Source organism: Ornithorhynchus anatinus, chromosome 1, assembly GCF_004115215.2.
Source record: "Ornithorhynchus anatinus isolate Pmale09 chromosome 1, mOrnAna1.pri.v4, whole genome shotgun sequence".
Lineage (NCBI taxonomy): Eukaryota > Metazoa > Chordata > Mammalia > Monotremata > Ornithorhynchidae > Ornithorhynchus > Ornithorhynchus anatinus.
The window spans coordinates 27,282,857-27,341,393 of NC_041728.1; the positions used below are offsets into that span (position 1 = coordinate 27,282,857).

Genomic DNA, 58,537 nt, shown 5'->3' on the forward strand with positions numbered 1-58,537 from the left:
CCACCCCTGAGCCCTTGCTGCATGGAAAATACGAGCAGTATCTGTGGTATTTATTAAATATGTATCCCAGCGCTTAGTATAGTGCCTGGCAATACAAATACCATTTTAAAAAAGCCTGTTTTCCTGCTACTTAGGAATGTGAGCTTGCTGTGGGACCTGATTATCTTGTATCTACCCCAGCATTTAGTACGGTGCTTGTTGTGCATAGTAAACTCTTAACTATTATTATTATCTGAACAAACATTATTATTATGTGCCAGGCACGTACTAAGCGCCGGGGCAGATGCAAGTTAGGTCAGACACGGTCCCTGTCCCACATGGGGCTCGCAGTCTGAGGGAGAGGGAGAACAGGGATTTCATCCGTATTTTACGGATGAGGAAACTCAGGCACAGAGAAGTTAAGTGATTTGAGAAGCAGCGTGGCTTAGTGGAAAGAGCCCGGGCTTGGAAGTCAGAGGCTGTGGGTTCTAATTCCGGCTCCGCCACTTATCGGCTTTGTGACTTTGGGCGAGTCACTTCACTTCTCTGTGCCTCAGTTACCTCATCGGTAAAATGGTAAAATGGTAAAATACCTCGTCGGTAAAATGAGCCCCACGTGGGACAACCTGCTCACTTAGGATCTACCCCAGCATTTAGAACAGTGCTTGGCACATAGTAAGCATTTAACAAATACCATCATCATCATCATCATTTAGCACCACGTGGGACAACCTGATCACCTTGTATCCCCCCAGCGCTTAGAACAGTGCTCTGCACATAGTAAGCCTTAACGAATACCACCTTTATTGTCATTTGGTCACACAGGAGGTCTCCTTGTGGACAGGGATTATATATAGCAATTGTACTGTACTGGACTCTCCTAAGCACTCAGTACCGTGCTCAAAACAGAGTAAGCACTCGAGAAATACCATCGATTGATTGATAAAGGGGCAGAGCCAACTCCCTCAAGGTCCCCTTCTCCTCTCCATCTCCACCCACTGCCTCGGAGAACTCTTTGCTCCCCAAGTAACACATCTCCCATCTCTACATGGATGATTCCCAAATCGACCTCTCCCGCCCTGACCTGTCTCCTTCTCTGCAGTCTCGCATTTTCTCCTGCTTATAGGACTTCCCTACCTGGATGTGCCACCGATACCTCAAACTCCACATGTCCAAAATGGAACTTTTCATCTCCTCCCCCAAACCCTGTCCTCCCCGTGACTTTCCCATCACTATAAACAGCACCACCATCCTCCCTAACTCACAAGTCCATAACCTCGGCCTCCTCCTCGACTCAACTCTCTCGTTCGACCCACATATTCGATCTGTCACGGAGTCCTGTTGATTTTACCTTGGCCACATCGCTAAAATCTGTCCTTTTCTATCTACCTGAATTGCTATCACGTCAAGCACATGTCTTATTTTGCTTGATATTTTGCATGTCTCCTCGCTGACCTCCCTGCCTCCTGTCTCTCCCCACTCCAGTCCATACTTTGCTGCCCGGATCCATATTTCGACAGAAGCATTCAGTCCATGTTTCCTCTCTTCTCAAGAACCTCCAGTGGTTGCCCATCCACCTCCACATCCAACAGAAACTCCTCACGAGCGGCTTGAAAGCGCTCAATCAGCTCGCCCCCTCCTAACTCATCTCACCGATTTTCTACTACAACCCAGCCAGCTTTGCTTTGCTCCTCCAATGCCAACCTACTCACTGAACCTCGATCACATCTACCTCGCCACCTCCCCTTGCCCACATCCTCCTTCTGTCCTGCAACTCTGATATCCCCTTCCATATCTGACAGACAATCACTCTCCCCACCTTCAGAGCCGTATCTATGGAGGCGGGAGGAAATGTGTGATTGCAGAGAAGGAGATCGGGGCTAGTGAGGTGGATTTGGGAATCATCCACATAGAGGGGATAGTTAAAGCTGTCCAAGTGGGTGAATTCCCCAAGGGAGAGAATGGAGAATGAGAAGAGAAGGGAATCCGGAACAGAACCTTGAGGGTCACCCACATTTAAGGGTGGAAGACGGAGGAAGAGCTAGTGAAAGAGACGGAGAAGGATCAGCCGGAAAAGTAAGAGGGGAACCGGGAGAAAACTCAGTAAAATCAAGGATGGTGCTTCCAGGAAAAGGAGTCCAATCAAACAATCAAGTCTCTCGAACCCTTGGGAGAGTACAATAGAACGGAGATGACAGACACGTTCCATGTCCACAAGGAGCTTATTATAGTCTAGATGCAGAGCAGACATTAAAATACATGACCGATATGCACATAAGAGTTGTGGGAGTGAAGGCGGGGTGAATGACGGGTACAAATCCAAGGACAAGGGCGATGCAGAAGGGAGACAGAGTAAGGGAAACGAGGGGAAGGCCTCTTGGAGGAGACGTACTTTAAATACGGCTTTAAAGGTGGGGAAAGGGGTGGTCTGTCGGATATGAAGGGGGATGGAGATCCAGAAGGTGGGTGAGGGGTCGGTGACGAGATAGGTGAGATCGCGGTACGGCGAGCAGGTTGGCACTATAGGAGTGGAGCGAATCCACGGCGCTGAAGGCAGTTGAGTGGTTGAGGAAGATTAGAGACGATTTTGGAAAATGGATCGGGGGCTCACAGTTAGGTGAAATAATAGCGATGGTATTTGTTAAGCGCTTATTTTGTGCCAGGCACTGTACTAAACCCCGGGGTAGATACAAGCAAATCAGGTTGGACACAGTCCCTGTCCCACGTGGGGCTCACAGTCTCAATCTCCATTTTACAGATGGGGTAACCGAGGCAAAGAGGAGATAAGTGACTCGCCCAAGGTCACACAGCAGACAAGTGGCCGATCTGGGACTAGAACCCGTGACCCTCTGACTTCCAGGCCCGGGCTCTATCCACTAGGCCATGCCGCTCATCCACGAAGCACTCCCCAATGTCTACGCTCTTGAAGAGGCTTAACTCCACCTTAACCACTCTAGCTGTTATTATTTTTATGTTTGTTTCCTTCATTAAAGTGCAAACTCTGAGGGCGGGTGGGGTGGGGTGGGGAGATCAGAGAACCCTGGGGAAACAAATAAGTGCCTTAAACTTGGGCCTGAGTGTGACTGAACTGACTAAACACTGAGGAAGTTGACACCGGGCCAAGGTTCTCACCTAAATGGCTGCAGAGGAACACAGAAGATATGTGTGAGAAGAAAGTATAAAATGTTCAACCTGGAAGCCACAGGAAGTACTATCTCTGTTCAGGAGGGCCTAACGATCGCTGGGTGGCCAAAAAAGTTTTGTTAAAACAGTATCATCTTCCTAAAATGGGGATTAAATCCAATTTCTATCTTAGACTGTGAGCCCCATGTGGGACAGGGACTCTATCCCACCCGATTCCTTGTATCTCCCTTCGGCGCTTAGTAGTGTGCCGGAAACACAGTAAGCTCTTCACGAATACCATAATTATTGATTACGATTATTCCGCGCAGGCTACGTTGCTGCACGAAATTGATCAATCAATTGTATTTATTGAGGGCTTACTGGGTGCAGAGTATTCTACTGAACATTTAGGAGAGTTCAGTGTAACACTCCCTGCCCACAGTGAATTTGAAGCCCCTAAAGTGGCTGGATTATTTCAAGGTTCAAGACACTGTCATACGGGTGCTGTCCCCCTCTGGACTGTAGGCTCGTTGGGGACAGGGAACGTGTCTGCTAATTCTGTTGTACTGTGCTCTCCCAAGGGCCTAGTACAGTGTTCTGCACCTAGTAAGTGCTCAATAAATACCACTGATTGATTGACTGAGGTCCATTCTGTATACAGACCCCGGGAGGACCTCCTTAGCAGAGAAGCAGTGTGGTCTAGTGGTTAGAAGATGGGCCTGGGAGTTAGAGGACCTGGGTTCTAATATGGGCTCTGCCACTTGTCTGCTGTGTGACCTTGGGCAACTCACTTCACTTCTCTGGGCCTCAGTTTCCTCTACTGTGAAATGGGGATTCGATACCCGTTCTCCCTCCTACTTTGACTTTGAGCCCATGTGGGACAGGGACTGTGTCCAGCCTGGTTTACTAGTATCAACTCCAGTCCTCGGCACATAGTAAGTACTTAACAAATAAAATTATAACAACAACAATTCTCCCCGTCCCTTCTTCAGTACACTACATAGCTACACAACAAGGCACACAACACAACAGTACACACATGCCTACACACAAGGCACATCTCCTCCAAGAGGCCTTCCCTGGATAAGCCCTCCTTTTCTCTTCTCCCACCCTCTTCTGCATCACCCTTTATTCACCCCTTTTCCAGCCCCACAGCACTTCTATATATATCTGCAATTTATTGATCTCTATTAATGATAGTCTCCCCCTCTAGACTGTAAGCTCATTGTGGGAAGGAAATATGTCTCTTTATCGGTTTATTGCACTCTTCCAAGCACTCAGTACAGTGCTCTTCACACGGTAAGTGCTCAGTAAATACAAGTGACCACTGTCTGATGCCCAACTCTGCTCACTATCAAAGCATTCTTCTCTGAATCCCTCATGCTGCTAGTCCATCCTAGTTCTTCTAATTCGATCCACACTGGATGTGCGTTTGTTCACCGAGGAGTCTGGGATGATTTAGGAGTGATCTTTCTGCAGGGCAGAATGATGTTTCGGGGCCCTTCAGTAAGAAAGACCCGGGTTCTAATCCTGACCCCTCCACCTGTCTGCTGTGTGACCTTGGGTAAGTCACTTAACTTACCTCTGCCTCAGTTACCTCATCTGTAAAATAGGGATTAAGACAGTAAACCCCATGTGGGACAGGGACTGTGTCCAACCCGATTAACTTGTATCTGCCCCAGCTCTTACAACAGTGGCTGGCACATAGTAAGCGCTTAACAAGCACCATAATTATTATTATTATTATTCCTGCCCAAAGATTCAGGATATTCCATCTCTTTCTGCCTTCCTGATACTAGCATCTCCCAGCAGCAGATATCCCTCAGACTCTAAGACTCATGGAAATCCAATCCATAGGGAAATACAAAGGGGAGGACAAAGCAGCACGGGAAAGTGGACAGAGCCCGGCCTGGGAGTCAGAAGGTCATGGGTTCTAATCCTGACTCCGCCAATTGTCTGCTGTGTGACCTTGGATGAGTCACTTCACTTCAGTTACCTCAAGTGTAACATGGAGACTGTGCATCCCAAGTGGGACGTGGTTTGGGTCCAACCTGCTCACCTTGTATCTGTCTCAATGTTTAGTGCAGCACCTGGCACACAGTAAGCCCTTAACAAATATAATTTTTAAAAAATGGCTTCTAAAAAAGAACTACATCACAAGACCTTCAGAGAGTAAGGATGGAGTCTGATCTATTTTGGATGTGCTTGGGGGAATTTCAGCAACGCAATGACTCCAGTGATGACAAGGACGAGAAAGAAGAAGGGTGTTACTGAGGCGGGGCGTTAGAGAACCTTGATGTAGAATTATAAGATGCAAACTGAACAGGAGAAGGGGAGCTGATTAGAATTATTTTCACCTAACCTGCCACATCAAGGAACATAATGATCTTTCTGATGTTTCCTCTCTGGCTGTAGCTATTGAAAGAGGCGTATGGCTTCTTCCTCTAGTTATAAAACACGCGCGTTCTAAGATTTCGAGTTTGACTGGTTTTTCATGAGGGACATGTGAGACCTGGACTGTGTCCAACTTCATTAACTCGCACCTTAGTACAGTGCCTGGAACATAGTAAGTGCTTAACAAATACCATTAAAAAAAAAGGGGGCCAGGGAGTGTGGAGAAGAGGTGAGGGACAGAATGCACAGAGCCTGGAAGGGGGAGTTTTGTGGACGGTTTTAGGGCTTATTCTTAGTTCCCTGGCCAACCCCGCTGTCACGGAGAGGCTCCGGGCCTGTTCTCCCCACACTCCCTTCACCTCTTAGTCAATCGAGCCACTGCAGGGACCCATCAATCCCCCGGTCTGTCAGGTCACCCTGCCACCCGCCAACGGTTACCTAACCACACGTACTTGCCCACACCAGATGTGAGAGGAGAACTTTTTTCTTTCCAGCACGCCCAGGCATTGAAACCAACTGAGAAGGGTAATGAGCTGAGGCGGGGATCCTCAGGACAAGATCGAGCCCACTCTCCAAAGGGTCTACTTTAGGCCTCTGTACACAGTAGGTATAGATACCCAATCGATCAGTCGATCGCTGGTATTTAATGAGCACTTAGTGTGGGCAGAGCACCTTACTAAGCACTTGGGAAAGGATGATATACCTAGTGAAGTAAAACTTTCCCAACACTTCCTCCGCTTCGGCCAAAACGGCCACCGCCGTGGTCAAACTGGCGTGGCCGACCGGCTGTGGCGAGGAGGGAAAACGAGGCCTGGAGTAGGAGAGGGAGGCTCAAGCCATGTAGTACTGGCTGTCAGGGTCATCTCCCCAACACCAAAATGCTCTGGGACGGGAAACTAAAACAGTTCAGTCTCACAGTAGGCAACTCCCTTGGCCAGTTGTTGTTTTTTCCTATTGGCAATTATAGAAAGAATGATAATCATAACGATGGCACTTGTTAAGCACTTACATATGCCAAGCACTGATCTAAGCGCTGGGATAGATACAAGGTAATCAGGTCGTCCCACGTGCGGCTCACAGTCACAATCTCCATTTTACAGATGAGGGAACTGAGGCCCAGAGAAGTTAAGTGATTCGCCCAAAGTCACACAGAAGACAAGTGGCGGAGCCAGGATTAGAACCCATGACCTCTGACTCCCAGGCCCGTGCTCTTTCCACTGAGCCACGTGTTTACCATGTATCAGGCACCGTGGTAGAGTCCAGGTAATCAGATTGAGACCTGATCCCTGTCTCACATGGGGCTCACAGTGCAGTCCCATCGATCAGTCAGTCAATCAGTGATATTTATGGAGGGCTTACCATGTGCAGAGCGCTGTACTAAGCGCTTGGGAGAGCACAATCTAACGGTATTAGCAGACACGTTCCCTGCCCATGACGAATCTAGAGGGGGTGACGGACATTAGTATGAGTAAATATATAACTTAAAGATATGTATGTAAGTGGTGTGGGTTTGGGGGTGGAGTGAATAGCAGATATCCAAAGGTCACGGGCACGAGTGCAAAAACGACGCAGAAGGGAGAGCAAGCTGGGGAAAAGAGGGTTTAATTGGGGAAGGCCTCTTGGAGGAGGGGTGACTTCAACAGTCGTTTGAAGGTGGAGAGAGCGGTGGTCTGGCATATATAGAGGGGGAAGGAGTTCCAGACTGGGGGAGGACTTGGGAAAGGGGTCGGCGGAAAGATAGATGAGATCGGGACATTGCGAGTGTGTTTAGCACTAGAGGAGCGGAGTGTACGGGCCGGACTGTAGGAGGAGATTAGTGAGGTGAGGTCAGATGATTGAGTGCTTTAAAGCCAATGGAAAGGAGTCCAAGGAGGAGGAAGAATAGGTATCTTATCCCTTTAGAGATGAGAAAACTGAAGCCCAAAGAGGTGAAGTAACTCAAGGTTTCACAGCAGGTAAATGGCAGAGTCAGGGCTGGAGCCCGCATTTACTTACGGGGAGTCCAGGCCACGCTGCTCCTCCGGCCCCGCTAAGCAGGCCGGGGTGGGCTACTTCGGCTAACGTTCGGGCACCTGTCCTTCGGCCTGCGGGGAGATAATCCCATCTTAAGTCGCTTCGCTTCTCTGAGCCTCAGTTCCCTCGTCTGCAAAATGGGGATTCGACACCCGCGCTTCCCCCTACTTAGAATGAGAGCCCCGTGCGAGATCTGACGATCTCGAATCTACCCCAGTGCTTAGTACAGTGCTTGGCATGTAGTAAATGTTTAAGAAATGCCACAGTCTTATACTGTTTTGGGAGCAGGAAACAGAAGCAGGAGTCTCTCTACCCAACCTCTAAATATATCATACAGGACTTTAGAAAGCCTCAGAAGCCATATTCTGGAAGCCCTTCCCCGTGTAAGGCTTCTCAGAAACTTTCTGGGATTACTGGCCAAACTCACTCACTCACCAAGCTCTGCCCCGTTTTCCACTGTAATAATAAGCGGTGTTTGTAAAGCGCTTACTATGTGCCAGGCACTGTTCTAAGCGCTGAGATAGAAACAAGGTAGTCGGGCCAGACATGGTCCCCTGCCCCCATGGGGTTCACTGTCTTAATCCTCATTTTACAGATGAGATAACTGAGGCACAGAGAAGTTCAGTAATTTAACCAAGCACACACAGCAGAAACGTGTGCATAGCCTAATGGATGCAGCGGAGGCTTGGGAGGAGAAGGTCATGCGTTCTAATTCCGGCTCTGCTACTTGTCTGCTGGGTGACCTTGGGCAAGTCACTTCACTTCTCTGGGCCTCAGTGACCTCATCTGTAAAATGGGGATTGAGACTGGGAGCCCTAAGTGGGACAGGGACCGTGTCCAACCTGCTTTGCTTGTATCCACCCCAGCACTTCGTATAGTACTTGGCAAATAGTTAAGTGCTTAACAGATACCATTATTATTATTATTATTACTTATTATATGTGGCAGAACCGGGATTAGAACCCGCAGTCTTTAACTTCCAGGCCCATGCTCTTTCCACTAGGCCACCCTGCTTCACACTGCCTGCTGCAGAGCTCTTCCTATAGGAAGCGTTCATTAAATACTGATGACGGTCAGTCAGTCAATCATATTTATTGAGCGCTTACTGTGTGCAGAGTACCGTACTAAGCGCTTGGGGGAGTACAATACAGCAATAAACAGATACGTTCCCTGCCCACAAGAAGTTTACAGTCTAGAGGGGGAGACAGACGTTAATAGCAATAAATAAATGAAAAACATGGACATAAGGGGCTGGGAAGGGGGATGAATAAAGGGAGCAAGTCAGGATGACGCAGAAGGGAGTGGAAGGAAAGGAAAAGAGGATTTGAGGGGCCAGGGTTTCGTGACAGTAAGGGGTGGTGATATCTGGAATGGAGGAGGGCAGAGAGAGTTTGGTATCAGAGCACTTTGGGTTGAAATTAAGGCTACTTCATAATCCTAATTAAGAGTAGTGTGGCACTCTCCGAATGACCTCTGCTTCAAGCAGAGAATCGGTCCTTTCAATGGCTTCCTGCTCCTCTTTCTCCCCCTCCACCCGGGCTCTTCAAGCTGCTCAGAGGAAAGGCAGTGAAAAGTCACAGAGAGGACGGGGGCTGGGGGAGAAGGTGAGGAGCTCTGTTGTGGACGTTTTCAGCTTGGGGTGTCGGCGGGACATTCAAGCAGAGAGTCCGGAAGGCAGGAGGAAATGCGAGAGTGCGGAGAAGGAGGGAGGTCGGGGCTAGGAGAGGTAGAGCTGGGAGTCGTCTGCTTGGGGATGGGAGCCGAAGCTATAGGAGCGAATGAGTTTTCCACGGGAGTGGGGGTAGATGGAGAATAGAAGGGGACTGAGCCTTGAGGGACCTCCTCAGTTAGGGGGTGGGAAGCGGAGGAGCAGCCCGCGAGAGAGACTGAGAAGAGAAAGGCAGCATAGCCTGACCGCAGAAAGACCACGGGCCTGAGGATCGGAGGACTTGAGTTCTAAACCCTGCTCTGCCTAGTGGGGATTCAATACGTGTGTTCCCTATTACTTAATCTGTGTTCCCCCCGCCCCTCATGAGAGGCCTAATGATCTTGAATTTGCCCCAGTGCTTAGTACGGTGCTGGGCACATAGTAAGTGCTTAAATAAAACCATCAGTTATTATGACTATGCACTAAGCACTGGGGTAGATACAAGAAAATGAGTCTGGACACAGTCCGATCCCACTTGGGGCTCACAGTCTTAAGTAGGAGGAAGTATATTATACTATATATAGATTATAGATCGATATATCAGTGCAACATTTATTAATAAACTATAAATATATATAATGATCATCTGTTGAATGATACTGTAGTGTACAATAAATCCAATCCTGCACTCTCCCAAGCACTTAATTCAGCGCTCTGCACGTAGTACGCACTCCATAAATATGATCGATAGATTGAAAGAGGATTGAATCCCAATTTTCCAGATGAGGGAACTGAGGCCCAGAGGAGTGAAGTGACTTGCCCAAGGTCACATTGCAGACCCGCGGTGAAACTGGGGTTAGGTTAGATTAGATTAGAGAAGCAGCGTGGCTCAGTGGAAAGAGGCCGGGCTTGGGAGTCAGAGGTCATGGGTTCTAATCCCGGCTCCGCCGCTCGTCAGCTGTGTGACCTTGGACAAGTCACTTCACTGCCTCTGTGCCTCAGTTACCTCATCTGTAAAATGGGGATGAAGACTGCGAGCCCTACGTGGGACAAACCGATTACTTTGTATCTACTCCAGCGCTTAGAACAGTGCTTGGCACATAGTAAGCGCTTAACAAATACCAACATTATTATTATTAGATGAGGAAAGCCAGATCTTGGCCACTGTCTGGCTGCGAACCACCACCCGACAGCCACGGCTCCCATGAGGTAAAATCTCTCCAGTCCTCGTCTTGACAAGCCCAAAACCCCTCACCGAGGAAGCGACAACCTTGGAGGCCAGGGTGGAGAGGAGTCTCCCTACAGATTGCCCCTGAAAACGAACACGGGCCTGGGAGACAGAAGGATTTGGGTTCCAATCCTGGCTCTGCCCCTCATCTGCTGTGTGGCCTTGGGCAAGTCACCTCACTTCTCTGTGCTTCAATTCCCTCATCGGTAAAAGCTGGGTTAAGACCGTGAGCCCCGTGTGGGACAGGGACTGTGGCCAACCCCATTAGCTCATATCTACTTCAGCGCTTAGTACAGTGTCTTTGCTCATAGTAAGAGTTAACAAAAACACCTTTTTTTTTTTAAAAAAAAAAAGACATTAAAAACTTGTGCTTGCTTACATATGCGCACTCTCTTTATTGGGATATCACAGTTTGGGGTGGGGGCTGCGGAGGGGATGTTTTGGGAAGTTGGGGATTCCAGGCTGTGAGATGTTGGGGTTCTCTTAACCTCCACCGAGCTCCACCACAAGACCGAACAGAGTGACGCTCAGCATGTACGCTTGACTTACTATGATGTGTTTGTTTCTTACCTAGAAAGAGCTAAATGCCTTGGGCAAGGTTCATGAATCTGAGAGGAAACTGTGGGTTTTATCGAATAAAGAAACTTCACTCTGTCTGCTGGCCACTACAGTCCCTCTGTGAGAACAGTCATTGACTCTTGGGATGATGCTCATTATTATTATCAATTACCAGTAATAATCATTTTAATCTTAATCAATAATCATAATCATTGGATTTTTTAATGTGCTCACTGTGTGTCAAGCAGTGTAGCAATAATAATTATAATAATAGTCACGGTATTAGGCACCGACTGTGTGCCAAGCACAGTTCTAAGCGCCGGGGTAAGATACAGGGTAGTCGGGTTGGACACAGTCCCTGTCCCACAAGGGGCTCACGGTCTCATTCCCATTTTCCAGATGAGGTAACGGAGGGACAGAGAAGTAAACGACTTGCCCAAGGTCACACAGCAGACAAGTGGCAGAGCCAGGATTAGAAGTCACATCCCAAGTCCGGGCTCTCGTCACTAGGCCGCGCCGCTTCTAAGCGCTGGGGTAGACGTGGGATAATTAGATCAGACGCGGTCCCTGTGCCACTTGGGGTTTACAATCTTAGTGGGAAGGAGAACAGGAAATGAATCAGCATTTTAAAGAGGAGACAACTGAAGCCCTCAGGACAGAGCATTTTGGGTTGAAATTAAGATGCTTCTCCACAGTCGCCCCCCTCCCAACCCTGCCTTTCCCTGAACTCATATCTTCCATTCGGTCCAGATCATCTTCCCATCCACCATGCACTCAGACCTCCCCTTCCTGCTCAATAAATAAAGTGTTCAATAAATACCACTGATTGATTATTTGTTTATGTTAACGTCTGCCTCCCCCTCTAGACTGTAAGCTCACTGTGGGCAGGGAAAGCATCTAACCACTCTGTGGTAGTATACTCTTCCAAGTGTTTAGGACAGTGCTCTGCACACAGTAAACGCTCAATGGATATGACTGATTGATTGATTCCTAACAATAATAATGATTATTATGATTACGGTACTTGTTAAGCTCTTACTATGTGCCAAGCCCTGTTCTAAGCACTGGGGTAGCTACGAATCAATCAGGTTGGACACGGATCCACATGGGGCTCACACTCTTAATCCTCATTTTCCGGATGAGGGAACTGAGGCCCAGAGAAGTGAAGTGAGTTGTCCAAGGTCACACAGCAGACTCGTGGCAGGGAGGGGATTAGAACCCAGGTCCTTCTGACTCTCAGGCCCCTGCTCTATGCACTGAGCCGTGCTGCTTTTGCACCTCAGCCCGAGGTGTCCCTGATTCCCGGAATTGACTTCTGGCTCCCGAGTGCTACTTCCCCTCTTTCCCTGCTTTAAATCACAGCTCTGGCCACTTCCTCCGGGAGGCCTTCCCTCATTAATCCCGCCAACACAATCGGCGGCCTAATGAGGTGTCCATCCCCTTGATTCTATTTATCGTGATTAAGTTGTCCTGTTTTTGTCCGTCCGTCTCCCCCGATTAGACTGTGAGCCCGTCACTGGGCAGGGAGGGTCTCTATCTGTTGCCTAATTGTATATTCCAAGCGCTTAGTACAATGCTCTGCACATAGTAAGCGCTCAGTAAATACTATTGAATGCGTGAATGAATCTCCCTCTCAGTTTATTCCCATCCTCATCGTATCTACCTGGACTCAAGCTCGAATATTGTCTGAACGTCTGCGTGTCTTCTCCCTCGACCTAGATAACCCTGTGCCATCTTCTTCTATCTCTTTTCATTCATTCATCCAATCGCATTTAATCGAGCGCTTAATGTGTGCAGAGCACTGTACTAAGCGCTTGGGAGAGTATAATATGCAGACACATTGCTTGAATGTGGACTGACCCCCACAGAGGAACTAGGATTAAAAAAAAAAAAAACCCAGCTCTCATTGTTTGCTGATTATCACCCCGGTTTGGAGACGAGATAGAAACGGGGCTGTCGAATCTTTGCGAGTTAAAAACCGAAGATGAAAAAGCAGAAATGAGGAATTTACACAGAAATTCCCCTTTCCCCATCCTGCGGAAGGCTTCGGGGAATGGGGCAGGGGAGAAGCAAAGGAGTAGTTAGGGAGACCGGGAGTTTCTTTATTCTTTTTTAGCAGGATTTGTTAAATTACTACTATGTGTCAGGCAGTGTACTGATCGCTGGGGGAGATCCAAGATAATCGGATTGGACGGTCTTCTTGGACTGCGATCCCCATCCGGGACAGGGATTGTGCCTGATCTGGTTATCTTGGTATCTACCCCAGGACTTGACACAGTGCTTAACCAACTCACAATTATTAAATTTCAATCACACCTCTTGCTTCTCTCTTTTCCCAAAGTGCTCAGGACAGTGCTCTGCACACGATGGGCACCGAGGACAGTGCTCTGAATTAGTAAATGGTCAGAACAGCGCTCTGCACACAGAAGACATCCAGTACAGAACTCGGCTCACTGTAGGTACTCAGTACAGTGCTCTTTACAAAACAGGTGTACAGTACAGTGTCCTGCACATGGTAGGTACTTAATACAGTGTTCTACAGTGGAATGTGTCACCGGGGACGACAGGTGAGACTCACCTCGAGATTTTAGGACGGGGTGCCTGTGGAAAAGGAATTGATGTTAACGTTCCTGCATTCATTCAGTGGTATTTATTGAGCGCTTACTGTGTCCCGAGGACGGTACTAAGCGCTGGGGAGAGTACAGTGAGACAATAAACAGACACGATCCCCCTCCTTGAACCAACCCCCGGGGGAGCATCCGTAACGACCTTTTCATCTTCCAGAAGAATGATAATTGCGGTATTTGTTCGGCGCTTACTATAATAATAATGATAATAATGTTGGTATTTGTTAAGCGCTTACTATGTGCAGAGCAGTGTTCTAAGCGCTGGGGTAGATACAGGGTAATCAGGTTGTCCCACGTGGGGCTCACAGTCTTCATCCCCATTTTACAGATGAGGTAACTGAGGTACAGAGAAGTAAAGCGACTTGCCCACAGTCACACAGCTGACAAGTGGCAGAGCCGATATTCGAACCCATGACCCTGACTATGTGTCAAACACCTTCCTAAGCGCTGGGGGAGATACAGGTTCATCAGACTGGATTCCGTGCCTGTCCCACACGGGACTCACGGTCTAAGTAAGAGGGAGAACGGGGATTGCAGCCCCGTTTTCTAGTCGAGGAAACACAGAGCAGTGAAGCGACTCGCTGGAGGTCACCCAGGGGGCAAGCGGCGGAGCGGGGATTAGAACCCAGGGCCTCTGACTCCCAGGCCCGGGCTCTTTCCACCAGGCCACGCTGCTTCCCCTGTTACAGTGTCACTGAAGGCCCCGGGAGCACAGACTCGACCGGGCTGAGTGAAGGAGGCAATCTCTCTTCGCCTGAAACCAGCAGGCAAACAACAAGCAAACCAACAAGCAAACATCTGCTTGCGATCTTCTGCCTGGGAGTGCCGCAGAGAAAGAGCAGGGCACTGAGAGCCGCGACACCTGGGTTCTAATCCCGGCTCTGCCGCGTTCCTGCTGTGTGGACCTTGGGTAAGTCACTTTGCTTCTCTGTGCCTCAGTTTCTTCATCTGCAAAACGGGGATTCGATCCCTCTTCTCCCTCCTACTTAGACTATGTGCCCCATGTGGGAACCGATGATCTTGTATCTCCCTCAGTGGTTAGTACAGTGCTTGGCATGTAGTCACTGCTTAACAAATGCCACAGTGATTATTATTATTATTATTATTGTTATTATTATTACAGTCTTGGCATGTAGTAAGTGCTTAACAAATGCCACAATCATTATGATTCTCCACGCCTCGATTTCCCCATCTGTAAAATAGAGCACAGGCCTGGGAGTCAGAAGGACCCTGGGCTCTAATTCTGGCTCTGCCACTTGTCCGCTGTGTGTCCTTGGGCAAGCCACTTCACTTCTCTGGGCCTCAATTCCCTCATCTGTAAAGTGGGGATTAAGAATGCGAGCCCCATGCGGGAGAGGGACTGTGTCCAACCTGATTAACTCGTATCTACCCCAGCGTTTAGAACAATGCTTGGCACATAGTAAGCGCTTAACAAGTATTCATTCATTCATTCATATTTGTTTATTGAGTGTTTACTGTGTGCAAAGCACTGTACTAAGCCCTTGGGAGAGTACACTATAATAACGAACGATACATTCCTGCCCACAGACTCACAGTCTAAAGGGGGAGTACCATTATTATTGTTATGATCTTCATTATTACATTATTATTATTACTATTCCTAATAATACAATGAGGAAACAGTACCTGTTCTCCCATTCATTCATTCATTCATTCATTCATTCATTCGTAATTATTGAGCACTTACTTTGTGCAGAGCACTGTATTCCCTCTTTGGCAAACTGTGAGGCCCAAGCGGGAGAGGGGTTATGTCCGACCTGATTATCTCCAATCTACCCCAGCTCTTGTTACCTAGTGAGAACGGTGCTTGGCACATAGTCAGCGCTTAACAAAAACCGTAATTATTAATGATGATTATCAGGGAGCACATAATAATCATCATATGAATAATAACAATCCTAACCATCCTAATAGTAATTATTAATATGATGCTCATTATTACAGCCTCTTCGGCAAGAGCCCGCGCTTGGGAGTCAGAGGTCGTGGGTTCCAATCCCGGCTCTGCCACTTGTCTGCTTTGTGACCTTGGGCGAGTCACTTCGCTTCTCTGGGCCTCAGTTCCCTCATCTGTAAAATGCGGATTAAGAGCGTGATCCTCACGCGGGACGGGGACAGTGTCCAACCTGATGACCGTGTATCTACCCCAGCGCTTAGAAGAGTGCTTGGCACAGAGTAAGCGCTTAAATACCATCATTTTTATTATTTCCATCCTCTCTCAGTTTAGCTTAAAGCTCCAGCTTAGCTACAGATCTCATGCTGCCAGATTCGAATTAGCTACTTCCTGCCACATAACCGACTCGAGGAAAAGCCCGCACGAAGAGGAGGAGGCAGAGCAGCCCGCCCGGGGGGTAAGTACATCTCTTTCCTGCTTCCAGACAGGCTCCGGCTCAGGGATTTTCTTCTCCTCCCCCAAAGCTGAGCTCAGCTCCAGGCAAGGCCAGCTCCAGGAGGCTTGAAGTCAGTCGATGCTGAGCGCCGCCGGGCTCCCTTGGGAGGGCAGTGATTCTCAGAGGCCGAGAAGGGACACCGAGGCTCAGAGGAGAAGCATTCCGGGGAGGTCTGTGGGCTTGGGGATCCGGGATGGTCCTGGAAGCTTGACTGGGGAAGTCCCTCCAGGAGGAGAATGAGAGGGACTAGAAGGAGAAGCAGAGGAGGGAAGAGGAGGTGTGGGAGGGGGGTCCCTGGGTGGGCGGCCAGGCTCTGTGACGGGAGAGATGCGTGGGATGGTAACGAGTGAAGGCGGGAGAAGCAGAGCGACCGGGGGTGGAGAAACGGCAGAGCCACTGGCCGCTGGAAGGGAAGGTAGTTCGACGGCAAGAAAGCTTAACTGGGGAGACTTTTCCGTCAGGAGAGACACCACTCATCTGACTGGAAAGGAAATCGACGATTCCGAGCTCCGGCTTCCAGAGGACGGAGTGGAGGTGGCATTCCCTCTCTGAGGTTGGTGGGGCCCGGGGAAGGCCGGGAGGGTCTCCGGTTGGGGTGGGTGACCGGCAGTCCCGGCTCGGGGGGCGGGGGCCGGAGTCGGGGTAGGTTCTTACCGTATGCAGAGCGTGATAATAATAATACTGATGTTGGCATTTGTTAAGCGTTTACTATGTGCAGAGCACCGTTCTAAGCGCTGGGGTAGATACAGGGTCATCAGGTGGTCCCACGTGAGGCTCCCAGTCTTAATCCCCATTTTACGGATGAGGGAACTGAGGCACAGAGAAGTTAAGTGACTTGCCCACAGTCACACAGCTGACAAGTGGCAGAGCTGGGATTCGAACCCATGACCTCTGACTCCCAAGCCCATGCTCGTTCCACTAAGCCACGCTGCTTTAGGGAGTTGGTGTTTATAGGTCAGGTACAGGCATGTCCTCTGTGGGGCTGGATCAGGTAGGACACAGAGTATGGTAATCAATCAATGGTATTTACTGAACGCTTACCGTGTACAGAGTACCGTACTAAGCACTTGGGAGAGTACAATAGGTTCTTGTGTAAGTCTCTAGACTGTAAGCTCACTGTGAGCAGGGAAAATATCTACCAACTCTGTTATATTATACTCTCCCAAGTTCTTAATACACGAAGCAGCATGGCCTAGGGATAGACCGCAGGCCTAGGAGTCAGAAGGACCTGGGTTCTAATCCCCGCTCCGCCACGTGTCTGCTCTGTGACCTTGAGCAAGTCACTTCACTCCTCCGGGCCTCAGTTCCCTCATCTGGAAAATGGAGATTACGAGTGTGAGTCCCACGTGGGACAGGGACTGTGTCCAACCTGATTAACTCGTATCTACCTCAGGGCTTAGAATAGCGCTTGGCACAGAGTAAGCGCTTAACAAGTACCATTATTACTATTAATATTACAGAGCTCTTCACAGAGTAAGGGCTCAATAAATACCATTGATTGATTAAAGAACGGGTAATGTGATGCAAGAAGGCAGAGTTTTCATTGTCTCCTCTTCAGGGACCTCTTATCCAGTCCACCAGCCACTATCCTCCCCTGATTGTTCAGCTGAAATGTATTAATAATAATCTTAATCATGCTACATGTTAAGCACTTACTATGTGCCAACCACTGTTCTAAGCCCTGGGTAGATAGAAGCTAATCAGGTCGGACACAGTTCCTGTCCCACTTTGGGCTCACACTTTTAATTCCCCCTTTTTACAAGTGAGGTAACTGAGGCCCAGAGAAGTGAAGTGACTTGTGGTGGGGCCGGGATTAGAACCCAGGTCCTTCTGACTCCCAGGCCCGTGCTCTAACCACTACGCCACGTTGCTTCTCTCCACACCCTCCTATCCTTTGTTACCGTCTCCCAAGTTCGTTCTTCTCCTTTTCTCTCTTCACTCCTGTCTCCTTTCCTTGTAATCTGATCACGATGATAATGACCACAGTAGTAATAGTAGAAGCAGAGGTATTTATTGGACACCCTCTGAGGGCAATGTACTGTACTGAGCTCTTGGGAAAGCTAAACAGAAGCGCGATTCACATTCCCTACCCAAAGGGGTCTTACACTCTATCAAAAAGAAAGGCAAAAAAGAAAAAGGATTTACAAAGTGGGAGATGATTAGGATACACAAATCGACTGGTCAGTTGATCATACATTTGTACATAAGCGCTGAGGGTGGGAACAAATAAATATGTCATTTGGTCAGCACTTACTAAGGGCCAAAGAACTGGGTTAAACCTTAGGATAGGAAGAAAATGAGCAGACCTGAGAAAGGCTCCATTCCTACCTATCCCACATCTTAACAGCGCTTGGAACGGTGCTTTGCACATAGTAAGGATTTAACAAATACCACCATCATTATTATTATTATTATCCTCATTTCACAGAAGAGGAAACTGAGACCCTTGAATCTCTGAGACTCAGCGTTGGCAGAAAAAGGGCTCCTGGTTCCAAGCTCTTCATTCATTCATTCTTTCATTCACTCGTATTTATTGAGCACTTCCTATGTACTAAGCGCTTAGGAGAGTACAAAATAGCAGTCGATAGACACATTCCCTACCCACAACGAGCTTACTTCCCATCGGGGCCCCTAGAACAGAAGCTCATTATGGGCAGGGAACGTGTCCACTAATTCTGTTGGATTTTATTCTCCCAGTCGCTTAGAATGGTGCTCTGCAGATAGTAAGCGCTCAATAAATACTGCTGAATGAATTAATAGTAATAATAATAATAAGAATGGTATTTGTTAAGCCCTTACTATGCGCCAAGCACCGTTCTGAGCGCTGGGGTAGACACAAGGTAATCAGATTGTCTCACGTGGGGCTCCCAGTCTTAATCCCTATTTTACAGACGAGGCAACCGAGGCCCAGAGAAGTGAAGCGACTTGCCCAAAGTCACACAGCCAACGAGTGGCGGAGCCGGGATTAGAACCCGTGACCTCTGACTCCCAAGCCCGGGCTCTTGCCACTAAGCCTGGCTCCTTCTCTAATACCACCGAATGATCGATTGACTGATGAAGGCAGTAGTCTGCCTCCCATTTGCTATCATTTCCATAGGATGCTCACTCATCAGGTTTCTCCTTTTGAGTCATTCGAGCTCTTGGTACAAAGTCACAAACTTTCTTACCAAACGGTAGCTCTCGAATTGAGTCCTCGCCGGCATGGAGATCTAGTGCCTAGCCAGCACGACTTCAGAGGACTAGAGATTTTTTCCTTCCTGAGACGTGATCAGTATTTCATTTTATTCTTTCGGGGAAACTTTCGAAGTAGAACACTTTCATTTCTGCCCATGAAATTAGTGATTAATTTACATAGGAGCACACATTTTCCCGAAAATATTTCCAGCCTCAAGGGTGATGCAAAATTTTCGTTTTTCTTGTCGTTCGCTGACGTCACAGATGAGTCAGATCATCTGAACTATTTTATTTTGAACCAACCGGTTAAAATGACTGTCTGCCTTGAGGCACCTTGTTAAAGTTAAACTCGTCTCAGACCTTGCTGGTAACCCTGAGGTTATAGAGATCACCCTGATGGATAAGGAACTTTCTGTCGGAGGAAAAAGCTCGTGAAAGGAAAATAACAGCAAGAGTGCTTACTATGTGCCAAGTACTGTACTGAAAACTGTGATAGGTACAAGATGAGCGGGATGCGGTCTCTGACCCGCATGGAGATCACATTTTAAGAGGGAGGAAGAACAGGGGTCTCGCTCCCCATTTTCACAGAGAAGGAAACTGAGGGACAGAGAAGCAAGGTGACTTGCCCGAGGCCAAGCAGCAGGCAGTGGCAGGGCTGTGATTAGAACCCAGGTCCTCTGACTCCCAGGCCCTTGCTCTTTCCGCCAGACCACGCTGCTTCATTTAGACCTCTGAGGTTGGATCCTCCTACGGAGGTATCTGGCCATTAAGATCTTCTCTGAGGCCGGAGGTACCGAGGCCCTCAGGAGACCAAGAATCCACCCGTTTCTTCCCCCCGATTTGGACAGATGATCAGATTGCAGTTCGGTGTCTGTCGAGATGGGATGCCGAGACGCATCCTGTCGTAAAATCTGGTCCGTCTCCTCAGAGGGGCGGGGGTTAGCTGGGGAGAGGTGCTGTTTTCTGGCGCTGGAAATGCTCCTTGACTCTCAAACTTGGGCCAGTCAGCTGAAGATCCCCCGCACGCCCCCAGGTTCCTATCTCCGATCTCCCCCCAGGCTGTCAAAGGAAAATGTTATGAGGTTACTCTTCTACCTTCACTTTCCAAGCCAAATGTCATTTCTTTAGCACTTTTTCTCACCCTGTTCTCCTTACGTTCTCCAAGGTTGCAGAGTTCAGGACTGAACACAGGAGTCTAGAGAAGCAGCGTGGCCTAATGGATAGAGCATGAGCCTGGGAGTCAGAAGGACCTGAGTTCTAATTCTGGCTCTGCCGCTTGTCCGTTGCGTGACCTTGGTCAAGTCACTTTTCTTCTCTGGGTCTCATCTGTAAAATGGGGGTTTAGACTTTGAGCCCCATGTGGGACAGGGACTGCGTCCAGCCTAATTTGCTCGTATCCACCCCGGCGTTTAAATAATAATCATAATAATGATAACTGAGGTATTTGTTAAGCGCTTACTGTGTGCCAAGCACCGCGGAGAGAGCCTAGATGGGAGATCTGATGCTGCATCCTGTCATCAAACCTGGCTGGTCTCCTCAGAGAGGCAGGGGTAGATACAAGGTAATCCAACTGGACACAGTCCCTGTCCCACATGGGACTCACAGTCTCGACCCCCATTTTACAGATGAAATAACCGAGGCACAGAGAAGCCAAGTGACTTGCCCGAGGTCACACAGTAGACAAGTGTACAGTGCCTGGCACATAGTAAGCGCTTAACAAATACCGCAAATAATGGGAACCAAGCGCCGAGGACAGGGAGGGTGGGTTGTTTCATGGAGGCCTGAGAAGCAGCATGGCAGAATGGATAGAGCCCGGGCCTGGACGTCAGGAGGTCAAAGGTTCTAATCCCAGCTCTGCCCCTTGTCTGCTGTGTGACCATGGGCAAGTCACTTCACTTCTCTGGGCCTCAGTTCCCTCATCTGTAAAATGGGGATCGAGACTGTGAGCCCCATGTGGGACAGGGACTGTGTCCCACCTGATTTGCCTGTAACTGCCCCATGTGCCTTAAGCGCTTAACAGATACCGCAAATAATGGGAACCAAGCGCCGAGGACAGGGAGGGTGGGTTGTTTCATGGAGGCCTGAGAAGCAGCATGACTTCCTGCGGGAATGAATTCCATGTGCTCGACCCCCGCCGGGGAAGGCCTCCTTTCGTTGGTCGCTCTTGGTCATAAGCTCGTTGTGGGCAGGGAATGTGTTTACTGTTATGTCACACTCTCCGGAGCACTCAGTACAGTCCTCTGCCGCAGGAAGCGCTCAGTAAAGATGACTGAATGAATAATGAGGTGCAAATGCTGACTCACTCCTGGGGTGGTCCACAGACCCTGTAGAACGTCTTCTGTAGCGGTCGCCAGTCACACCAATTTTCTAACCAGAATGCCCCGCTTCAGTCGATCACATAGTCAGTGGCATTTATTGAGCGCTCACTGCGTACGGACGACTGCACACGATCTTCGCCACTCTCCCTCTCCCGGCTCCCACTCCTCCTCTTCCTCCCTCTTGCTCCCTGTCCTTTAGGTACAAGAGCGCAAGCACCTCGCTGGTGCTTACCATTCCCATATTCTTCCCTGCGGCTCCGGGTCCCACAGATCCAGAGCCACAGAGAACCGGGAGGTGGAGTCTGTTTTGTTGCCTTTATGCCTGGTTTCTCTCGAGCTCATTTCCTGATTTCTATGAAGTCCCAGAGTGCGACCGCTTGCAGAGGTTGAATTTAATTCTTAGTATTAGACGTTTCTTGGGCTGATGTGCTGAATGGCCTAGAGGTGTGAGTTTTTCGATCAGAAACCTTCCATGAATAATACTAATATTAATAGTATCCGTCAAGCACTTCCTATCGGATACAAGACCATCAGATGGGACGCAGTCCCCGTCCCACATGGGTTCACAGTCTAAGGAGGAAGGAGGACAGGTATTGAATCCCCATTTGGAAAATAAGCAGATTGAGGCCCAGAGAAGTGAAGAGACTTGCCCGGGGCCACAAAGCAGATCAGTGGTAGGGCCTGGATTAGAACCCATGTCCTCTGACTCAATGGCGCAAGCTCTTCCCAATAGGCCATACTGCTTTTTTTTAAACAGTGGTTCTAATCCCCACCCTGCCACTTACCTTCTGTTTGAGCTTGGGCAAATTATTAATTCATCTGCACCTCAGTTCCCTCATCTGTAAAATGGGGAATAAATCCTACTCTCTCCTTAGACTTTGAGCCCCATGTGGGACAGGAACTGTGTCCAAACTAACTTGTATCCACCCCAGGACTTAGGACAGTGCTTGGCACCATAGTAAGTGCTAAACGAGTAGCATAATTGTGATTATTTTTCGATTGTGAGCTCCACGTGGGACAGGAACTGTGTCTAGCCTGATGATCTTGTAGAGACCCCAGTGCCTAGTACAGTGCTTGGCACACAGTGGACACTTCACGAATGCCATTGTGATTTAGACCGTGCCCTCTGTACTTCCCGGGGCCCGATTCAACACTTGCTGGGCTTATTTCTCTCCCTTCAGTCGGAAAGGTTCTGATTAGGCTCCCAGTGAGATAACACGTAGTTGTGTTCTGTGGTTGTCGCTTCGGCCTCAGCTTGGCTTTACACCACAGATGAAGCCTACGTGCCTGAGGACACGGCTTCGAATCTCTCTCCCAAGATCTGGGTGGGGGGGCACTCAGAAGTCAGTGCGCCGAGCTGGACCTTTGGCAGGACCCTGACCAGAAGGGCCAGGCGAAGCTGGAGAACAGGACGGTAAAGGTTGAAAGTCACACCCCGAGGAAGTTTCAGGATTTCTGTCACTTCCCATCTGCTGTGCACTTACTCTGAACTATTTACTATTAGTACTGATAATAACAATAGTAATTGAGGTATTCGTTGAGTGCTTTTGCTGTGCCAGGCACTGTACTAAGCGCTGGGGTGGATTCAAGGAAATGGGGTGGGACAAACTTCCTGTCCCATGTGGGGCTCAGTCTCGATCCCCATTTTACAGATGAGTTAACGGAGGTCCAGAGAAAGGGAAGTGACTTGCCTAAGGTTACACAGCAGCACTGGAACCCATGACCTTCTGACTCCCAGGCCTGTGCCCTATCCACTACGCCACGCCACTTTCCTTAAGCTCTTACTATGTGCTAGGCACAGTACTAAGCATTCAGGTAGATTAAAGATCATCAGGTTGGACACGGTCCCTGTCCCACTAAGGCCTCAGAGTCTTCATCCCTTTTTGACAGTAACTGAAGCACAGGGAAGTTAACAGAGGCCTAAGGTCGCACGGCAGACAAGTGGCGGAGCAGAGATTTTATTTGATTTGTTTCTGGTATTTGTTAGGTGCTTACTATGCTCCAGGCACTATACTAAGCCCTGGAGAAGATACACAATAGCCAGGTTGAACAGAGTCCCTCTTTACAGATGAGATAACTGAGGCACAGAGAAGTTTGGGGACTCTCCCAGGGTCACACGGCAGACAAGTGGAGGAGCTGGGATTAGAATCCAGGTCCTTCTGACTCCCAGACCTGTGCTCTATCCACTATTCATTCATTCATTAGTATTTATTGAGCGCTGACTATGTGCAGAGCACTGTACCAAGAGCTTGGGATGTACAATTCAGCAACAGATAGAGACAATCCCGGCCCAGTGACGGGCTCACAGTCTAAACGCTACTTCTCTGTGAGTGTCTGATGCATAATAATAATAATAATAATGTTGGTATTTGTTAAGCGCTTACTATGTGCGGAGCACTGTTCTGTTCTAAGCGCCGGGGTAGATACAGGGTAATCAGGTTGTCCCACGTGAGGCTCACAGTTAATCCCCATTTTACAGATGAGGTACCTGAAGCCCCGAGAAGTGAAGTGACTTGCCCACAGTCACACAGCTGACAAGTGGCAGAGCCGGGAGTCGAACCCATCACCTCTGATTCCCAAGCCCGGGCTCTTTCCACTGAGCCGCGCTGCTTCTCATTCATACATAGTGTCAACACCGACATATTTTTTAGGGGGTGGCATTTCTCTAAGTTTCTGCAGGCCCCCTTCTTTCTCCTCCCTCCTCATTCCATCGGTCATTAACCCCTTTACTAGAAGAAAGGCAGAGAAAAGGAGGAGAGAGAAAACTCACACCGTTCATTCATTCATTCAATTGCATTTATTATTATTATTACTATTGTTGTATTTGTTAAGTGCTTACTATGTGCCAGGCACTGTACTAAGCGCCGGGGTGGATACAAACAAATCGAGTTGGACAGTCCCTGTCTGACATGGGGCTCGCGGTCTTAATCCCCATTTTACAGTTGAGGGAACTGAGGCTCGGAGAAGTAAAGTGATTTCACACAGCACACAGCAGACAAGAGGCGGAGCCAGGATTTACTGAGCGCTTACTGGGCGCAGAACACTGAACTAAGCACTTGGGAGAGTACAGTATAACAATAAGCAGACACATTTCCTGCCCACAACGAGATTACCAGTCTGTTTTTCCACCAGTTTGTGTCTCTGGTTAAAGGTAGAGGAGGAAGCATAGGAAGGGATGGATGAGATTTGGGGGTTAATTGGGGATTAGAGAAGCAGCATGGCTCAGAGGAAAGAGCCCGGGTTTTGGAGTCAGAGGTCATGGGTTCGAATCCCGGCTCTGCCCCTTGTCAGCTGTGTGACTGTGGGCAAGTCACTTCACTTCTCAGGGCCTCAGTTACCTCATCTGTAAAATGGAGATTAACTGTGAGCCTCACGTGGGACAACCTCATTACCCTGTATCTACCCCAGCGCTCAGAACAGTGCTCTGCACGTAGTAAGGGCTTAACAAATACCAACATTATTATTATTATGTCCTTAGTAATAATAACAATAATAATAATGGTATTTGTTAAGTCCTTACTCTGTGCCAAGCACTGTTCTAAAAGCTGGGGGGAGGATACAAGGAAATCAGGTTGTCCCACATGGGGCTCAGAGTCTTAATCCCCATTTTACAGATGAAGGGACTGAGGCACAGAGAAATTGAGTGACGTGCCCAAAGGCAAATAGCTGACAAGTGGCGGAGCCGGGAGTAGAACCCATGAGCTCTGACTCCCAAGCCCGGGCTCTACCCACTGAGCCACGTCCCCTATCAACACAGATACTAAGAGTTCAATGTTATCAAAACTACAGATGAGTAAAGATTGACACACGACTCAGTACTTATCTTCAAGCACCCAGGGCTGTCTAGAAACATTAACAACTGCTAGCCACGTGAACCGATCAATCGATCAGTCGCATTTATCGAACACCCACATCGCTGTACTAAGAACTTAGGAGAGAAACAGTGTGGCTTAGTGGAAAGAGCAGTGGCCTGGGAGGCAGAGGACCTGGGTTCTAATCCTAGCTCCGCCACCTATCTGCTGTCTGACCTTGGGCAAGTCAATTCACTTCTCGGTGCTTCAGTTTCCTCATCAGCAGAACGGGGGATTCAATACCTGTTCCCTTTCCTTCTAAGACTGGGAGCCCCATGTGGGACCTAATTGTCTTGTATCTACCCCAGTGCTTACTACAGTGTTTGGCAGATAGTAAGCACTTAACGAATACCCTGATTATTATTATTATGACAGTATAACTCCTTCTCTGCCCAAGAGAAGCTTACAGTCTAGAAGGGGAGACAGACATTGATATGAATAAATAAATTCTGGCAATGTACACAATAATACTAACGATGGTATTTGTATGGGGGAAGCAGCGTGGCTCGGTGGAAAGAGCCTGGGCTTCGGAGTCAGGGGTCATGGGTTCGACTCCCGGTTCTGCCACTTGTCAACTGTGTGACTGTGGGCGAGTCACTTCACTTCTCTGTGCCTCAGTTCCCTCATCTGTAAAATGGGGATTGACTGTGAGCCTCACGTGGGACAACCTGATTACCCTGTATCTCCCCCAGCGCTTAGAACGGTGCTCTGCACAGAGTAAGCGCTTAACAAATACCAACATTATTATTAAGCCCTTACTATGTGCCAAGCATTGTTCTAAGCACTAGGGTAGATACAAGGTAATCAGGTTGTCCCATATGGGATTCACAATCTTAATTCCCATTTTCCAGATGAGGTAAATGAGGCCCAGAGAAGTGAAGTGACTTGCCCAAAGTCACACAGCTGACAAGTGGCAGAGCCGGATTAGAACCCACACCTTCTGACTCCCAAGCCCGGGCTCTTTCCACTAAGCCAGGCTGCCGTGGGGCTGAGGGCGGGGTGAATAAAGGGTGCAAGTGCAAGGGGGATGCAGAAGGGAGTGGGAGAAGAAGAAACGAGGGCTTAGTTGGGGAAAGTCTCTTGGAGGAGATGGGATTTTAATAAGGCTTCGAAGGCAGGGAGGGCGATGATCCGCCGGCTATGAAAAGGAAGGGAGCTCCAGGTCAGAGGCGGGATGTGGGCGAGGGGTTGGCGGTGTGATAGAGGAGATCAAGGTGCAGGGCGCAGGTAGGTGTTAGGGGAGCAAAGTGACTGGGATGACTTGTAGTAGGAAATCAGTGAGGTAAGGTAGAAAGGAGCGAGGTGATTGAGTAATTGATTCCACTCCAGATGGTGAGGCTTCGCCAAGAGATCGAGAGAGGCACTGAGAGCGAAAGAGCAGGAGAAGTTAATAAAAATGATGGTATTTGTTAAGTGTTTACTATGTGCCAGGTAGATACAGAGTAATCCCACATTCATTCAATAGTATCTATTGAGCGCTTACTATGTGCAGAGCACTGTACTAAGCGATTGGAATGAACAAGTCGGCAACAGATAGAGACGGTCCCTGCCGTTTGACGGGCTCACGGTCTAATCGGGGGAGACGGACAGACGAGAACAATGGCACTAAACAGCGTCAAGGGGAAGAACATCTCGTAAAAACAATGGCAACTAAATAGCCACGTGGGGCTCACGGTCTTAAACCCCATTTTCCAGAAGAGGTAACTGAGGCACAGCGAGGTGAAGTGACTTGCCTCAGGTCACACAGCAGACAAGTGGTGGAGCCGGGATTAGAACCCACATCCTCTGACTCCCAATCCCGGGCTCTTTCCACTAAATCTCAGAGATACAGAACCACAGAGACATAGCGCTTACTACAGTGCTTTGCACACAGTAAGGGCTCACTAAATACGATTGAACCGAATGAATAAAGAGCAGAGAGGATCCAGTGAAGCTCAACAAGGAGCAAACCACAGTGGATCCTTAATTTGGTGATATTGTTAATTGGGCACGTTAATAATTGGAAACATTATTCTACTAAAGATTTTTTTTAATGGCATTTGTTAAGCGCTTAACTTTATGCCAGGTCCTGAAATAAGGGCTGAGTAAAAGTTCGACACAGTCCACGTCCCACATTAATCCCCATTTTACAGATGAGGGAACTGAGGCACGGAGAAGTGAAGTGATTTGCCTGAGGGCTCACAGTAGACAAGGGACAGGATTAGAACGCTGATCCTCTGACTCAATCTATTGTATTTACTGAGTGCTTACTGTATGCACTGTACTAAACACTTGGGAGAGTATGATATAACCATATAACAGACACAGTCCCTGCCCACAAAGAGTTTACGGTCTAGAGGAGGAGACAGATAACGATGTAAATCAATAAAATTTCAAATACGCACATAAGTGCCGTGGGGCTGGAAGATGGAAGAATAAAAGGAACAAGTCAAGGCAAGAGGGAGTGGGAGAAGAGGAAAGGAGGGCCTAGTCAGGGAGGGTTTCTTGGAAGAGGTGTGCCTTCACTGAGGTTTTGAAGGAGGGGAGAGTAATTGTCTGTCAGATATGAAAGGGAGGGTATTCTAGGCCAGAAACAGGATGTGGGCGAGAGGTCGGCGGTGAGGGAGAAGAGATCGAGGTACGGTGAGTAGGTTGGTATTAGAGGAACGAAGTGGGCGGGCTGGGCTGTAGTAGGAGAGTAACGAGGTGAGGTAGGAGGCGGGGGGAGTTGATCGAGCCCTTTAAAGCCGATGCCGAGGAGTTTGTGTTTGATGGTGAGGTGGATGGGCAACCACGGGAGGTTCTCGAGGAGCGGGGAAACACGGCCTGAATGTTTTTGTAGAAAAATAATCTGGGCAACAGAGTGTGGTATGGACTAGAGCGGGGAAAGACAGGAGCCGGGGAGGTCACCGACGCAGGATAGGATAAGTGCTTGGATTAAGGTGGAAGCAGTTACTGCCCCAGGAGTAGACCCCCAGGCCCGGCTCTTCCCACTAGGCGACACTCCTTCTACAGATCCGACCAGTGACGGAGTACAGTGAAACGAGTAGTTCCTTTCTCTTGTAGTTCTCTCGGGGGCTTCTTCGAACCCAAGTTGGCTTTTTAGTAACTGCATTACCCTGCTGATTTATTCAGTTCGTGCTCTGCTCTGACCTCTGAGTCTTTCTATTGATCAGTGGATAGTATTTACCGAGCACGGCACTGGCTTGGAAGAGTACTGAATGGACAGATGGGATCCCTGCCTGCCAAGAGCTTGCAAACTACTCTGTCCAACCTGATTTGCTGGTATTATTATTATTATTATTATTATTATGGTATTTGTTAAGCACTTGCTATGTGCCAAGCACTGTATTAAGCAATGGGGTGAATACCTGCAAATTAGGTTGGACACAGTCCCTGTTCCCCACAGGGCTCACAGTCTCAATCCCCATTTTACAGATGAGGTAACTAAGGCCCAGAGAAGTGAAATGACTTGCCCAAGGTCACACAGCGGACGAGTGGCGGAGCTGGGATCTACCCCAGCAATTGGTATAGTGCCTGGCACGCAGTAAGTGCTTAAAAAATACCGCAGTATTAGTGTTTTTATTATTAGTGTGGCATAGACAGGTATTCAAATAAGTTATAGCTAGGGGAATCAAGTGTTTTGGGCAGGGAACGTGTCCGCTAATTCTGTTGCATTGTACTCTCCCTTGCCCTTAGTACAGTGCTCTGCACATAGTAAGCGCCCACTTGATTGATTGGCGTATATAAGTGCTGTTGGGGGGGGGTGAGTATCAAAGTGCTTAGTCCGCTCAACACCATAGCACTCACTCTGTTCTTTTGATACATGTCCTCTCCCAAGAGCTTAGTACAGGGCTCAGTAAATATGATTGATAGATTGATTGATTGATTAGGCTGCATGGACCCATGGGCATCCATTCATTCAATCGTATTTATTGAATGCTTACTGGATGCAAAGCACTCTATTAAACGCTTGGGAGAGTACAATATAACAACCAACGGGCACATTCCTGCCCACAAGGAGCTCACGGCTTAAAGGAGCATAGGTGACACAGAAGGAAGGGAGAATAGGGGAAGGAGAGAAGTTAATTCTCTCTCCTTTTAATTCATTCATTCATTCAATAGTATTTATTGAGCGCTTACTATGTGCAGAGCACTGTAGTAAGCGCTTGGAATGGACGAATCGGCAACAGATAGAGACAGTCCCTGCCCTTTGATGGGCTTACAATCTAATCGGGGGAGACAGACAGACAAGAACAATGGCAATAATAATAATATTGATAATGATGGTATTTGTTAAGCACTTTCTATGTGCAAAGCACTGTTCTAAGCTCTGGGGGAGGATACAAGGTGATCAGGTTGTCTCATGTGGGGCTCACAGTCTTAATCCCCATTTTACAGATGAGGGAGCTGAGGCACGGAGAAGTGAAGTGACTTGCCCAAAGTCACACAGCTGACAAGTGGCAGAGGTGGGATTAGAACCCATGACCTCTGACTTCCTAAACCTATGCTCTTTCCACAGAGCCATGCTGCTTCCCCACAGTAAGCACATTATGGCCAGGGAATGTGTCCATCAATTCCGTTGTATTGTACTCTCCCAAGCGCTCTGCTCAATAAATACGATTTATTGATTGACTGATTGAGTGACTGGTTAATAAGGGAAGACTTCCTGGGAGAAATACGATTTTTGAGGACGGAGAGAGTGGTGTCCCGTCAGATATGAAGGGGGAGGGATTTCCAGCCAGGAGAGAGGACCTGAGCGAGGTGTCAGTGATGAGACTGTATGGCAGGGAATATGCTTGCTAATTCTGTTGTGTTGTACTCCCGCGAGCACTTAGTACAGTGCCCTGCACATAGTAAGTGCTCAATCAATACCACCGACTCAGTGATTGATTGAGAGAGATAAGATCGAGGCACAGTAAATAGGTTGGCCTTAGAAGAGCAAAGCTCGGAGCTCACCGTGGGCAGGGAAGGTGTCAGTTTATGGTTGTGTTGTCCTCTCCCAGGCGCTTAGTACAGTGCTCTGCACCCAGTAAGCGCTCAATAAATGTGATTAAATGATTGGATGAGGGAATGGATGGAGCCTGGGATGTAGGAGGAGAGAAGCGAGGAGAGCCAGAGGGGAGAGAACTGACTGAGTGCCTTAAAGCCGAGGGTGAGGAGTTTCTGTTCGATGTGGACGTAGATGGGCAGCCGTTGGAGATTTATGAGGAGCGGGGAGAAATGATGATTTAAGGGAAACGATCCGGGCAGCAGAGCGAAGTACGGGGCCTGGAGGAGGCAGAGACCGGAGGCTGAAAGGAGGCCGATTCAGTAGTTGGGGCGGAATATGACAAGCACTTGGATCAACACAGAAGCAGTTTGGATGTAGAGGAAGGGGTGGAGTTTAAAGATGTTTTTCTGCTGCCCTAACCAGTCTTTCCCTTTCCTGTTTGTTTCCAGAAGGTTAGCCACCCATCTGTTTTTTAATCATCTTCACAATGAGGGGAGCAAGTTTTTGATTCAAAGTTTTTGCGCATAAATTCTATGTACTTTCATTCATTCAGTAGTATCTATTGAGCGCTTACTATGTGCAGAGCACTGTACTGTGCACTTGGAATGTACAAAGCGGTAACAGATAGAGACAGTCCCTGCCCTTTGACGGGCTTACGGTCTAATTGGGGGAGACGGACAGACAAGAACAATAGCAATAAATAGAATCAAGGCTGGAAGGCAAAGTGGTGTCTCCCACTGACGGTCCATCTAAGGTGTCTTACACCTTACAGCGCCAGACTAAGAAAACAAGTCTCTTCACATCACTGTCCTGGATACCAGCACCAATTATCCAGAAAGATATTCGCTAGACAAGGTCTCAGGGTGGAGTCCCGAGGAACCTTTCTTTGTTGGCAGGGAAGGCGTGTGGCCCAGTGGACAAGGCCCCGGGCATGGGAGGCAGGCCACTTTTTGTGGTCTTTTCATGGATAGAGCTGTTTGTTTACCTGTTCAGTGATTTAATTGCTGATTTTTTTTTTATCATTTATCCCCGTGCCCTGACTCTTTTACCTATTGCGTTTTCTAATAGTAGTGGTTAAGCGCTCACTCTGTATCAAGCACTGTTCTGAGCGCTGAGGAAGATATAAGTTAATCAGACCAGATGCGGTTCCTGCTCACATGGGGCTCCCATCCTAAATAGGAGGGAGAACAGGTATCCAGTCTCCGGTTTGCATTGAGAAATTGAGGCCCTGAGAAGTGAAGCGACTCGCCCGAGGTCACACGGCAGACAAATGGCGGAGCTGGGATTAGATGGAAAACATTGGTGGCAAAGACCTCAACCGTCTACTGGGTTTTGGTGCTATATATTGTAATAACGACAAGAATAATGACGATATTTGTAGGCACAAGATCATCAGGTCAGACAGTCTCTGACCCACATGGGACTCAGTCTAAGACTGTGATAATCAGTCAATCAGTGGAGCACCTACTGCATGCTGAGCACTCTACTAAGTGCTTGGGAGAGTACAGTTCGACAGGGTTGGTAGACATGATCCCTACCCAAGAGGAATTTACCGTCTAGAGGGGGAGACAGACACTGAAAGAAATTGCGGGTATATTCGTATGTGCTGAGGAGCTTAAAGTGGAGTGAATATCAAGTGCTTCAAGGATACGGATTCTAGTGCCTAGATGACCGGGAAAGGAGAGGGAATAGGGCAAAAAAAAAGTCTAATCGGGAATGGCCTCTTGGAGGAGATATAATTTTAATAAGGCTTTGAAGATGTGGAGAATGGTGTTCTGGCGTCTATGGAGGGAGAAGGAATTCCAGATGAGAGGAAGGATGTGGGCAAGGGGTCGGAGGTGGAAAAAGAGGTACAGTCAGTAAGTTGGTGTTAGAGGAGGGTAACTGAGGACCAGAGAAGTTAAGTGACTTGCCCAAGGTCACACAACAGGCGAGTGGCAAGAAGTCTGCTGTCTTAGCAACTGATGCTGGTTTTTCAGCTGATTTGCAGCATCTTCTGTAGCTTTGTTTTCACCAAGTCCTTAAAACTTTCAGTTTCCCAGTTCCAGCTCTACGTACAGTGTTTGCCGGGGTAACCCTCCACCCTTCATTATTCTAACTCAGCCCACTCAGCTTAGCTGTTTTGAGGTAAGCATCCATCACTTAATCAAACAATCATATTTACTGAGCACTTACTGTGTGCAGAACACTGTACTAGGTGCTTGGGAGACTACAATATCACAATATCCCAAAGAAAGTCCCTATCTGCAACAAGCATATAGTCTAGTGGAGGAGATGCATCACTCTGATATTGGGAGGCTGTCTTCAGTGCAGAACTTTACTGTTTGTGAATTATTATTATTACTATTTAGATTATTTTTGATGTTATTACGTTATCAGCTAAGCACTTACTATACGTCATGCACCGTTCTAATCAGTGAATGAATCAATCATATTTACTGAGCGCTTATTGTGTGCGGAACACTCTACTGAGCACTTGGGAGAGTACAGTATAACAGAGTTGGCACATTCTCTGCCCATAATGACCTTACAGTCTAGAGGATGCACTGGGTTAGATACAAGTTAATCAGGTGGGATACAGTCCCGGTCCCACATGGGGCTCACAGTCTAAGTAGGAGGGAGAACAGGGATTTTAACCACCATTTTTGCAGGTAAGAAAACAGAGGCCCAGAGAAGTAAAGTGGCTTGCCTAGGTCACACAGCAGACGAGCATCGGAGTGTGGATTAGAACCCAGGTCCTCTGACTCCCAGGCCTGTGCTAGGCTTGACTGCTTGGTTAATTCCCATTTCACAGTTGGGGAAACGGAGGCCCAGAGAGGTTAAGTGGCTTGCCCAAGATCACCCAGCAGACAAAGCGGCAGAGCCGGGATTAGAACCCAGGTCTTCTGATTCTCAGGCCCGTGACCTTTCCACCATCCGTCACTCCTAACTCCCCATTCTCCATTCCTAACTCTCCTTCTAAGAGAACCATCACTAGTGTATCCAACCCCATCTTGAATTTAATGATTTTCTCCTCTTGGGGAACAATTCCACGTTTTTAACCACTTTCGGGCCGAGAGGGCTTCCCTCATAGTGGGCTGAGGCTTAGAGACCTTCGTCAAGAAGGGAGGAAGAAATGATGAGACAACTCCAAATGACACATTCCAGTTTTAGACAACTGGGAGGCAACAGGCCTGTTTGTCGCAGTCAGGAAAGGAGTGACTCTTTTGGAGCAAAACCTTGTCAGATCTCATTATGTTAAGAAGCGTGGCCTAGTGGAAAGACTCCGGGTCTGGGAGGCAGAGGATCTGGGTTCTAATCCCGGCTCCGTCACTTGTCTGCTGTGTGACCTGGGGCAAGTCACTTCATTTCTCTGTGCCTCCGTTACCTCCGTTAAATCCCTGATCTCCTTCCAACTTAGACTGTGGGCCCTGTTTGAGACAGGGCCTGTCTGACCAGATCATTTTCTATCTTTCCCAGTGCTTAGACAACCGCGCGATACATAGTAAACGCTTAACACAATGATGATTATTACTTTTATAGAAAACAGTATCCGGCATTTCAAAATAGTAAAGGTACGGCAAAGAACCACCTTTCATGGAGTGGAAATGCTTTTCAGTTTCACACCCATTCTTATAAGCACCAGGGGTGTCAACCTTCAAAGCCTGTTGTGCCCATGGCCCCACGAGATGTAGTTTCTGGCATGAGCGGAGGGTGGGTGGTTTATGGTTGCACACCGACTCATCCGACGTTGCATCAGAATAGCGTCAAGTACCCTCGGTTGGTTGTCTGGGAGGTAATGGATGTCCAGTGGCTTTCCCCTACTGGGAAATTGCTGGACTCTAGATTGTAAACTCATTGTGGACAGGGAATGGGTCTGTTTATTGTTCTATTGCACTCTCCCAAATGCTTAGTAGAGTGCTCTGCACACAGTAAGTGCTCAATAAATACGACTGAATGAATGGAATGAATGGACTCTGAAGTTTATGCATCACTATGAAGTGATGCTATTGATGTCTGTCTATTTGTTTTGTTTTGTCGTCTGTCTACCCCTTCTATCCCACTGTTGGGTAGGGATTGTCTCTATCCATTGCCGAATTGTACTTTCCAAGCACTTAGTACAGTGCTCTGCACACAGTGAGCGCTCAAAAAAAATGACTGGATGAATAAAATTCAACACCACCACTTAGCACCTACTGGAGATTCTGCCACTTGGTTGTTCATACCCAGAGCGATTTTTTTATTTGTTAAGCGATTACTATGCGACAGGCACTGTACTAAGCGCTGGGTATCAGCGCTGGGTATCGGTCCAAACTGATCAGGTTGGACACCCTCCCTGTCCCACATGGGGCTCACATTCTTAATTCCCACTTTGCAGATGAAGTAACTGAGATGCAAAGAAGTGAAGTGACTCTCTCAAGGTCATGCAGCAGGCACGTGGCGGAGCCAGGACTTTAGAGGTTATCCTTAGTCCGTCTCAGTGATGGGGAATCGAAAGGATTGGCTCCTAGGCAGATAAAAATATATATTTATATATACCATATCTATATATCTCTATCCTGTAGCTATGACTTCATTAACTTGTTGCTGCATAGGTTTTTGTGGGTGGCAACAGACAAAAAAGGCTGCACATTTTTCATGCCTGCAATATTTGGGCTGCTTCTTGTCAGTCAGTCAGTGAGTCACTTGTATTTATCGAGCACTTGCCGTGTGCATAACACTGTAGTAAGCACTTGGGAGAATACCATACAACAATAAGCAGACATATTCCCTGCCCACGATGAGCTTACAGTCAACAGTCTAAATTCTTGTTGAATTTCTCTGGACCAAAGCGGCTCACCAAGGACCTGCCAGGGAGAAATGATGAAGCTCCTCTCTCTAAAGATGAATGTAGAGCTATTCGTACATACATATGGCAGGTGGAGAGAGCTCCTGAGAGCTCCTTCACTTGCATTGATGAATCTTTGCATGCGTGTGCAGGCACGGATGCAAAAACTAATCCACGATCGCACCTAAATTCAAGGCATTACTGCTTGGACAAGCCTTGTAAGTTTTGTACAAGCATTTCAGTCTCTCACAGTGTGGTTTAGTGGATAGAGCACAGGAGTCAGAAGGACTTGGATTCTAATCTCTAGCAGAGGTAGGATAGCGTTTCCAGGAGAAGGGGGTGGTCCACAGTGTCGAAGGCAGCTGAGAGGTCGACGAGGATTAGGATGGAGTAGAGGCCATTGGATTTGGCAAGAAGGAGATAATTGGCGACCTTTGAAGGGGCAGTTTTTGTGGAGTGAAGGTGGCGAAAGCCAGATTGGAGGGAGTCAAGGAGAGAAATGGAGAATTGGAGGAGAGGAACTTGAGACAGCGGGTGTAGACAACTCGCTCCAGGAGTTTGGAGAGGAATGGTAGGAGGGAGATGGGGCGATAACTGGAGGGAGCCGTGGGAGGAAGGGAGGGGTTTTTTAGGATAGGGGAGACATGGGCATGTTTGAAAGCAGTGGGGAAGAAGTCATTGGAGAACCAACAGTCGAAGATGGCAGTCAGGGAGGGATGAAGGGAGGTGGCGAGTGTTTTGATAAAGTGCGAAGAAATGGGGTCGAATGTGAAGATGGAGGGGTTCGTTCATTCATTCATTCAGTAGTGTCTACTGAGTTCTTACTGTGTGCAGACCACTGTACTAAGAGCTTGGGAGAGTACATTACAACAATAAACAGACACATCCCCTGCCCGCAATGAGTTTGCAGTCTAGGGGGGAGACAGACATTAATATAAATAAATAAAAGATAGATATGTACTTAAGTGCTCTGGGGCTCGGATGGAGGGATGAATGAAAGGAGCAGGTCAGGGTGATGCAGACGGAAGAGGGGGTGGATTTTGAGACAAGGCAGGAGATTTTCTCTTGAGACACTGCTGGTAAAGATGGGAAGGTTGAGGTAGGGGCAGGGGGGAAAGACTGAGGGAGGGAAGGAGAGATTTTAGGGAGATCACTCCCGATAGTGTCGATTTTCTTCATAAAGTAGGTGGCCGGGTCATTGGTGGCAAGAGATGGGGGAGGCAGAGGGACAAGGGGTTTGAGGAGGGAGTTAAATGTTTGGAACAACTGGTGAGGGTGATGTGCATTGGTGTCAATAAGGGTGGAGAAATAATTTTGCCGGGCAGAGGATAACCTCGAAGTGGATGAAATCGGCTTGAGATCTAGATTTCCGCCAGCAGCGCTCTGCGGCTCGAGCACATGAGCGAAGGAGGAGGGCTGTGGAGGTGATCCAGGGCTGTGGGTTAGAAGTACGAGATCGACGAAGGGATAGGGAGAGTATGAGATCGCCGACACCTCTGGGCGGATAACCTCTTCGTGAGAATGAGGACAGAGCAAGAGGAGCAGAAGACCCAGAATTGAGTTCAGTAGAGAGGGTGGTGTGGAGAGCGTCAACTTGGTCATCAAGGGAAGGTAATTTGGGTACGGAGGCTAAATGGGGCTTGATGAGTTGAAAAAATTGGATGGGGTCAAAAGATCTCTGTAGGGGACAGCACAGATTTGCAGGGAGGAGGTGTGTGGGAGAAGAGGCAAGTGAGGAGGTTGTGGTCAAGTGGAGGGATTTCAGAGTTGGTGAGACTGGAGAGTGTGCTGTGGCTAGAGATGATGAGATTGACCGTGTGTCCAAGTTGATGATTTGAGGAGGTGGGATGGAGCAGGAGGCCAGCGGAGTTGAGGAGTGTTAGAAGGCGGTCAGCAGAAGCGCCATCGGGAACATCTATGTGGATATTGTAGTCCCAAGGATCAATATAGGCATGGAGAAAGAGAGAAGAAATGGGAGAAAGGGATCAATATAGTTAAAGAAGTTGGAGGTGGGACCTGAGGGGCGGTAGATGACCGTTACTAGTATCTGGAGTGGGTGGAAGAGGCGGATGATATGGGATTCGAAGGCAGGGAAAGAAAGGGATGGGGAAGATGGAATGGGGCAAAAACAGCCGCGGGGAGCGAGACGGAAGCCGACGCCTCCTCCTTTCCCAGTGAGTCTGGGGGAGTGGGAGAAGATGAGGCCCCTTCTGGAGAGAGCAGCGGGGGAGACCGTGTCCTCCGGGGAGAACCAGGTTACAAGTGATAGCGAGGGGAACGAGTGGACGGGTCAGGAACAGGTCAAGGATGAAGGGAAGCTTCCCCATGATGGAGGGGATGCACTTGTTGAGGCTGCGGGATGAGGACGGCGCGAGGGGTTGGAGAGGGGAGGACTGGGATGGGCTGACTGGAGGGGGGCATCCAAGGGTCATGGTGGGATTGATGAAGTTTAAGTCTTTAAAGTGAGGTGAATGACAGCAGTGACTACTTAATCCCAGACACGCGGCTGTACATGGGTTAGGATGGGTTGATGGAAAAAAGCTGAGACAGAAAGACCAGTAAAGGGAGGAAGGGGGCAGATCGTGAAATGTTAATGAGGAAGAACCACCAAGATTTGGAGACTGAATAGGAGAGGTAACAGACAAAGAAGAGTTTAAAGAGCTCCAGTCGGTGGTATTTATGGAGCTCTTACTGTGTGCAGAGCACTGTACTAAGCGCTTGGGAGAGCCCAACGCTTGGTAGATACGTTCCCTGCCCACAGTGAGTTTATAGTGTGGGGTTGGGGCATGTTTGTGTGGTTTGCAAGCTTGTAGTGTGACCTAGTGGACAGAGCCCGGCCCTGGGAGTCAGAACGACCTGGATTCTAATCCCAGCTCTGCCACCTGTCTGCTGTATGACCTTGGGCAACTCACTGCATTTCTCTGTTCCTTGGTTATCTCAGAGCACTTTAAGAAACAGAGACTTTGTCCAACCTGATTAGCTACCCCAGGGCTTAGTACGGTGCCTGGCACATAGTAAACACTTAAAACAAATACCATTAAATGCAAATAAAAGTCTCTGGGTAAGGGAGGATGGAGAGTTGTCAACATTAGTGGAACAGTTAGAAGAGAAACCTTAGGAGCGAAGATGAGGAATTCAGATTTTCATCTGGTTTCCCCAGTTTCCCAGGGGAGATGTCAGAGGGGCTGGAGATTAGACAGGATTATTATAGCAAATGATTAATCAGTCAATCAAACCATGGTATTTCTTGAGAGCTTACTATGTGCAGAACACTGTTCTAAGCTCTTGGGGGAGTACGATTCAACGGAATCGGCAGTCACGCTCCCCGCCCACAGTGAGCTCACGGTCTAGAGGGGAAGACAAGCACCCTTCTAAATGCAGGGGAAGGTACAAGTGAATGAGATTAGAAAGAGTTCCTGTCCCACCTGGGGTTTACAAGCTAAGTAGGATGGAGAACGGGTACTGAATCCCCATTTTATAGTTGAGGAAAGTGAGGCCCAGAGAAGTGATGTGACTTGCCCCAGGTCACCCAGAAATAATAATAATAATGATAATAATAATGATGATATTTAAGGGCTTACTATATGCCAGGCAGTTCACTAGGCGCTGGGGTGGATACAAGTAAATCAGGTTGGACACAGTCTCTGTCCCTTTTTAGGGCTCAAGGTCTCAATCCCTATTTTACAGATGAGGTAACTGAGGTCCAGAGAAGCGACTTGCCTAAGGTCACACAGCTGACAAGTGGCGGAGCCAGGATTAGAACCCATGACCTTCTGACTCCCAGGCCTGTGCTCTAGCCACTAGGCCACGGGGCTCCTCTGCGTTAAGCCCTTACTATGTATTAAGAACTCTTCTAAGCACTGGGGTAGATACAAGCTAATCAGATGAGAGTGCAGAGCTAGAGAGGTTCATTTGGGGTGAGGGGAGGGACATCTGCCTAGAGATGGGAGTTGACACCTCTGAGCGGATAACCTCTTCGTGAGAATGAGGGCAGAGCTAGAGGAGTAGAAGACCCAGAATCGAGGCTTGAGGGGACGATCAAAGTGAAAGGCTGAAAAGAAAACAAAGAACCATCAAAGGATGCTGAGAAGGAGCGGGCTGAGAGCTAGGCAGAGAAAACGAAGGGTATTTTGCTGGGTATTGCGAAACTATCTCCTTGTGAGCAAAGATTTCCTAAAATTTAGAGGCCACTCAAAATGTCATTGAAATGAAATATTCTCCTCTTGAAATATAATGCGAAAATATACTGGCGCTTTCCACAGCAACTTTTAAAATTCAAGAACAATCACTCAGGAGATCAACAGGGGCTGTGTCTAATTCCCAACTGTGGACCTTTCCCCAGAGCTTAGTACAGTGCTCATTATAATAATAATATGATTATAATAATAATGGTATTTGACAAGCGCTTACCGTGTGCCAGACACTCTACCCAGCACTGGGGTCGATACAATCAAATGGAGTTGGTCACAGTCCCACAGTCTCCCAGTCTCAATCCCCATTTCACAGATGAGGTAACCGAGGCCCAAAGAAGTGAAGTGACTTCCTCAAGGTCACCCAAGTGGTGGAGGCAGGATTAGAACCCATGACCTTCTGACTCCCAAGCTATGCTGTTTCATAAACACTACTACTATCTACTGAACACCTACTGGGTGCAGAGCACTGTACAAATCACTAGGGAGAAACACCACCACAGAGCTGGTAGACACGTTCCCTGCCTTTTCTTCACTTTACAACATTTTTACACATTTTACTCTTCCTTCTTTTTCCTATAGTGAATGTTAAAAAGGGCTTTTACTTTTCGTGTGACATTCTGTCCCCTCACCACTGGACCATATCTCGCCCTGCGACTTCCTTAATTCCTTTCAGAATATATTTTTAGAGTCCTCCACCCTTTCCTCTGTTGATGAAGACTATTGTTTGTTTGGAACCGATAGAAATCTAGTGAACTGGAGACCGCAGGAGTGGGCAAAAAAAAAAAATTTCAACTTACCTGTCACTCACACTTGGCGAAAACTTCAACTGCCGAGTAAAACGCTAGAAGTCAATTCATTTCGTCTTTTTCCTTTCGGAGTAATATCTTCAAACTGGCATTTCAGGGCAAGAGGGAAGACAGTCTCAAGTCCAGAGTGGAGTACTTAATCTTTCCTCTCTTCTGTGTGGTTCTCCTTAATTAGCAATCACAGAAAGTAGCGGGATCGCCACTCTAATCCGCACAACCAACTCTGGGCCAATAACGTAGCCCTAAAGAGAATGAAAACCGGTAAGACTGAAATGGTTCGGCTTGTAATCTAACCCAGATCCCAGCACTAACAAAGGAAGGAAAGGAGGAAGGGCTAACGGGCAGGGTACGCCGATGGAGAAGCAGCGTGGTCTAGTGGAAAGACCACGACCCTGGGAGTCGGAGGATCTGGGTTCTTAGTCTGGCTCTACCGCTTGTCTGCTGTGTGACCTTGGGTAAGTCACTTAGCAGCTCTGTGCTTCAATTTTCCCATCTGTAAAAAGGAGATTAAGTACCTGCCCTCCCTCACCCTAAGATGGTGAGCCCCACGTGGGACAGGGACTGTGTCTGACCTCATTATCTTGTATCTATCCTAGTGCTCAGTACACTACCTTGTACAGAGTAAGCGCTTAAATGTCATTGTTATTATTAATTAAAATACTGGGGCAGCTGACCATTTAGTTGCCAGGATCACATCACTATCATCATCATCACTGTTAGGGAGTGCTTACTGTATGCAGACCACTGTACTAAGCGCTTGGGAGATACAATATAAGGAAGTTGGTGGTCAAGTGCCCTGCCCACAAGGAGCTTACAGTCTAGAGGGGAAGATCGGGATGTGTCTTGCCAGTGCAATAATCCTCTGACGGTCATTTTCATTCTCTTCTTCCTCCTCGCACTGCTTCTTACCGTGATCTGGCGGGGGGTGAGGAGGTGTTTTCTGATTCCAAGAGAATGAATCTGAGCTCCAGAGTCTGCAACTCACGTGACATAAAAGGAACAGGGAGCCCTAAAACAACCCAAGCGTCAGAGGGAAAACAAATGCCTCGCCTCTCCTTTCTGTTTCCTTGGGGTTGGCTTCGAGGAATTGAGTGAGGGTAGGAAACGCAGAGTGAGTTTGCTTGGAGGAAGTGCGTTCTCCTTCAATCTTGTGAGAGGAAGAAGCGGCAAGGCCCGGCGACAAGACCACGGGCTTGGGAGACAGAGGACCTGGGTTCTAATCCCGGCTCTGCCACTTGTCTCCTCTGTTACCTTGGGCAAATCGCTTAAATTCCCTGTGCCTCAGTTTCCTCATCTATAAAATGGGGATTAAGACTGTGAGCGCCACGTGGGATCGGGGCTGACCCGATTACCTTGTATCCACATCAATGCTTAGAACAGTGCTTGGCACAGAGTAAGCGCTTAACAAATACTATGATCGTTATTATTAGGAAGGGCTAGATGAGGGAGATCAATCGAGCAGTGCTGTGTATTGAGTGCTTTCTGTGTGCGGAGGTACATACGAGATCATCAGGCCCGATAAAGTCCCACATAGGACTCACGGCTCTAAGTAGGATGGAGAATTGAATCTCCATTTTGCAGCTGAGGAAACCGAGCAGCGTGGCCTTGTGGATAGAGCATGGGCCTGGAAGTTAGAAGGATCTGGGTTCTGATTCCGACTCTGCCACTTGACTGCTTTATGACCTGGGGCGAGTCACTTTCCTTCCCTGGGCCTTGGCTACCTCATCTGTGCAGTGCTCTACCCACAGTAACTGCTCAAAATATACCATTGATTGTGCAGACGTTTGGACGGATGGGCTCAGAGACTACTATTAATAATTGGGGGTAGATGTTACATCCTTACTAAGGCCCAAGGACTGTACTAAGCACTGTGGTAGATACAAGAGAGGATTCACACTTGAGGAAAGGTGTTGTTTTTTAGCGTGCGAGGGAGTGGGTGTGTGGGAGGGTAGCCTGCAGCTTTTTCTGTTTAACTTCTGAAATCGCCACCAAGGCTAAGTTCTATATGGAACTTTTTGGCTTTTATTTTTTTTAAATAGTATTTAAGTGCTTACTATGTGCCAGGGATAGGGGTAGATACAAGCTGGGGTAGAAACAAATCGATACACCCTAACTGGATCCTTGTCCCACACGCGACTCACAGTCTTAAACCCCCATTTTTCAGGTCAGGTAACTGAGGCCCAGAGGAGTGAAGTGACTTCCCCAAGGTCACACGGCAGATAAGCGGCAGAGCCGGGAATAGAACCCAGTTCCTCCTGACTCCCCAGGATCGTGCTCTATCCGCTAGGAAAGCCTACTTCTCCTGAGGAGGTCACAACAGCCCTGGGTTTTCCCCATTTTTTTATGGCATTCGTTAGGCGTTTACTATGTGTCAAGCACTGTTCTAAACAGTGGGGAAGATACAAGATAATCTCCAACCCACATGGGACACACAGCCTAAGTAGGATGGAGAACTGAAGCCCCATTCTGCAGTGAGGAAACTGAGCAGTGTGGCTGAGTGGATAGAGTACGAGCCTGGGAGTCAGAAAGACCTGGGTTCTAATCCCAGCTCTGCTCCTTGACTACTGTGTGTGACCTTGGGCGAGTCACTTTATTTCTCTGTAAAATGGGGATTAAGACTGTGAGTTCTATGTAGGACAGGGACTGTGAGTCTCTCTAGTGGAGTTCTCAAGAGAAGCAGCATGGCCTAGTGGTTAGAACACGGGGCCTGGGAGTCAGAAGGACCTGGGTTCTAATTCCGGCTCCGCCACGTGTCTTTTCTGTGACTCGTCGAGTCACTCCACTTTCTGCCTCAGTTACCTCATCTGTAAAATGAGGATTAAGACTGTGAGCCCCGTGGGGGACAGGGACTCTGTACAACTTGTATCTACCCCAGTCCCTGGTACGTAGTAAGCGCTTAGAGATACCATAAAAAAATTCTCTCAGTGAGAGCTCAAACCCTCAGGCAGTGAACTGGAACAATGATTCATCATAATGATGACGTTTCTCAAGCAGGCTCTGTCCTAAGTGCTGGGCTGAAAAAAACGATAATTAGGTCAGACAGAGTCCCTGTCCCACATGGGGCTCACAGCCTAAGAGAGAGGGGGAGAATCAGGGTGGCCTAGTACAGTGCTTTGCATCCAGTAAGTGTTCAGTAAATACGACGGAATGAACACTAAGTTTACCGTACACTCCCAAACGCTTAGTAAAGTGCTCCGCACACAGTGGGCACTCAATAAAGCAGCGTGGCTCCGTGGAAAGAGCATGGGCTTTGGAGTCAGAGGTCATGGGTTCGAATCCCAGCTCGGCCACTCGTCAGCTGTGTGACTTTGGGCGAGTCACTTCACCTCGCGGTGCCTCAGTTACCTCATCTGTAAAATGGGGATTAAGACTGTGAGCCCCACGTGGGACAACCTGATTCCCCTGTGTCTACCCCTGGGCTCAGAACAGCGCTCGGCACATAGTAAGCGCTTAACAAATACCAACGTTATTATTATTATTATAAATGCGATTGATTGAGTCAGGCGGCTGGAGTTCTAATGACCTTGGGCAAGTCACCTGCTTCTGCAGAGAGGGTGAGAGAGCAGGGCTGGAGATGTAGATTTGGGTGTCATCAGCATAGAGGTTCAAGCTGTGTGAGCGAATGAGTTCTCCAAGGCTGCCCGCCTTTTCTCAAAGACTTGTAATCTACGAGAGGAGAAAGAGACTAAAACAAATTACAATGAGGGGCCACTGAACTTACAAGCCCGGTAGCTTCTTTTATCAATCCATGTTCTTTATTGAGCCTTTACTTATGGCCTAGTGGATAGAGCACAGGCCTGGGAGTCAGAAGGACCTGGGTTCTAATTCCGGCTCTGTCCCGTGTCTGTCGTGTGACTCGCCAAGTCGCTTCGCTTCTCTGTGCCTCAGTTACCTCGTCTGTAAAATGAGGATTAAGACTGAGGCTTTGGGAGAGTACAACAGAATTAGCAGAAGCGGTTCCCTACCCGAAATGAACTTATAGTTCATTTAATAATAATAATAATGATGTTGGTATTTGTTAAACGCTTACTATGTGCAGAGCACTGTTCTAAGCGCTGGGGTAGACACAGGGGAATCTGGTCGTCCCACGTGGGGCTCACAGTCTTAATCCCCATTTTACAGGTGAGGGAACTGAGGCACAGAGAAGTTAAGTGACTTGCCCGCAGTCACACAGCTGACGAGTGGCAGAGCAGGGATTCGAACCCGTGACCGCTGACTCCAAAGCCCGTGCTCTTTCCACTGAGCCACGCTGCTTTATTCATTCAGTCGTATTTACTGAGCGCTTACTGTGTGCCGAGCACTGCCCTAGGCGCTTGGGAGAGTACAGAACAACAATAGACACATTCCCTACCCTCAGTGAGCTTCCAGTCGAGGCGGAGAGTTTACCGTCTAGCAGACTGTATTAGAAATAACGATACTCGTACATATTGCTTGGTGCGGGACACTGTGATAGGCGCTTGGGAAGTAAAGAATATTTTACCTGCCCACAGAGAGCTCACACTACAAGGGTACTAAGACCATTTCCTGTATGAAGGGATGTGTCGCCCCATCCTGGCGACTCCCCGGAATGAACAAGTAACCACATCCCTTCTAGACCTTCAACCTTCCTAACTAAGGCTGGGAACATTTTTTATTTTTCTCGGTTTAAGTATCTGTTAAGCTTCTACTACGTGCCAGACGCTGCACTAAGCTCTGAGGTAGATACAAGGTAAGCGGGTTGGACACAGTCCCCGTCCCATGTGGGGCTCACAGGCTTCACCCCCCTTTTCCAGATGAGGGAACCGAGGCCCAGAAAGGCAAAGTGACTCGCCCAGGGACACACACGGCAGACAAGTGGCGGAGCCGGGATTAGAACCCAGGTCTTCCTGACTTCCAGGCCCGTGTTCTAACCACTAGGTCACACTACTTCTCTATTTCTCTGAGAAGCAGCATGCTTCTTGGTTGACCCTTTCCCTAATGAATGGGGCACGAGGGTGGTACGCTGTCCCGTCGTGTGCAGCGGTTTGTGGAAGTGTGCTTCTCTGCTGCTCTGTCACTCCCTTACCCCATAACAGCCCTTAACTGAGAGCCCCGAACAACCTTTTTCAAAATGGTATTTACTGAGCGCTTACTATGTGCCATTTCACAGTTGAGGAAACGGAGGCACAGACAAATAAAGAGGCTTGCCCAAGGTGACACAGCAGACGGCGGCAGAGCCGGGATTAGAACCCAGGTCCTTCTGACTCCCGGGCCTGGGCTCTATCCACTAGGCTTCACTGCTTGATTCTGCGGTCAGGGAGGTTAAAGGGTCGCGGCTGGGGAAGGGCAGTGTGGTACAGTGGGTAGAGCCCAGGCTTGGGCGTCAGAGGTCGTGGGGGTCTGATCCCGGCTCCGTCACTCGTCAGCTGTGTGATTTTGGGCAAGTCACTTTGATTTCTCTGTGCCTCAGTTGCCTCATCTGTAAAATGGGAATTAAGACTGTGAGTCCCACGTGGGACAACCCGATGACCTCGTTTTGTATCTTCCCCAGTGCTTAGAAAAGTCCTTGGCACGTAGTAAGGGCTTAACAAATAATATTGTTATTGTTATTGAAGAAGTCAAAAGTTGTCCTGGGTGGGAGAGGAGTGAGGAGTTTAGGGGTGACTAGATCAGTTCCAGGGGTGCGGGGATGGAACCCCACGGGGAAGGGGAGAAATGATTTGGGGATCAGTTAATCAGTGGTATTTATTGAGCGCTTTACTGTTTGCAGGGCGCCGTTCTGGGTAAAATAGGGATTAAGACGGTGAGCTCCTCAGGAGACCTGGACTGTGTCCCATCTGATTAGCTTATATCTACCCCAGCGCGTAGTACTGTTCCTGGCACAAAGTAAGCGCTTGACAAATGCCATAGAAAAAAGCGCTTAGCACAGTGCTCTGCTTGATTGATTGATTGGCTTCATTCAGTCACTTTAGTCGACCTTCTCTGGTTTGGTCATTGGATGGCAGCAAAGCCCCAGAGTTTGAATCCCACGTTTCCCCTTCCCAAGAGACACTCTTGGCCCGCTCGATACTAATAACAGTAATAATTGTCATATATTTTTAAGGGCTTACTCTGTCCCAAGCACCGCACCTTTTAGACCTCGAGCCCCACCGGGACCAGAGACCGTGTTCTGTCTTCACCCGCGCATTCTCTCCCAGCGCTTAGTACAATGCTCTGCACGTAGTAAAAGCTTCATAAAGACTACTACTCTCGATCAATGGTATTTATTGAGCATTTACTGGGCGCAGAGCAATAAAGCCACATTCCCTGCCCACAACTATCACTACTATTAATAATTATGGTGTTTGTTCAGTGCTTACTCTGTGCCTGGTACTGTACTAAGGCAGGGCTGGGGTAGATACAAGCTAATTGGGTTGGACCCAGTCCCTGTCTCACATGAGGCTCACAGTCTCAAACCCCATTTTACAGATGAGATAACTGAGGCCCAGAGAAGTGAAGTGACTTGCCCCCAAATCACACAGCAGACGAGTAGCGGCGCCAGGATTAGAACCGAGGGTCTTTGAGGACAGGTCCTTCTGACTCCCGGGCCCACGTTTTATCCACTAGACCGTGTTACTTCACTACTACGACTATTACGATTACGACAATGACAGTGTCCTGGGGTAGGTTCAATAATAATAATAATAATAACGGTGCTTGTTAAGTGCTTACTATGTGCCAAGCACTGTTCTAAGCACCGGGGTAGATACAAGGACCTCAGGTTGTCCCACGTGGGGTCCACAGTCTTAATCCCCATTTTCCAGATGAGGGAACTGAGGCACAGAGAAGTTAATTGACTTACCCAGAGTCACACAGCTGATAAGCGGCGGAGTGGGGATTCGAACCCCTGACCTCTGACTCCCAAGCCCCTGTTTTTGCCACTAAGCCACGACCAAATCACAAGACAATCAAATCAAGACAACCAGGTCAGATACGGTCCCCGTCCTACATGAGGCTCCCAGTTTAGGTTGGAGGGAGGACAGGTGTCGAATCCCTATTTTACTGATGGGGAAGCAGTACGGCCTAGTGGAAAAAGTAGGCGCCCAGGAGTCAGAGGACCTTGGTTCTAATCCTGACTCCACCACTTGTCTGCTGTTTGACCTTGGGCAAGACACGTCACTTCTCTGCCTTAGTTACCTCATCTGTAAATTGGGGATTAAGACTGTGAGCCCCATGTGGTATAGGGCCTGTGTCTGACCTGATTAGCTTATATCTACCCTGGCGCTTAGTACAGTGCCGGACACGCTTTTACAAAATTAAAAAGATGAGAAAACTGAGGCCCAGAAAAGACTTACCCAAGGTCACACAGGAGGCAAGTGGCAGAGCCAGCATTAGAACCCAGGTCCTCTAACTCCCAGGCCTGGGCTCTGTCCACTAAGCCACACTACTTCTCTATTTGACCGTTTGACAAAACGGTCTCTCGCCCGTTTAGACTGTGAGCTCGTCGTTGGGCAGGGATTGTCTCTATCTGTTGCCAAATTGTACATTTCAAATGCTTAGTACAGTGCTCTGCACATAGTAAGCGCCCAATAAATATAATTGAATGAACGAATGACAACAGGTTAGTGAGTTGGGTCTCAAATAGAACCTAACGTTGGTATTTGTTAAGCTCTTACTATGTGCCGAGCACTGTTCTAAGCGCTGGGGTAGACATAGGGGAATCGGGTTGTCCCACCTGGGGCTCACAGTCTTAATCCCCATTTTACAGATGAGGGAACTGAGGCCCAGAGAAGTTAAGTGACTTGCCCACAGTCACACAGCTGACAAGTGGCAGAGCTGGGATTCGAACTCGTGAGCCCTGACTCCAAAGCCAATGCTCTTCCCACTGAGCCACGCTGCTATCCTGAGGTCCAAATTGCTCTTTCACGCACTTAATAAGGGTATTTATTAAAGCTCATTATGGGCAGGAAACTTGTCTGTTCGTTGTTGTGTCGTCCTCTCCCAAGCGCTTAGAACAGTGCTCTGCGCCTAATGAGTGCTTAGTAAATACCAAGGATTGGTTGGCAAATATTTCCTGGGTGTCAAACACTGAATGATATGATCATCAGACGAGGCAGAGTCCTTATCTCAGCCAGGGAGCGGAGCTGAGATCTTACCCTCATTTTACAGATGAAGAGATGGAGTTTCAGCGGGGTGGAGTGACTGGATGGACTGTTGACAGCAGGCCCGTGACAGAGCTGAGACTAGAACCTGGGTCTCCAGACTCCTTCTTTCCCCTAGGAGTTCCCCACCTCTCGCCACCTACTTGTCAGCTGTGTGACTTTGGGCGAGTCACTTAACTTCTCTGTGCCTCAGTTCCCTCATCTGGAAAATGGGGATCAAGACTGTGAGCCCCAAGTGGGACAACCAGATAACAGTGTGGCTTAGTGGAAAGAGCCCGGGCTGGGGAGTCAGAGGTCGTGGGTTCTAATCCTGGCTCCACCACTTGACTACTGTGTGACCTTGGGCAAGTCATTTAACTTCTCTGTGCCTCAGTTACATCATCTGGAAAAATGGGGCATAAAAAAATGTGAGCCCCACATGGGACAATCTGATGACCCTGAATCTACCCCAGCACTTAGAACAGTGCTCTGCACATAGTAAGCGCTTAACAAATACCATAATAATCATTATTATTATAACCCTGTATCTATCCCTGCACTTAGAACAGTGCTTTGCACGAAGTAAGTGCTTAACGAATACCATCATTATTATTATTATTACCTACGAATGTGCTCATCTGCCTTGAGAACATCCCCACCCCCATGCACTTATGTCCATATCTTTAAATTATGTATTACAAATTATTTATTCATTTTAAGGTCCGCCTCCCCCTCTGGGGTGCGATTCAAGTCAATCGTATTTATTGAGCACTTCCTGTGTGCAGAGCACTGTCCTAAACGCTTGGGAAGTGCAATTTGGCCACAGATAGAGACAATCCCTACCCAACAAGGGGCTCACAGTCTAGAAGGGGGAGACAGACAACAAAACAAAGCAAGTAGACAGGCAGCTCCTTAGGGGCAGGGAACATGTCTGCTTATTCTGTTCTCCTCTCCCGAGCGCTTAATACAGTGCTCTGCACATAGTAAGCGTTTAATAAATACGATCGATTGAAAACCTACTCTCAATGCCCTCCTCCCCCCGCCGATCTCAACGGAGCTGAAACGTGAGCGGTTTCTCCCACACGGCCCAAGATATGGAAAGGTAGTTTTGGATGAATGCGTGGTTCAACGGGCTTTCAGTAATTCATCTTATATTTCACTTTTCAGGTCACGGTCAGCTTTGGAAAGGCACTCCTGGGCTACTTGAGGAGAGTTGGAACCCGGATCTAAACTGAAAGCTGAGGTTTTGTGAATGTGGACATGCAGAGTAAGAAAGAATCTGACTTTTCCCCATTTCCTCGCCACTGTGGCTCTGACCATGCCAGGACCTTGTGTGATTATCTTGGAGAAGCGGTGTGGCCTAATGGACAGACTACATTGGTTTTGCTCCCCGTCTCCCCACAAAATGAGCAGAGAAAGGGGAGAAGAGCAGGGGTGGAAGAAAAAAAATGTGTCTGTAGGCTGGGAAAGGTTTCTATTTCTTTACTGTTGCATTGTACTTTCCCAAGCACTTAGTACAGTGTTCTGCACCCAGAAAGCGCTCAATAAATATGATTGAATTAATATTTTCTAGCACAGCTCCACGACCCTAGGTGGGTGACTGAATTAATCCCTTCCTCAGAGAGGTGGAAAAAGTCCTCTAGCATATTCTACGAAAGCAATCTCAACAACAGAGGTGGCCATGATTTTTCATTTCAACAGCTGTTAGTAGCCCTCTTTAAAGACTCAATCAATCAATCATATTTGTTGGGTGCTTACCGAGTGCAGAGCACAGTACTAAGCACTTGGGAGAGTGTAATATAGCATTATACCAGATACGTTCTCTTCCCACATCAATCGGTGCATTTTATTGAGCTCTTACTGTGTGCAGAGCACTCTACTAAGTGTTTGGGAGAGTACAATATAACATAATTAGCAGGTACGTTCCCTTCCATAACGAGCTTACAATCTAGAGGGGGAGAAAGAGATAAAGGGTCAATGCCAACGGATCAGTCAGTGGTATGTTCTGAGCACTTAGAGTGTGCAGACCACCGTATTAAGCTCTTGGAAGAGTCCAGTGCAAAGCGGTGGATAGACATGATCCCAGCCCTCCAGGGGTTTACAATCTTGTGTGTGGGAGGAGATTGCCATCCTCTGCAGTCTTGGGAAGCAGCACAGAAAATATCCGAGGCTACACAAGCTTTTTCCCGTTAGGTTCTCTGACAAGTTAGACCTCGAATTAAGGATCTTGGGAGGAGAATTGGAGCCTGTCATGGGCAGGGCTGTTAAGGTCTTGACAGACAGAGCAGGAGGTGTAAACGTCCACAAAGAGCCACGGTTTCTACCCGACCAGCCTCATCCTCAGGGGAGAGAGAAGGGTTTTAACGAGCCTTCCTCCTTGCCCCAAACCATAACTGAGAAAGAGAGAGACAGCGAGTGAGAGAGATTGATATCTCACCACCAATCCCTCTCCCACGTCCTGCGACACCCTCCTTCGTTATATCCAACAGATGAACACTCTCCCCGTACCTTCAAGGCCTTATCAAAAGCACATCTCCTTCAGGAAGCCTTCCCTCCCAAGCCCCCATTTCCTCTTCTCCCACTCTTTTCTGTGTCACCCTTGAACTTGGGTTAGCATCCTTTATTCCCCACCCCCACCCCCACAGCACTTATGTCCATATCTGTAATTTATTTATATCAATGTCTGTCTCCCCCTCTAGACTCTAAGTTTGTTGCGGGCAGGGAATGTGTCTACCAAACCTGTTCTATTTCACTCTCCCAAGCACCTGCTACAGTGCTCTGTACTCAGTAACCTCTCAATAAATCCTTTGACCTCTCAGCCTCTCTGCAGTCTCACATTTCCTCCTGTCTTCAGGACGTTTCTACTTGGAGAAGGATAATAATGATTAATAATAATTATGGTATTTAAGTCGTTACTGTAGGTGCCAGGCACTGAATTAAGCACTGAAGTGGATACAAGCATATTGTGTTGGACTCGGTCCCTATCCCATTTAGGGCTCACAGTCTCAATCCCCATTTACAGATGAGGTAACTGAGGCCCAGATAAGTGACTTATCCAGGGTCACGCAGCGGTCAAGTGGCAGAGCCGGGATTAGAACCCATGATCTACTGACTCCCCGACCCGTGCTCTAGCCACTAGGCCAAGCTGCTTCTGTGTTGCATGGGTGTCTCACCAACACCTCAGACTTAACATGTCAAACAGAACGCCTTCTCTTCCCACCCCGATGCCGTCCTCTCCCTGACTTTCCCATCACTCTCTAGTAACCTTGGCGTTGTCCTTCACTTCTCTCTCTCATTCAACCCAGATATTCAATCGGTCACCAAGTCCTTCACATCATCTCTAAAATCCGCCCTTTCCTCTCCATCCAAACTGCTACCGTGTTAATCCCAGCGCTTTTCCTATCTCACTTTGATTACTGCATCAGCCTCCTCGCTGACTTCCCTGCCTCCTCTCTCTCTCCATTCTAGTCCATATTTCCCTCTGCTGCCCGGGTCATTTTTCCAAAAAAAAAAATTCAGGCCATGTTTCCTCACTCCTCAAAAACCTCCAGGAGTTGTCCATCTACCTTCACATTAAATGGAAACTCCTTACAGTCGGCTTTAAAGCATTCAATCACCTTGTCCCCTCCTACCTCACCTCACTACTCTCCTACCATACATCCCAGCCCACACACGTGGCTCCTCTAATGCCAACCTTCTCCCTGTACCTCGATCTTGTCCATCTTGCCACCGACCTCTAGCCCACCTTCTGCCTCTGGCCTAGAATGCCCTCCCTCTTCCTATCCAACAAACAACTACTCTCTCCCCGTTTAAAGCCTCAATTAAGGCCCATCTCCTCCAAGAGGCCTTCCCTGACTAAGCCCTCTTTTCCTCTTCTCCTACTCCCTTCTGGGTCCTCCTTACTCCCTTTATTCATTCCCACCCCCCCCCAACAGCCCCACAGCACTTATGTCCATATCTGTCATTTATTTATGTTAATGTCTGTCTCCCCCTTTAGACGTCAAGCTCGTTGTGGGCGAGGAATGTGTTTTGTATATCATTATATCGTACTCTCCCAAGCGCTTAGGACAGCGTTCTGCATACAGGAAGTGCTCAATAAATTCAATTGAGCCGGCCATCCGGGAAACTCAGATTTCTTCTGCTCTCACCCATCTCTTTTCTTCTCTTACAGACAGCACCATCACAACCACCACTGGGGGCCACCACCAGAACTGCAGCATCTCGTACGAGGAGAGCAAGACATTTGTGATCGTGGTGTACTCCGCCGTGTGTGCGTTAGGCTTTCCGGCAAATTGCCTGACCCTGTACTTAACGTCGAAGCGAGTCAAGCAAGGTAACGTGTTGGCCGTCTACCTGTTCTTCTTGTCCCTCTGCGAACTGTTATACATCTTGACTCTGCCGTTCTGGATTATATACGTCATCAAAAATCACATGTGGGACACAGGAAAGTTTTCCTGCCAGGTGATTGCCTTCCTCTTCTTTTGCAACATCTACATCAGCATCTTATTATTGTGCTGCATTTCCATCGATCGCTTCAGGGCCGTGGTGTTCGCCTTGGAAACCAATGGCCGGAGAAATCAGAAGATGGCGGCCCTCCTTTCCATCTCGGTCTTCATTTCTGTGGGATTGGTTCACACCCCAGTGTTTCAGATGGCGTCCCAAAACAACACCTGTTTCGAAGTTCTGGAGGTCGACGATCAGATCGCTAAGTATTACTATGCCAGATTCGTAATCGGCTTTGTCGTCCCCTTCGCCATCATCGTGTACACAAACTACCGAATTTTCAGAAGCATCAAGGAGAGCGTCAGCTTGACCCCACGCCAAAAGACCAAAGTGAAATACTTGGCCATAGCGATTATCGTCATTTTCCTCATCTGCTTCGCCCCCTACCACGTGGTGCTCCTGGTCCGAGCTTTACACTTTTCTCACTACCCAAGGAATATGTGTGGTTTTGAGAAAAGGGTGTACACCCTGTCGGTGATCTTTCTGTGTTTTTCCACAGTGAACAGCGTGGCAGATCCAATCATCTACGTGTTCGTCAGTGAAAATAATAGGAACGATCTGAGCAGAATCTTTAGAGGGTGGAATCCGAGGCCTGCCAACCCTGCTAACAGGGAAAATTAGGTTATCCTCAGCAAAGAACTTCAAGCGCCTCCGAGGTCTGAAACCGCGACCTGCTATCCACCCCAGTTGTGCCAGGTCTGGGGGCCGGTGTTCGGAGCTTAGCTCCCAGAGATCTGGTGCTCAGACTTCTCCCTCCAGACCAGAATCCATTGGCAAATCGATCCATCGATCAATCCCATGCTTGGGATGCCCACTGTGCACAGCGCGCTCTGCTAAACACTCGGGAGAGGACTCCCTGTCCTCAAGGTGTTTATGTCTCGGAGGTTCCAGGAGCGGTCAGCAGATGTATCAGGAAGCATCACTCATGTCTGCATTGGAACCAGAGGTACAGATCCACAATGAGCTCGCTGCTAAAGAGTCAACATTTCCCAGTCGGGCAAGGGCCACCCCGGGAGAGAAGACCGAAAGCAACAGCGGGCCTAGGCCCTGAGCCGATGAAGCCTGATTCCTCCGTTCGAGGGACTATCTCCACTCACTGTCACCAAACCCCGATCGACACTTGTATTTAATGAACCGGGGACGGGTTCGGGAGTCGGCGCGGCGAGGGAAAGTGGCCGGAGTCAATGGCTTTGCCTGGCAAAACTGATTCCATGTGGCGAATTGAACTCCTCTTTTCCGGAAGGTTCTAATTATTTAATGATTTTGGACGCAACCAATTGAACTTCCCTTTTGGGAGGTATACGAATGTTTAATTATTTGGATGTGGCGAGTTGAACCTCCCCTTTCGGGAGGAATAGGATTATTTAATTATACTGGGGCTTTCCTATCTGGAGGAATGTACTTAGACGTTGCTCACATGTGGCGAAGCAGCAGGTTCCCGCCCACGAACGCTTCCCACTCAGGAGGAATTCACTTATGTGTCTCCCACCAAACCCACTGTGTGTTTACCACCGGCAAAGAACAAACTTCCCACCCACGGACACTCAGCGAGACACTCACCCATCCCACGATCCCTCACTCGGTGCCGGTGACAGAGAGGGCATCCCACGCTCTGGTCAGGGGTGACCCGCAGCCAGCTGCTGCGGGTCCTCGTCCGCTGTCCCGAAGGTCAGAGGCCGCAGGTATTTCAGCTTCCGGCCTCCGCTTGCCCAATCTCCGCCCCCTCCCCTCCTCCTTACCTTATTTGTTTGGCACAGGGGCGAGGGACATCTTCTGAATTCCCGGCCTGGGATGTCTTTCTAGCGGTTTCAGTTGTGTGGGCGTTTCCGAGTTCTCCTTTGCTGGTTCGGGCAGTCAAGAGATAGCATTTGACCTTGAGATGGTGGGTACCCCAGTTCACCTAGGGACAAGCGGGCAGTGTGGAGCAGCGTGACCTAGTGGAAAAAGCCCGGGCCTCATAGGAGGAAGAACCTCGGTTCCGATTCCAGCTGCTCCACTTGTCTGCTGTGTGACCTCGGACGAGACACTTCACTTCTCTGCGCTTCAGTTACCTCATCTGTAAAACAGGCATTAAGACGGTGAGCTCCACTTGGGCCTGGGACCGATGTCTGGCCCGATGATCTTGTATCAACCCCGGTGCTCAGTACAGTGCCTGGCTTATAGTAAGTGCTTAACAAACACCTTAAAGGAAACAAAAAAGGAATAACACTCCCGGAACAATGAAATGCGTGTGTGTGTGTGTATGTGAAGGTGAATGTGTGAGCCTGTATATTTATCTCAGGTGCCGACTACATTTCAAGCAGGGGAGAAAATTGTGGGGCAAGATTCCAGGAAATCAGGCCTTACGAAGAAATGAGAGGCAGTGCCATTCCTTCTCATCTGCCGATACACCATGAGCAAGCAGCTGCATCCCTCTTTGTGGTGCTGGCTGTTGGCCTCTGTCCGGTTCCCCAGCTGGCAAACGGATTCTCTGAGTCGAATGGACCATTTGCTTCCGAGTTTACTTGCTGTGCCGGTCGCCTTCTGCTGCTCCGTGGCTTCCCCCCCTCCAGACCGTAAGTTCGTTACGGGGAGGGAACGTGTTCGCTAATTCTGTTGGATTGTATTCTCTCCTGCTCTTAGTACAGGGTTCCGCACGTAGTAAGCGCTCAATAAATATCACTGACTGATGGATTGATTCACCGATTTCGGTCTTCCTTTGCGCGTCCATCGCCGTCGGCCGCTCCGATCTCGGACCGTGAGCTCCAGGGAGCCAGGATCGAGGCGCTCAACACATCTCTGGCTCTTTGCTGGGTGCGGAGGGCGATGGGGGAGGGATTAGTTTGGGAGCAGGTGGGCTGGGGCTTGTGGGAGGGGTGGCCGGGAGGTCAAAGAAGCCTTCAGGTCTTAGCTTAGTGAAGCAGCGTGGCCTAGTGGGTGGAACGCAGGCCCTGGAGTCAGAGGACCTGGGTTCTAGTCCAGGCTCTGCCACTAGTCTGTTGTGTGACCTTGGGCCAGTCCCCTAACTCCTCTGTGCCTCAGTTCCCTCATCTGAGAAATGGGGATTCAATACCTCTGCTCCCTCCTCCCGAGACTGTGAGCCCCATGTGGGACCTTGTATCTACCCCGGTGCTAACTAGAATGCTTGGCACATAGTAAGGGTTCAACAAACCCAACCATTATTATTATTTAGAGAAGCTACTCACTGAAAGATGGAAAAATATATAAATAAATGACCCAACCTAAGTCAGGAAGGTGGATACGCATCCAGCTCCTCATCTGTTGGTTTCTCATCTGGGATACCAAATTTCACCTGCTCATCCTTCTTTGTCGTGCTGAAGGCTACTCTGGAGTCCAAAATAAACTGCCAAAGTTTCTCCTCTGCGCGAATACAGTGTCATAATAAAATGCCTTGCCTACCACCAAAAGAGTGGCAGAGAAAAAAATCCTATTAGTCTTTTCAAAACTTCTCTTTTAAACCCAGCGGCAATTCTGAGCTTGACGGGCTTGCGTCGTTCTCTGTGCTTACTCTCTGCTGGAACCTACGCCATTTGTGAAGGAGAACCCACATTAGAAGAAGCCAATTTTGGACCCACCAGCCTCAGAAATTTAAAGGGAACAAGTTAACAAGCACAACTGAAAATAATGAAAGAGGCAACTGAAAGAAAGGCAGTGAACTTTTCTTCCCCTGGGCTGTCAGCTGAAATGTAATCTAAGATAATAGACAATAGAGAGCAGAATCAATCCTCATATATTTTGTACTTTGTACCTTCTTTAATTTTCTTCCCAAGTCTCCTAACACTGACGATCTCACCTTTAGTCTCCCGATATCCTGGTGAAGACCCCAGTCTCCCCATTTAGTGGGTGAGAAAACTGAGGCCTAGAGAAGTGAAGTACTTTGCCCACAGTCATACGCTGCAGGGCACTGGTCAAAATTCCAGCCCCCGAGGCAGTAGTACCTCCCTCAATCTCTGCTCAGGGGATGTGTCTTGGTGATTTTTTTTTTTTATGGCATTTGTTGAGCACTTACTTTGTTTCAGGCACTGTACTAACCACCGGAGTAGATACAAGCTAATCAGGTTGGACTAAGTCCCTGTCTCACGTGGGGCTCACGACCTTAATCCCCATTTTACAGATGAGGGAACTGAGGTCCAGTTAAGTGACTTGCCCAAAGTCACACAGCTGACATGGTGGAGCCGGGATTAGAATTCATTACCTCTGACTCCCAAATCTGTGCTCTAGCCACTAAGCCATGCTGCCTCTCGGGACTATAAGCGTTTCTACTAGACAGCCGGGCCGGTCCAAAAAAAATCCACAAACTACTATAATGCATCGTATACCGCCGATACTAGTAAAAACACTGGAGAATATTCTTTCACAGTAAACTTTAGACTGAAAGCTCCTTGTGGGCAGGGAACATGCCTATCAACTCGGTAGTCTTGTGCTGTCCCAAGCGCTTAGTACAGTGCCCTGCACACAGTAAGAGCTCAATAAATACCACTGATTGTGAGTCATGTAAAAGGGGACTCGAATTAATTAGATGTTGGCCAAATGTTTAATGAGTTTTACACTAACACTTTGACGAGGACCAGCATTCATTTTAGGAAGACAGTCACTGTACCCAGATGAATATCTAAGGGAAATCACTTCACTCCAGGGTACAAATATCATAAGATCAAATCAGCGGGTCTCAGACTCACCCCACAGACTGTCCAAGGAGGCTCTTTGGTCAGAAATCTTCACTGTTAATGGCTGAGTCTCAGCAATGAAGGAGAAAATGAAGAAGAAGGAGAAGAAGAAAGAAGAAAGTGGGTGTGCTGGGTCCTTGAGTGTGATCCCCATCTCTCACCCCTAATGATCTGGCCACCTATTTCCTCACGAAAATCAACACGATCAGGTCTGAGCTCCCCAAAGTCACCCCTCCGCCTCTCCCCTCCCCCCCAACAACCCCCTCCCCTACTTTCCCATCCTTTCCTGCAGTATCCTCAGAGGAGATCTCCTCCCTCCTCGCAAGTGCCACCCCCTCCACCTGCGCCTCGGACCCCATTCCCTCTCACCTTCTTAAAACCATCGCCCCTGCCCTCCTCCCTTCCTTAACTTCTATTTTTAACCACTCAATCTCCAAGGGCTCCTTCCCCTCTGCCTTCAAACACGCCCACGTCTCCCCCATCCTAAAAAACCCGCTCTTGACCCCACTTCCCCCTCCAGTTATCGTCCTATCTCCCTACTACCCTTCCTTTCCAAAATCTTAGAACGAGTCGTCTACAATCGATGCCTAGAATTCCTTAACTCCCATTCTCTCCTAGACCCCCTCCAATCTGGCTTCCGTCCCCTCCGCTCTACCGAGACTGCTCTCTCTAAGGTCACCCGTGACCTCCTTCTTGCCAAATCCAATGACTCCTACTCCATTCTGATCCTCCTTGACCTCTCTGCTGCCTTTGACACTGTCGACCATCCCCTCCTCCTCCATACCTTATCTCACCTTGGCTTCACGGACTCTGTCCTCTCCCGGTTCTCCTCTTACCTCTCTGGCCGATCATTCTCGGTCTCCTACGCCGGAGCCTCCTCCCCCTCCCATCCTTTAACTGTTGGAGTTCCTCAAGGGTCAGTTCTCGGCCCTCTTCTGTTCTCCATTTACACTCACTCCCTCGGTGAACTCGTCCGCTCTCACGGCTTTGACTACCATCTCTACGCAGATGACACGCAGATCTACATCTCCGCCCCTGTCCTCTCCCCCTCCCTTCGGGCTCGCATCTCCTCCCGCCTCCGGGACGTCTCCACCTGGATGTCGGCCCGCCACCTAAAACTCAACATGAGCAAGACTGAGCTCCTCATCTTCCCTCCCAAGCCCGGTCCGCTCCCAGACTTCTCCGTCACC

At 48.5% G+C, this 58,537-nt stretch overlaps 1 protein-coding gene across 2 annotated transcripts; it reads left to right on the forward strand.

Moving 5' to 3' along the window:
• Positions 1–15,958: 15,958 nt before the first annotated feature.
• Positions 15,959–54,883, forward strand: GPR132 (G protein-coupled receptor 132). 2 transcript variants are annotated; one of them, XM_029073436.2, is made up of 4 exons: positions 15,959–16,148; positions 16,440–16,531; positions 49,345–49,444; positions 52,349–54,883. In XM_029073436.2, exons 3-4 carry the CDS (start codon positions 49,438–49,440, stop codon positions 53,299–53,301), a joined length of 960 nt encoding a protein of 319 aa, XP_028929269.1. In that variant the 5' UTR covers positions 15,959–16,148; positions 16,440–16,531; positions 49,345–49,437; the 3' UTR covers positions 53,302–54,883. The 2 variants fall into 2 exon arrangements, with proteins under 2 accessions (XP_028929269.1, XP_028929260.1); XM_029073427.2 differs by lacking the exon at positions 15,959–16,148 and having other exon boundaries at positions 16,307–16,531.
• The last annotated feature ends 3,654 nt before the right edge of the window (positions 54,884–58,537 follow it).